Raw genomic sequence first — 67,991 nt, forward strand, 5'->3', positions numbered from 1 at the left:
CTTAATATTGATTAAAATTTATCAATATACTTAATTATATTATTAATTGTCACAATTAATTATTAATTAAGAAAACACAACATTTCCTTAATTATATTACTAATTTAAAAAAAAAAAAATGACCACTTGACCCTTGTCGAAAATTCCCTCCACCAAACACAGTGGCGGCTTTAACATTGGGTCTATTGGAAAAAGTGGTATAGTCTAACAGGGATGACTACGAGGAGGGGTAATTAAAAAAAAATTTAAAATTAAAAAAATCAATTTTGACAAACGTTGCCTTCGGCTGTTGTTTGCTCTATGGTCGGGTGGTTGTCGCTTTGACATATTCACCATTTCCTTTCTCAATTTTATTAAATATTTTGTCACATTATACCATCATGTCGAACGCCACATGCAGAGGTGTTAGCTATGTTTATAACGGTTTGGCGGTATGTTAAAGGTAGGAAAAGTATCAAATTGCATGTTCTATAATTGTTAGCACCTTTTTCAATAACTGTTCGCACCACATACTAAATAATTTAGGAATAACCAGAATGTACCGGAATAAAATCTATGTCAAGTTAGCAGAAGAAGACGTCATTTGCGCTGTCTGATTTCAGTTTTCCGTATCTCTTGATATTTTTCATATTTTTATACGCCCGTCAAATTTTTTTACATGTTGCGCCATATCTGAAAAATAATTTATGATTATTGCTTAAAATTTGACACTCTGCGTTGTTATATTAATCTAAAGATATGTATACTTTTTGGTTGTGATTCAAAATTTTATTTAAGTGATATGGATTTTTTTGTAAAAAAAAAAGGGGGGAGGGGGGTGTTCACATATACCGTCGTATCTCAAAAACAATATATGGTTATTGCTTAAAACTTTCTGAAAATTATTTATAATTATTGCATAAAACTTCCACACAAGACGACGGGCGTATCATGCGCTCATGGCGCATCTGTTTATTGGTATATACGACCGGTTAAAACTTTATCAAAGTTGTAGTAAAATCATTCGTACCTAGCAAGTAACAATCGCTTTATGCACAACTTGATAAAGGTCGGGTTGTTGTCTCTTTGACACATTACCCATTTACATTTTCTATTCTAAAAATAATGTCTACTTGATAAAGTTGTCCGATTATTAAGGTCCATCCCCTATGTGAGGAATGACCTTATTGTTAAGGTCTTTCCCCTACGTGAGGAAGACCTTATTGTTAAGGTCTTTCCCCTACGTGGGGAGAGACCTTACTGTTTTTCTAATGTTTTTTTTTTCCAACATTTTTTCTAAATGCCCTCCCCCCGTTTCTATTGATGTCATCAATACCAAATATAGACCATCGATAGAAATCATCATGAGGTATTACCAGATGAGGCTGTGTAGGATTTCATCATCCCCTTTAGGAATTATCTCCCTTTTATTGTTTTTTTTTCAACATGCCCCCCTCCTTTTTGTTTTAAAAGATATCATGACATTATTTGGACAAAAGGTAGAGCTCATGATGTATTACCATGTGAGGCTGTATAGGATTTCATCATCCCTTATGAGAGTTATATCCCAGTGGCGGATCCAGAAATTTTCATAAGTGGGGGCCCACTGACTGACCTAAGAGGGGGGCCTGCTCCAGTCACGCTTCAGTGATTCGCTATATAAGCAACCAAATGTTTTCCCAAAAAGGGGGGGCCCGGGCCCCCTGGGCCCTCCCCCTAAATCCGCCTCTGTATCCTTATAGGAGTATATTATAGATCTCTCTTTCACGCTGTCGCTCTAAAGGACATTCAGGATACCAGCGGGCATGTTCTATCCAGGGCTGGTCACCTGGTTCCCAGCTTCCTAATCCACCACCACAGATAAAACATCGAAAATAATCATGGTAACCTATAAAAAAAGTTTTGGTATTTGTCAATTTCTTTAGTTTTTCGTGTGAGAAGGCTTCAATTTGCTTTCCAAAGATTGTTAACTTAGTAGATAGATAAATAAATAGATTATAAAATTTCATTTTTTTTCTACTTTCACTTTCATGGGAATTTCCCCGTAGCTGTCACGTGACTTACTTGATATAAATACATCTCCGCACCTTTTAATAACTGATTTGCACAACTTTTTATCTTCATATTTATACAGTAAAGTTTGGATGTATCAACTTTTCCCTTTATATGTTTTCAGGAAATTGCTGACGATAACAGTGCTGACAGCGTGAATGAATGTAAAAACGTATTTTAACTGGACGGAGGTGGAATTTCTACAAATGCTACCACTTTCAATGATGCTAATGTTCTACAACAAAATGAGACAACCAAGCGCCAGATGTGTTGCAATTGTCCAATTAATTCTGAAAGATTGACTCTCTATACAAGTCTAGAAGTTTCCGATAAAAGGTTGAACAGATTGAAAAAAAAATACTAGATAACATTTCCGACAAGGTCGTCATTGTTTACAAACGCTTGAGTGATCAGGTGACCCAGGAGAAAAAGCAAAGGGAAATAATTGATTATAAAGTATTTCTGGCGCAAATTTTTCAAATTGTATTAACTATTACTAGATCATTTTTCTCACTTATCAGTGTTCAATAAATATATAGAATATGAAAACATGGATAATTGTTGTTTATTGTTAATTACTAGCACTTATATTTATAGAAAATAAACTAGAGGCTCTTAAGAGCCTGTGTCGCTCACCTTGGTACATATTAAACAATGGACACAGATAAATTCATGACGAAATTGTGTTTTGATGATCGTGTTGTGTTTGTAGATCTTACTTTACTGTACAGTCTTGTTGCTACAATTATCTCTATCTATAATGAACTTGGCCCAGTAATAACAGTGGAAAATATATTCTAAAAATTTACAATATTTATGAAAATTGTTAAAAAAATACTATAAAGGGCAATAACTCCTTAAGGGGTAAACTGACAATTTTGGTCATTTGACTTATTTGTAGATCTTACTTTGCTGAACAATATTGCTGTTTACAGTTTATCTCTATCTATTATAATATTCAAGATAATAACCAAAAACTGCAAAATTTCCTGAAAATTACTAATTCTGGGGCAGCAACCCAACGACAGGTTGTCTGTTTTGTATGAAAATTTCAGGGCTGATAGATCTTCACCTGATAAACAATTTATCCCCGGACAGATTTGCTCTAAATGCTTTGGTTTCAGAGATATAAGACAAAATATAAATTTCGCACCTATGTACATGTACTATGTTTAGCCTTGGCAGCCATCTTGTTTGGTTGGCAGGATCATGCTACATATTTTTAAAACTAGATACCCAAATGATGATTGTGGCCAAGTTTGGTTAAATTAGGCCCAGTAGTTTCAGAGAAGATTTTTTAAAAGAATACTAAAATTTTAGAAAAATGGTTAAACATTGACTATAAAGGGCAATAACTCCTCATGGGTCAACTAACAATTTTGGTCATGTTGACTTATTTTTAGATCTTACTTTGCTGAACATTATTGCTGTTTACAGTTTATCTCTATCTATAATTATATTCAAGATAACTAAAAGCAGCAAAATTTCCTGAAAATTACCAATTCAGGGGCAGCAACCCAACAACCAGTTGTCTGATTCATCTGAAAACTTCAGGGCAGATAGATCTTGACATGATAAACACTTTTACTCCTTGTCAGATTTGCTCTAAATGCTTTGGTTTTTGAGTTATAAGCCAAAAACTGCATTTTACCCCTAGGTTCTATTTTAAGCCATGGCGGCCATCTTGGTTGGTTGGCCTGGTCACGCCACACATTTTTAAAACTAGATACCCCAAAAATGATTGTGGCCAAGTTTTGATTAATTTGGCCCAGTAGTTTCAGAGGAGAAGATTTTTGTAAAGGATTACCAAGATTTACGAAAAATGGTTAAAAATTGACTATAAAGGTCAATAACTCCTAAAGGGGTCAACAAACAATTTTAGTCATGTTAATTATTTGTAAATCTTACTTTGCTGAACATTATTGCCGTTTACAGTTTATCTCTATCTATAATAGTATTGAAGATAATAACCAAAAACAGCAAAAATTCCCTAAAATTACCAATGCAGGGGCAGCAACCCAACAATAGGTTGCCGGATTCATCTGAAAATTTGAGGGCAGATAGATCTTGACATGAAAAACAATTTTACATCGTGTCAGATTTGCTCTAAATGCTTTGGTGTTTGAGTTATAAGCCAAAAACTGCATTTTACCCCTATGTTCTATTTTTAGCCATGACGGCCATCTTGGTTGGTTGGCTGGGTCACGCCACACATTTTTAAAACTAAATACCCCAATGATGATTGTGGCCAAGTTTAGTTAAATTGGCCCAGTAGTTTCAGAGAAGATTTTTGTAAAAGTTAACGACGGACGCCAAGTGATGGGAAAAGCTCACTTGGCCCTTTGGGCCAGGTGAGCTAAAAAGGGGGAAGGGAGCAGTTCTTTTTTTTAAATCAAAAGTATTTTGTACATTTCAGCATACCGTACACAGCAGACACAAGATTTAACTTACCTTAATATTTTAAAAACCATCACTCTTATTTTAATTTCCAAACCAGAAGAAAAGTTGGCATTTGCTCTTAAAATATTTTACTGTCCATGTCTTTGTCCATTGAAGGATCCCATGGTAACATAAGTGAAAAAAAACCTCCTTACAATTAGAAATGCATTTTTCCCATGTTTTATTTAATGTTATTTCATCAGTTATGTAGTAGAAATCTTTTTTTGTTGGTTATTATTTTCCTGAAATATTTCTTTATAAAGTAATCTTTTTCACTTTGAAAATCTCAATCCACACTTCTCATGATTTAAAAAAAAATATGTACAGCTTGCCTTCATTTTAATCTAAAATGAACACCCTAAATATATTTCTTTCATTTTTTAACTTTCTTTTTCTGCATTACTGATCTGTAGTGTGCATACCACTTCCTTTCCTGATTTTTCCTGATTAGAAGAATGAGTTAACAAGAATTTTTATCAATTTAGTTTATTAGACAACATCAATGAATACAACATGAAGAAAAAGTCATAATAACAGTTATGTTCAAGAACATTTTTGTATTTGATAATTATTTTTGACATTTACAATGAACATCTGCAATTTTGTAAAAGTGATAAGGCAGCAACCATTTGATTTTCTGGGGGGGGGGGGGGGGGGGGGGAGGCGGGGGCCTATGGATTTTTTTCCGGGGCAAACTTTTTTTTTCGCCTTCGGTGAAAAACAATCTATTTTTTTGGCGACAAGTCGAAATAAATTTTTTCTTTCAATTTTAGCATTACATATAGTGGCAGGAGAGGGTCAAACAAACAATATTTTTTCCTCAGGGTCAAAAACAAATTATTTTTTTCTCCAAAAACTGGAAACAAACTTTTTTCCAAAAAAATCCATAGCCCCTCCCAGAAAATCAAATGGTTGATGCCTAATTTCAGCCTAATTTCAAGGTGAACAAAAGATTCCACATCTATCAACTATTTCAATAAGCCACATAGCAGATCGGAGCAAAATACTTTGACCCCTGTATATAATTCATCTTTATCACTGAAACAGCGTCATGAAAACTATTCTCTAATTATGCATAAATATCCATCTATGCAAATCAACAATTTTAAGTTATATTGTCAAAAAACAGCAAGGATTCAGGAGTATGTAACAAATGCAAAATACTATGAAAACAGAAATCAAGGTGGAGAAAGGGAGACATTTATTAACCATTTTAATATAATTCAATGGTTGAAAATTTCTGAAACAGAACGCAAACAGCACAAACTAGAAAACTGTATGCCTTGTAACACCACACATATAGAAATTTCTAAAATTCATAAATCTGTCTCAGAGACGTCCATTCAAATCTTAAATTTATGTGAGCAGATAGTAGAAAATGTTTCATCTATATTACCAACCAGCACAGCAACAAAAGGTAAAAAGACAGCAAAAGCTTTAATTAATGTCTTAAATCCATTGTTTGAAAACCTGTTTCAAAAATCTTTTGAAAAATCTGCTGCAGAAGCATTACATTTATCACCTATTGCGAAATCAGCTGATAAAAATAACTAGAGGCTTTCAAGAACCTGTGTCGCTCACCTGTTACTGTATTTACTGATGTCGGCCATCTTGGTTGGTAGGCCGGGTCATTGGACACTTTTTTAAATAGATACCCTAGTAATCAATGTGGTTAAAATTGGCCCATAGTTTAAGAAAAGAAGATTTTTGTACAAGTTACAAAAATGACAAAAACTTGTTCAATATTGACTATAAAGGACAATAACTCCTTAAGGGGTTCTCTGACAATTTTGGTCATGTTGACTTATTTGTAGATCTTACTTTGCTGAACATTATTGCTGTTTGCAGTTTATCTCTATCTATAATAGTATTCGAGATAATAACAAAAAACTGCAAAATTTCCTTAAAATTACCAATTTTAGGGCAGCAATCCAACAATGGGTTGTAGGATTCATCTGAAATTTTTTGAGGGGATAGATCTTATTCTGATGGACATTTAAATCTTGAAAGATTTGCCCTAAATGTCTTAGTTTCAAAGATATAAAGTAAAAACTGCATTTTACCACTATGTTCTAATTTTAGCCATGTCAGCCATTTTGTTTGGTAGGTGGGGACATCGGACACATTTTTAAAACTATATACCACAATAATAATTGTGGCCAAGTAAGTTTAAATTTGGCCCAGTAGTTTCAGAGAATGAAGATTTTTGTACAAGTTGAAAAAATGACGAAAAAGTTGTTAAAATAGACTATAAAGGGCAATAACTCCTTAAGGGGTTGACTGACAATTTTGGTCATTTGACTTATTTGTAGGTCTTATTTTGCTAAACATTCTGTTTACAGTTTATCTCTATCTATAATGGTATTCAAGATAATAACCAAAAACTGCAAAATTTCCTTAAAATTACCAATTCAGGGGCAGCAACCCAACAACAGGTTGTCCTATGCGTCTGAAAATTTCAGGGCATATAGATCTTGACCTGATCAACAATTTTACCCTTTTGTCAGATTTGCTCTAAATGCTTTGGTTTTAAAGATATAAGACAAAATATACATTTAACCCCTGCGTTCTATTTTTAGCCATGACAGCCATCTTGGTTAGATGGCCAGGTCATCGGACACATTTTTTAAACTAGATACCCCAAGGATGATTGTGGCTAAGTTTGGTTAAATTTAGCCCAGTAGTTTCAGAGAAGATTTTTGTAAAAGTTTACAGTCGACGGACGACGGACGCCGGACGCCAAGTGATGAGAAAAGCTCACTTGACCTTTTAATAAACATAAAGCAGTTTCAGGCAGGGATATTTTAAGGAGGCTGAGACGATCAAAGAAAAAGATAATGAAAAAATTATCTATTTCAACACCAAGATCATCAAAAAAAATTAAAGAAGTTATCAAACAAAAACTTGATGATGGTACAATCTATCTTGGAAACCAAATTGCACCAAAAACCGTTATTTCAAGTTCTATAAGTACAGAGGGAAATCTGACGGAAAGTAAAGTAATGTTTACAGTCGAATCATTGGGTTACAAAAAATCATCTTAAGTGAATTATCCTGTCTATAGAAATCAGGGATTTTGTTAGTACATAATGATGAATATTACGACACTTTGACAGAGGATAAGATAAGACAAAGATTACAATTTCTAGGAGAGGAAACAAGCGTCAACTTGCAAGATATGAGATTTAAGTTAAAAAATATTGAGAGAACCTTCAAATTAACTAGAGGCTCTAAAGAGCCTGTGTCGCTCACCTTGGTCTATGTGAATATTAAACAAAAGAAGCAGATAGATTCATGACAAAATTGTGTTTTGTTGATGGTGATGTGTTCGTACATCTTACTTTACTGACCATTCTTGCTGCTTACAATTATCTCTATCTATAATGAACTTGGCCCAGTAGTTTCAGTGGAAAATGTTAGTACAAATTTACAACTTGATTGAAAATTGTTAAAAATTGACTATAAAGGACAATAACTCCTTAGGGGGTCAATTGACCATTTCAGTCACGTTGACTTATTATAAATCTTACTTTTCTAAACATCATTGCTGTTTACAGGTTATCTCTATTTATAATAGTATTCAAGATAATAACCAAAAACAGGAAAATTTCCTAAAACTTACCAATTTAGGGGCAGCAACCCAACAACGAGTTGTCCGATATATCTGAAAATTTAAGGGCAGATAGATAATAGATAGATAGATAATAGACCTGATGAACAATTTTATCCCTGTTAGATTTGCTCTAAATTCTTTGGTTTTTGAGTTATAAGCCAAAAACTGCATTTTACGACTATGTTCTATTGTAAGATATAAGTCCATTCTGTAAAATATTGGAGAGGTTTGAGGCCTCAGAACGAAGACCTGTCCAATATTTTACAGAATGGACTGTTATCGGCTTATATCTTACTTAAAACATTGTTTAACACGTCGAAAAAGGTAAAACAGAAGAAAAAGCAAGCAAAGATTTATTCTCTTTTAAGTATGAAAATTGTTTTGTGAATAAACTTTTTTCTACATTAAAAGATTTCCTACATGTTGGCCTCTTTATACAGTAGCTCAACTTTGAAATATAAACAAAAACAAAGTACAGCTAAAGGTAAACAACATTTATTGCTACACGAAGAATAAGGCACAGGGTATGCGTGTCATGATTTTTGCGTGCGCAAGGACTACTCCGGCATAGTTTCCGCAAATAGTTTCCGTGAATACCTTTACATGCGTTTTGTGTTTTAAAATGGATAAAATGATGAACGTATATTTGTTATGCAAAAACAAAGAAGAGATGTCGTTATTAGTGATTGTGTTGTTTTAAACTTTGGATTAAAATCAAATGTGTATTCAGGATTTATTCAGAAGCATTATTTCAGTGTGGATTACAAAGAGGATATAGTCAAAGCAGCTAATAATGGCAATTTTTATATCATATTATATTTCAAAATGTAGTCCTTACCTATTAGTTTTTTGTTTCTTTTTGTGTTTTTTTTTACAGGATGAATGAGAAAAAAAAAGAATATCATATGAAGACAGGTTCTTGTTGAACCATATCGAGTGCAACGCAGTCGATTTTATTTAAAATATATAATTACAATGTATATGAATAAGCGAATTTTTTTTTTATAAAGCGATCACTGCTAACAAAGTGCGAATCGGACACACGATTGGTTTGTTTGACAGTTAAAATACGGATATGTCTTCCTTTATTCTGCTTCCCATTTTCATCGTCGTTCATAAGCAAAGCATTGCATTATTTTCATGTTTAAGGAGATCTGCTACTCAGTTTCAAATAACAAGCTTTTTATAACACTAGTATATACTGATAGGGGATTATTAAAGGAACCAAAAGAGCAAAAAAAATATATAGGTCAATGTGCTTGTTTTCGAGATATTAGCCATTGAAATTTTGGCAGGACAATGTTCTCTCTTGATTTTTCATAGCTTTATCATGACCAGTTTAAGTGCTAAAAAAATATTAAAAAATAACAAGGGTTTTATAAGACTTTTCCAGATGGCTTATAATAATAAATGTATAAGATTTCTAAAAAGAAAAATGGGGTTCAATGTGTATAATTTTTAAAGGCATTCAAATGTATAAAACCAGAGGATTCCGAAAATCTGACAAAAATTAAGTTCACTTTAATTGTAGTTGAAAATGATGTTAGGAAGAATAAGAGCAACACCAGTTGTCAATTTTAACCTCAGACAGACGAGGATTAATCTTTTGAAAAAAGTAATTCAAAAAGGCAACAAGAACAAGACTGGCATCAAAAACAAGATTCACAACGAACATAATCAACTTATTGAATAAGTGCGAAAACAGACAACCCAAACACACGAGAAAATGGCTGTGATATAAGTATTGGTAGTGTTAAAAATCATTTTGAAAGTGAATTTATCTTCAAGAAACCGTTTTGGTGAGTGACAAAATTATTGTATTGGAAGTTGACTTTAATAAAAAGTTTTTTTCAATTGTCATTTGTTCTTTGGTTGTATTTTTCTTTACACGATGAAAACAATAAGGGTAATTAATAGTTTGTTATTTCAGTGATTGAACTAACATTTATCTGTAATAATCAGGTATGCTACCTTTAGCTGTCCAAATTTTAAGAAAAAAAGACGGCTGTTCTTAAAAATATTTGACAGCTAAAGGTAACATATTGGTTTTATACAGGTAAATGATAGTCCAATCACTGAAATAAAGAACAGGTAAAACAATACAATGACGTCACAACAGTGTTTTAAATACTAGTCTTATTTTTTCTCATAAATTTACTGTTTGTAAAAGTATGAATTATTCTAAATACTAAGGATTTTCTTATCCAAGTTAGATAACCTTAGTCGTACATTGTATTTAGCACAACCTTTTGGAACTTTTGGTTCTCGATGCTCAATAACTTTGTACTTATTTATGCTTTCGAACTTGTTTTATCGGATTGTCACTGATTAGTCTTATGTAAACGAAACGCGCGTCTGGTGTATTAAATTATAAACCTGTTACCTTTTGATAGCTATTATTTGTGCGTTTCTCTGCCCTGTATGTTCTCCCATGTATTAGTATTGTAGTCCTGTCATGTAATGTTGTCATTTTAATGTTATATTTAACATTGCCATAAAGGCGGAAGGTTCGGCTAGCCACAAAACCAGATTCAAGCCATGGCCATTGTTATATCATAGTTCATTTCTGTGTGTGTTGCATTTTAGTGTCGTGTTTCTGTTGTGTCGTTGTTATCCTCTAATATTTGATGTATTTTCCTCAGTTTTAGTATGTAACCCGAATTTGATTTTTGCTCAATCGATTTATAAATATCGAACAGCGGTAAACTACTGTTGCCTTTATTTGGTTTGATATAGCTGCATGGTTGCGGAGCCATAGCTCGTATTGTCCTTAAAATAAATATGACAATCTGCGGACAGCGTTTTATGCATGTAGATAGTGTCATCGTCGATTAGGTTAGTTAAATTCGTTGTGGATGGGCAAACAAAGTATATGTGTATAAGCGAAACAAAATCATGCCGAATGGTATGAAAATAAAAGTAAAATGATTATGTAAGACCACACAACCCAACAACAAAAATACAAAAATTCTGTATGCAGATATCATATATGTTTTACTTAATAGTTGTTAATGGCTTTCATTTTTTTTTATATGAATACACATTATGTTTATACATATGTGAAAGTCTAGACAACTTGTATACAATATAGATACACAAATCCACGTGAACTCTGTCATAGTTATAGAGGTTGACAAGAAGAATCGGTCAAATTTCAAAGATTAATCTATCACGGATAGTTATAAACAAAACATCAGTATTGAACTTTCTTTGGTATAATTGTTTGATATCTATTGAATATGTTTCGTAGGATAAAGCCGCACTCTACAAAGCTAATCTTCACTCTGAAATATAATTTGCAATAGAATATTAAATAAATAACGAACAAGATGAAAGCATGACATTCGCTACGTAAATAAATATTGAAAAAGATAATGTTATATCGAACAAAATGTGCATGAGAAATTGCTGGTCAAGCCCATATGAAGCCATATAAAAACCTACAATTAACACAATTTTCCATAAATATGATTAATGACAAAAACATTCAGTTATAACCGATAAAGCAAACGGGAAAATGTGTCGTCCTGAAATCTCACGTAGCGGGTTATATTTTTATTATCCTAACACTCACCTTTTCAATCTCGACCAGTTGACAAACTAATTAAAGATACTGAAATAAACGTATCAATTCAAATGAGAAAAAAATAGGAACGGAAAGAAATATATGTAAGACTGGCATGTGCCATTTGTACGGTGACATATAAAGTCAGTCATAGCATCTGGTGGATAGATGTCTCAATGGCAATCTACAACACCTCCCGATATTCATATTTAAATGGCAAAAAGTACCGATCCAAAATTACTCGCAGTTATTAAAAGTGAGGTTAAAGTGCATTACGACTTAATTTGTCTTGATCTGCTGCTTTCTCAAAAGTTGCTAAGACATGACTATGAATCAATCAAATTAAGGTCATCACTCAAGAAATTTTACGATCCCCATCATGAGCTGATTGGCCATTATGACAGAAGTGTGTCAGAAATCATATCTGATATTCTTCCTCAGTCATAACAACCTTCCATAATTACCGAACTGAACAAAGAAATAAAACGACGGGTTTCCGTATACGGTGCAGGAAATACTTACCCTTCCGGAGCACCTGATTTCACTCCCGGTTTTGAGTGAAGTTCGTGTTGTTTCTTATTTATTATTTATAACTGTTGATGAAAATGTCCTTTGTTTTTTTGAGTCTTTGTTTACTCCTTGGTTTTGATTGTTGTTGTCTACAACACTGAAGAAATAATCATTATTAGTTGGATGATGTTCTTTCTTTATAATAACCGGATAAATAGCTACAATAAGCCTCCGACATGTCTCTTGAGTAATAGGGCAATGCATCTCATGGTCAGTAATTTCTACTAATAAACATGCACCATTTGTTTTCGAAAACATACAATATACTAACCATCCATTTGTTTCTTGTTTTCCAAACTTTGAATTATAATATTGGGGAAGCTCAATGTCCATATTTCGTGGATCACCGACATCCGCGGACGTCCATGTAAATCTATGTGTAGTAGTTTGTTGATTTCGTTTGTTAGGACGTGAACCAATAATAATAGTTAAATTCACACTTGTTTGTTCTTGAGGTATACCAATGGCCATTTGCGTAGAGCCTGTGAAAATATAATAAAAGTTTCTTTTCTCTCATATATCATTAGTTACACTGTGTGCAAATGACCATGTACAAGCTATGTATGGGGTAGGTAAATTGTATATGTAGTGAATACTAGCACACTGTGAAACGAATTTATCCTACTGACTATCTTTATAAAATATTTGTGGAATAAAAACTAGTTGCCTATTCGCAGTGACCAATTCTTCAATAGCAAAAAACCTATACTTTCATTGGTCTCAACAAAAACAAATGCCAACAACGATATTATCATTAGTGATGTTATACGTTATAGAATATTTTTTTTGTATGACTTTCAAGAATTTAAAAGCTTAAGTAAAGGTTCAAAACAATGGAAGTGATGAATCTAAATGAGATTATAATTATTCATAAAGTAATTATGTTAGTTATCATCATAGTTAGAAGATAATTCAAACAGCATACAAAAAAGATAATATATAAAATAACTAAATTAGCCAACACATGTTTTAGCAGTACGAACCTAATTGAATGCTTCGTTACGATTTGTTCTGTCTATCTGTAGCGCCCGAACTAACGATTCTTTTTTATCATCTTATTCCGTTTTAGCCCAAAATTTTATCGAAGGAATGACTGTACTATTCGTTTCTTTCTATGAAAACAATAACATCAAACATGTAGTGCACACTGAATAACACGCGAAGCGGGTTATTTTAAAGTGTGCATCACATTTTTATGTTATTTCGAATAGACAGAAAAAATGTTACAGTCATTCCTTATAATTTGTTTCTAAACTGATATAGCTTTTTTTAACCTTTGAATTTTGCTTAGAATTTGCATACATATTCTATGCAATGTCCTTTGCAAAGAATTGATTTAAAAATAGTATGTCACCAGACTCGTTTCCATGGTAACGGCCACAAAAATCGGTACATGATGTAGAAATTCTTGATTTGTTTCAAGGTTTAGACACAGTGAAATCATATGATCTTTTAAGTTGAGAATTATTTAAGACTGTGTGAATTTTCAGGATGAAGCTATTCATATCCTTCATTTTAAAAGAACGTCATATCTTCCGTGCGATTAGTTGTAACTTGTAAGTTGTAAGTTGTTTACACATGTTGTCAACAGACGACAACGGAACTGTTACCCAGATGTATAGGCGATATATCCTAAGATTATAACAAGGAACCATTTTTACATCAGTGAAACTCTGTTATCTCCCTTAGTATTGGGATCTACCTTAAACCGTCGTTAATTATGAAAAACGTTGACGACGTTACGGTAACGTTACGTCTATAAGGTTATAAACAAAACACAGTCAGCCAATCAGTAGACGGATTATATCAACAATTAAATTATACGGTTATACATTTGATTAAAATGGATTATTGTCTAGTTTTTAATATATATCCCTTGCACTTGCACCTGTCATCTGTTTTTCCTTTCGCTTTTTGATAAAAACTTACAAAATGAGAACTAAGTTTATGAATATCAAAAGGTCAGTGATTACCTCTTCTCCAATTCGTGTGTATAGCACCACAACTGCGACAAGCTACGTCATCATTTGTATTATAATGAAATCCAGCTTCCTCTAACCTGGTCACATACATTCCTTGATTATCGGGTAATGTGTAAAAATGTGCAAAACCTAAAATTTAATGCACAATAAGATTTGGTTGCAATTTTTTATGTAAATGAAATTTAGGATATGGGCCATCGTATTTATACTTAGTTCAAAACTAGCAGCGGGTGACGATAGTTGGAAATGTTTCCTGTGCGGTTATTATAGTATGTAAACTATTGTATATAAATATAAAAGCTTGTAACCAAAACCCCTTAAAAAATATAAAATTGTGTAACCAACACACTTATAAATATAAAAGCTTGTAACCAACACACTTATAAATATAAAATTGTGTAACCAACACACTTATAAATATAAAATTTTGTAACCAAAACACTTATAAATATAAAATTTTGTAACCAAAACACTTTCAAATATAAAATGTTGTAACCAAAACACTTATAAATAAAAAATTGTGTTACCAACACACTCATAAACATAAAATTTTGTAACAAAAAAAAAATACAATTTTGTAATCAAAACGCTTATGTATCAATTGATTTTGCCATTTGATTAGGGACTCTTCGTTTTGAGTTTACCTCGGAGTTCATTTTTTTTTAATATTTTACTGTGTACAGTTGTTATGACTAATAATTCAATCCATTTTTAAATATTCCAAAGTATGGCGACAATCGAGGAAGAAATAGATTCACCGTAATATATTAATAATAAAACGCCTTTTTTCAGGACATACATAAAATGAACATAATGTAAGTGCCTATGAATAGCCTCACATGACATACAATCTATGGGAGTTTGGATTAATCAGTACAGAGATTAATTCAATTACACAAATAAAATTATAGATTGCGAAATATTGCGTTTATTTTCATCATTTTGTAAATATTTTAAACATTCTTATATTTACATACTAAATAGTGTGTTAAAATTACATTGTTAGGCAATCTATAATGAACATAATGTAAATATACAATATATGTTGTATTATAACTATTTGTGTGGTGGAGGTGTTCCGAGTCAAAAAAAATTCTCGCACGAAAGTTTATATATTTTTTTTTTCGGTGGTACCAATTCAATATTTAACACTATAAAGTATGGGGAAACTTTGGATTCGGAATATTTGTTCACTTTATAAATCTGAATGACCCGCTTTTTTTTTTTATCAAATTGTGGAAAAATCAATCTCCTTTTTTAATGTCAAATGGTCGTTCCCTAACTGCTAGAAAAGTTGTTCGAAAATTTGAATTCGGTTCTTAGTAATGAACATTTAAATGACATACATGTATAGTCTACAAGTGTGAACAAATCTCTTGTACAGGCAGCTAAACAATGTGTATAGATGTAAACAAATTTAATGTGAAACTAGCCTGTGCATTACATTAAACCAAATGTAAAATGTTTACTGTACACGGCGTTTGGTGTGAACACGGCCTAAGTTGCATAACATTTAATTGAGTTAAACTAAAATAAGAGAATGGAGATGAAACAAATTATTTATCATCTGTTAGATATCACAAAATGCGCTCAAAATAGATATGTACGTAAGGCATAGATTGAAAACAACAGTCGTTGTTTTGTATCTGTCGGAGGATTGTTGACCAGAGAACTAGTATCAGACGTGGATAGAAAAAGTACAGTGCATGCCAGATAATACAATACATGTATTCATGATATTTATGTTGAGAATGTAAGAAGACTGTTGATGTCTTTTCTGCAATGCTGGCCAACAGTCGATAACCCTTGGTTAAATCATGCACAATTATACAAGAGCTTTGCCTTTGTGCAAAATAATTAAGTATATACAATGTATGCATTTTGTTTTCTAAAGATTATAGACCGGGTGTTCTATTTGAGTCCTTCATAGCTTGCTGTTTGGTGCGATCAAAAACTCTTTGTAGACCTAAAATGGTTTAATTTTACACATTGTGATCCCGATGAAGAGTTTTCTCATTGGTTTCCATACCACATCTTTCTATTTCTATCAAAACACTGCTCTGTCGTCAATAAATTACCATCTTTTTACATCAATTTACGGAGAGAAAATAAGGCCAATATGTGAATATGGATAAACTTTAAAGTCTATAAACTTAAACTTTCTCAGATAGTGTATAATCAATACCAGTAAGGCTATTATCCCCAAGAGACCTGTAGAAAAGGGTATAAGCATTGTCCAAAAGTGTTTCCATATCGTTTTAACCGGAAAGCCAAATTGAACTTAATTGATAGCTGATTAATTATATCAATATCTATCACAGTCACAAGCTGACCAACTTTATTCCTTAATTCATATTTGTAACTTTTAAATATACAAACTTTATTCCTTCATTTTAATTTGTAACTTTTAAACATACCATACGACCAACTAAGGAAACACTATATGTCCATAATTATTCTATATAAACATGTATGAACTTAGGTATTGTTAAAAAAAAAACAATGCTTTTGAACCGGACAAAAATATTTAGTTAAACCCCCACTTTTTATTCTTTGCCGGGATAAACACCCCTTTATTTAGAATGGCTGTATCCGCCCCAGTACTTATATAAAACATTATCGCTCGCAATGAAAAAGAAAAAAAAAAGGATTTTGGATGAGTGTATGGTTAAAATTGTATATAGTTTACAATCAAAATGGGAATCCTAGTTTGAATAAATAAAGTTATTGAGTAATGATAAAACAGCATAAAGTAATATCAGAGTTCCACATAAGACAGCTGTGGCGTTCCATATATATCTTACAATGATGGCATGAGGTCGCTAACTGCAATGTTATTCATTTAAAATCTATTTCAAATAGGCACAACTCATGAAAAAACAGTTGATATGTTCTCTTGCTAATATAACGTATAAAGTTCATAAAAATAGACCAAAAGTGAGGTATGAGATTGCTTACAAAGCAAATTGAATGTTCAAAATATCACTGATTTTCGAACTCACCCCAAACAATTCTGATATAAACGTTTGATATCAATTGCGTAACAATCTTACACGAAATGTATGTTTGCATTGCTATATAATTTGCTCTTCAACTTCGCACATTATTTGGCCTTTTCCCCTTTTTTATACGATCCTGACCGTTGAGTCTTTTGTAAACAAAACGAGAATCTGGCGTACACACTGTGAATCATGGTATCTATGATTAGTTGATTTATATATTCAAGGGGAATAACTCATGTGAAAAAAGTTGATCGGCACTTTTGTCAAACTCGTCCAAGATAGAGCTGATATAAACATCTGGAGTGGGTTTCACAAAAAAACTTACGTCTTAGATTGATCGTACGCCTGAACAATTCAGTATACTTACGATCAATCTTAGCAGTAAGGTTTTTTTTTTGTGAAACCGACGCCTGATATATATTTCATGAATATTCGACAAAACTTGTACACTGGAATTACAGCGCTTGAAATGTAATTTTCTGCGGAATGTACATTTCCACGGGACATGATTCTTGCAAAATAAAAACTAATCAGCGCTGACTGCAGCACTTGTCGAGGATCGTCGACATTTAAACGTACTATATAAATTTCATAACAGTCCTATACAGTAAGATAGCAAAAATATCAAACTCCAAGGAAAATTCAAAATGGAAAGTCCCTTATCAAATGGAACAATCAAAAGCAATTGTCATTTTCCATACTTTGTAAAGGCATTTTCTTAAGTATAAAATGGTGGAATAAATCTGAGTTTATAGCAAGCTAAACCTCTCACTTGTATGACAGTATCATTTAACTCCATTTTATTGACAACGATAGGTCACCAATACAAACAAGTCACAATAGGTAAAAAATAGGGGTAGAATATTGTATTTTAATCTTAATCACTAATACAAAAAATGGCAAGTAGACAAAGTACAAAATAAAAAATGAAAGACAAAAAAAAAATTGACCATTGCATAATAAAACAATGGCGGGATGTAGAAGTTTCGAGCCACACCAACATGGTATAACGAAAGATGGACTAAACGTTAAAGATTAATAATTTACACCCAGAAAGAACACTATTACACGTAATTAAGATGATAAACAACATCAGTACCTAGAATATATACTTCATGAATATCATTTAGTTATTGTGAAGTTGTAACAGATTATTACTCAACAAGGTCTTGGTATCTTCCGATAAACTGTTTTAGAAACTATAAAAACTATAAATGGAGGATTGCGACCGCTGAAATGTATTTTTGTGGTTACGACGATTGGAACATACATGTATCTGTCGTCATCTGTGAAACAGATATTCCATAACGGTAAACCATCTCGAAAAGGATGATTTCAACTTCACCACTTGGGAATTTTGGTTCAATAGATCCTTTTTGAGTAACAATCATCTATAAAGGAAAACATGATAAGAAACGCTAATCCTAGATTATTATGTCAACAGAGAAATATATACTCCCTGCATTGAAGACGCATTGGTGGTCTTCGGCTGTTGTCTGCTCTATGGTCGGGTTGTTGTCTCTTTGACACATTCCCCATTGCTATTCTCAATTTTATCCATATGCAGGCCCTGCTGAAATGTTGCGACATAGATATCAACGAAAAATTACAATGAGGAGGCTAAACTCATCTTGTTGTCGTAAAGTTTTGTTCTCAACCGACCATCTTTGTTAATTTCAAAATGTAAGAAAAAGTTGTGAGGCAGATTTTTCTTAATCTGTTGTATCCATTATTTCAAGTTTGATTGGAAAGAAGCGTGCAACAAAGTCATGGCACTATTTTTTTTAAATTGCCATGACAGGGCTGATATAAACTTTTGATATAACTTTCATGACATTCTGGCAAGATTTGTACACGGGATAGTGCTAACAATTGCAAGACCGGACGGAGGGACAGACGAACGCCAGGTAATTCTATGTCTCCATTACCACGTTTCGTTTGGGGGGTGGGGGCAAAAAAGAAGTAACAACAGTTCGGGAATAATTTAACTAAGCACCCTGATTGAACAACACGTAAGTGACTATAGAAATTGAAAATTCACACTTGAGAATTTTTTACATATATAATATATAATATAAATAGTTGATCCATAATAAACTAAAAGATTCATTTGACGTATGCATTACATTTAAAAAGGAAGTACATTTAATCCAATAATCGTTAACTTATTTATATACTTCTCATGTGAATAACTTAACCTACTTTAGCATTGAATTACTTTTTCCACTAAAAAATATCCCCCAAAAAATATAAATCACTTACATAAATGTACTATTTGGCTCCAATAAGCGTTTTGAAATACCCTTTGATAGTTTTTGACTAGGATGTTAGTTCGAAACAGTAAATTTAACACAATTGACAATATAGATAACTTATCAGTATACGTTTTGAAGATATATAACATTTAAAAAAAGTTCATAGTTGAACCTATTACATTTTCATTGTAGAATAAAGTTTTCTATTACTTAAGGACATAAAAAGAATACTATAAGACACCCAAACCCAGAGCATTATATTATCATGGTCATATTTCCGCATGTTACATTGTCCGTTGATAAAGTACATATAGTGATTTTTTATGTTGAAAGAATAAAGGGGGTTGAAGTTCAATTTCTTTATTCCCAATGGTTTTTTATCCCTTCTGCTAGTTTTGTGTAATTTGGGTCAATTTCATTTGAATTTTAGAACTATGTAGTGCGCTGTTGTTCGAAAAAATAATAACCTAGACAAACAACAATAAATATTGAACAAAACAACCATCCACAAAAATCATCAGCAACATACGTATATTCTTTCAAGATTCCGTTCACGAACCATTGCTAAACGCAAAATAATAAGAATATTATGGTTAAAGTTAAAAACCTTATATACCCAATCAGTACATAGGACCATAGCAACACTTTTTAATGGCTTTTAATTTATTCTGTATAATTAGACACGATGTATTGATTATTTAGATTCATGTTATTTGTATTTTAATTAATTTCAAAAGAGATCATGATAACTTTGAGTATTTGTTTCGATTGTTTATGTAAAAATATAAAATAACGACGATCAGTTAAAATTAGTATTTTGCATTTTAATTGATTATAATTACATTAGATGTATGTTTCATTATAATACGTTATTCTGATTGGCTAACTAGCAATCTCGTGATATTCCTTAATCAATTGCATTACACAATGCAACTTTTCATTCATGATGACACGAGGTCCCACAATAAAGTGCACAGGTAAATGAAATAAAAACTTGATAAAAGACGTGTTTCCATGATCCTATAGGTAAAATTGTAATTATAAGTATTGAATGCTTTTTTAAAAACTTTATTTGGCTGTAAAAGCGTTGACCGTGCGCACATTTTTAGTATGAAGCGCTTCCGCGCTTCATACAAAATGTACTTCGGTCAACGCTTTTACACCCCAATAAATTTACAAAAAAGAGCATTTAATTCTTAAATAAAATTAATTCACCCTTAAAAACCGCCTGTTACATATAATCAGAATTGGCAGCTATTTTTTCCATTTTGATATATAATAAGCTGGATTGAAGCATATATATGTCACTGTAAATCATTTCCAACTTTCTGAAGCGGGCAATATGTTGATGGGAGAGAGTTTTGTGTTCGTTCAAATCGTCTCCAAATGAGGTAATGGTATTGTACAAACATACTATGAATAATAAATACTCGCCTCAAGTGCTTGAGGTCATGGGCTTAATACTCGACCTGTTCAAATCAAATACTGAAATACTTATACTTGAGGCTTTTCTGCAAAGAATGCAACCTTTAAAAGTAAGAGCAGCCAGGTCAACTCTGCAACAGAATAATGTATAAAGAATTGTTTTTTTTGTTGTTTTTTTGTTGTTATCCTTTCATGCATGTAATATGTGCCACTTGACCTACACCACAACTACATAATCAATATTCGTTCGACTTTTGGTATTGGTTTATCCGTTCATCCATTCGTTCATCTGCTCCCATTTTTATACGCTTCTGCTTCAAAACTGCGCGACATTAACTGATTTATATTTTGAAAAAAAAATATTTTCATGACGTACTTTGGTACCTCTTATTTCAAGTTTTCTTCGTAGTATTTCTGGGGTTAACTTGGTCATTACATGGCTTTATTATACATATATCTGCCCACTTAAGCACACAATTTTGTCCGCTTCGTCTTCTGAACTCTATGTCAGAATTTATTGATTCTTTCAAAATCTTCTTCATAAAGCCAGTTGAGTTGTTCCTACATTAATATTTTCGATTCGTGGTCTTTGTGTTTCCCTATGCAAATCACGAACAATGGTTTCATCTTAGGTACCAATTATGTCTATCCGCAAATCCTATGCCCCTAATATCAGATTATATTAATGCTTTCGTAGAATTTTGTATAATATAAAGCCAGTTTATACCTATTTATTGTGTTTGATCAAATGATTTCTTAGGTTTCCCATAGCTAATCATATACCTTGTCATTCCTCTATTCCGCGACAGGGATGCCATTTGGTAAACTTGATAACTTGATAATTGATAAATTAGTGATTCTTTTGTTAATTAATAGTCAGATATTATTAGTTACATAGTGTGCTAGTGATCTAATACGGTATATATGGAGTCAGTAAATTCCATATTGGGTGAGAGCGAAGCTCGAATCCCCATATGGAATTTACTGACCCCATATATACCGTATTACGTCACTAGCACACTATGTAACGAATTTATCTTACCGACTATCTTAACGTGTAAAATTTAGACTAGTGCCCTATCAAAATGAGCAAGTCTTCAATACAGTTACAATGTAGCATTAACATGATGCCAACAATGACAACTTGTTAGAATTAAATGTGTTTTCTGAATTTATTTCACTTTATCATCACTTTCTTCGTCTGTTGAAACCTTTAAGATTTTTTCTCAGTACTGTTTTGTTTTTCTAAAGGGACGTAACACCACTACTAACCGTGTATCAAATAAGACCCGCCTCCTTATTACCTTATATGGAATATAAAGGGACGTAACTACACTACTAACCGTGTATGGAATAAGCCCCGCCTCCCAACTAACCTAATATTGAATATACACGGTTTCCACGAGGACGCTTTTAACCAATCATATTCCTAGAAATGTATAGGAGGTAAGATAAAAGAACATATCCGGTTCATTAGATATAATATGTGTCAATAGTAGTATACAAATGACGAAATTTTAAATGGCTTTCACTTTGTAATTTTTATTAACAAACATACCTGTCGAATGCAACATTATCAATATGAGCATGCAAGACATGAATAATGAGTCAAAGCAATGCGTTTATTAAGGAGATAACTTAAATGTTAAGCCTCGGTCACACCTTAACGGATAGCTCGTCGAACGGATGCCTAACAGATAATTTTTTGTCAATCCGTTCATGTACGTTTTATCCGTCGACGTCCGTTCTGTCCGGTGGGAAATTTTGAGCATGTTCAAAACTTTGAACGGACGTCCAACGGATGAACTGTCCGTTGAATGTCCGGTAGGCGTCCGTTTTGTACGGTACTCGTCCGTTTCGTTTCCGTGTTGTATCCGTTACGTGTCCGTTATACATCAGTTAGAGGTCGGGCAGATAAACTTACCAACTGAATTCTACCGGACGTTTAACGGATAAAACGGATTTTGAACGAATGCGAAACGGACTTCTACTGGACGTATAAGGGATAAAACGGATGATGAACGGATCTTAAACGGATAAATGCCAATTGAAAATTTCGCGTCAAAAAAGCCAATTGTTGGTATGTCAGATTTCTTTAAGGTTCATGCATTCATCGATCTTAGAGTAAGGGGCCTATGGGCACGCGTTTTCACAATCGGGCAGCTCTTATACACTGCCCTTTGGTGTCGTTTCTAAGAACAAACCAAAACCAGTTACACAGAAACATTTGGAATATTTATGCGATTTACATGTATTATTATTGTCGCTTTTAATTTTTCCGTATATCTTGTTCATCCGTTTTTTCCGGTACGCTTCCGTTAGGTGTCCGTTTTATGCGGTACTAGTCCGTTCGATGTACGTTCGACATCCGTTGCGTCCGTTACGTTTCCGTTTCTCGTACGTTGCATATCCGTAGTGTGTCCGTTATGCATTCGTTACGCGTCCGTTTAATTTGGTCAATACATCAACGGACTCCAACGGATAATAATTTTGTCAACGGACAACTTTATTTTCATCTGTTAGGAGTCCGTTCGTTTATCCAGTAAGGTGTGACCGAGGCTTTATTGAAATCAATGTGATAAAATTGAGAAAGGAAATGTGGAATGTGTCAAAGCGACCATAGAGCAGACAACAACCGAAGGCCACCAATGGGTCTTCAATGTAGCGAGAATTCCTGCACCCGTAGGTGTTCTTCAGCTGGCCCCTAAAAATATGTATACTAGTACAGTGATAATGGACGGCATACTAAACTCCGAATTATACACAAAAAACTTAAAATTGAAAATCATACAAGACGAACAAAGGCCAGAGGCTCCTGACTTGGGACAGGCGCAAAATTGCGGCGGGGTTAAACTTGTCATGAGATCTCAACCCTCCCCCTATACCTCTAGCCAATGTAGAAAAGTAAACGCATAACATACGCACATGAAAATTCAGTTCAAGAGAAGTCCAAGTCCGATGTCAAAAGATGTAACAAAAGAAAATAAATAAAATGACAATAATACATAAATAACAACAGACTACTAGCAGTTAACTGACATGCCAGCTCAATAAGATAATATACTTATACTTGTTTTAAAATGTCAATTACAAATCACACATCGAGGACGAAATAAGTCAAAGGGGAAGTACATGTACATATATTTTTATTTTAGATAAAAAAAAATCAACCAGGAACACCCTATATAATATATGATATATAAAGTGTAAACTAATATAGAATATATATTTATTGCATAGTTCGCTAATAAGGAAGTTCAAAATATCAATTGGTATATCGATTTATTGTATTTCGCATGAACTTCGTGGAATAAGTTAGTAAATATTTATATAACCTTTAATTTGTTTGTCCTTTGTCAATCGTTTTATAAATTTCTCAGCTTTCCTAACATAACATTGTCTTTTACATGTATTACCATATGAAGGTGAAATGCAAAATTTAGAAATAAGACATCTCCAATATCAAAAGAATTTTAAAATGCATGTCTAACTCCAATCAACCGCAATCTTTCGGAATCAAGAGGTTAATAAAATGAGACATGTGATGACAACTATGAGTCAATGAGATTCCAGTAAATTGAATTAGAGCTTTGTTACCAACAAAAAATCCCTTTTACCTGAAATAAGTTGTGTTTCTATTTTTCTAAATTTTAGGTCAGGCAGGATTCAATATTTTATCACACTTCACCTTAAAATGCCATATTTTGATTGGCTAATATAAGGGAGATAATTTACTCTATCCCATGGCTGAGCGGGAGATATTTTTTATCTAATGTCACCTCTCGTTCATACCAATCAAAATCGACAATTTAAGGACAAGGAATTTAATTTATAGCAAGTTATAAACACAATGCATATGTTCTACGTTTTTGGCTTAGTTTCTATTGTTTGACTTCGCCGCTATTGACAATGTTTTCTCCGGGTAACAATCTGCTCTATCAGTCTCTCAGCTATCTGTTATTCATATACTGTTTTATTGGTTATATGTGTCTTCTAAGATTTGATCTTATATACGTCCAGTCCAGGTATTGTTTCATGATTTTCAAAAAAGTAGGAATAGCAAGGCAACAGTTTAACCCATGATTTTGAATATTAAAAGGTAATAACAATATATCAAAATGATATCCTTGATACGAGTTATTATCCAGACCACTTGTCTGCCAAATATGCGTCTTTGCATAGGTGAATTTATCTTGTTATTTTGCGTTAAGGATTCAAAATGTCAGTTTTGGATACAATAGTACACAGGCAAAATTGTAAGCATATGGTCATTTTCGTACATGTCTCATATATTTAGATGTAAGCCATGGTATTCAACAAAATATTAAATCTTATGCAAAAGTGTTAGTGAGATGACTATATATTGGGGAGACGATTCTCCTAACAGTAAAACGAAATCTCTCTAAATCATCTACAGATTTATATGTCCTCGAAAAGTAGGATTCATTTAACTATAAACCAATTGATGTCAATTGCTTTATAGCTTTGACATTGCGATACCACACTTGATGTTGCTGTAGTAAAGAAATTCTAGCTGATGGTACCCTACTGCTCAATGAAGTAAACGTAATCGTTCAACAATTTTACTACTTCGACAAATTTTGGGATCAATGTCCCGTTATGTTATGCATATACACAACGAAAACAAATGATATAACACAGTAGACAGGACCAGGGCGAAGGGCGAGGGGCGAAGGGTGGGAATACGGAGTGATACAGAAAGTATATGGTATCTACTGTATTAAATGAAGTACTTGTTTTGCCTTGAAACAGCCCTTTAAAATGTAATTGAGAATGAAAATATGGAATAAGTAAAAGAGACAAATCCTGCACCCGGAGGCAGTTTTCAGTTGACCCCTGAATGAAATTGTGTACTAGTTCAGAATAAGAATTTTATTAGTTTAAAATCCAAACAGTAGGATTGTTACTAAATAAACAAACCAAAAACAAAACCAAAACAAAACAAAACAAAACAAAACAAAACAAAACAAACAAACAGACACTTCTAATGACCAAACGACAGACATTAAACAATACAAACCTGTAGCATTGAAAAAAAATACAGATTATTAATATCATTTATAAAACTGTTTTTGACAGCATGCCTCCTCTGTAGAATTGTCATATAATTCAGTGAAAATGGACTTCATCAAAACATATAAATGAACTAAAATAAAAAAAAACATACAAGACTAACAAAGGTCAGTGAGTCCTATCTTGAGACAGCCGCGAAAATGCGGCGGGGTGAAAAATGTTTTGTGAGATCTCAACCCTCCCCTATAACTCTAGCCAATGCAGAATTTAGAAACACATAACAATACGCACAGTAAAACTTCTTAAGACCCTTAAAACAGTTGTTGCAATGACTCTGTAACTGGCGAAATGTATGGCACTCGCTTTACATAAAGCGTTGGATTTTAAGAAATATGGCACTACCTCAAAAGATTCTGATTTACAGCTGGTACTGGAGACACAAATTCACAATACCAAAAATTTGCTATACTACGGTTTTCACGTTGTAACTATTTGTTTTATTATTTATTCGTGCGTTTGTCTGTGCTGAGTGTCATTGCGTTTGTTCGTGCTGTATTCCTGTTGTCATTTTAGCAATATATTCTAACATTGCCATATAAGAGGGAGGTTTGGCTATAAATAACACCAGATCCATTTCACAATTTATTTCTTCAAATCTCCTGTACCAAATCAGGAATATGGCAGTTTTTATCAAATAGTTCGTTTCTATGTATGTTGGCGTTCGTTTTAGTTCACTTCAATGTTTCTGTGGTCCTGTTGTTTTCCTCCTATGGTTGATGTGTTTTTCACGGTGTTAGATTGTGACCCGGATTTGTTTTGACTTTTTAACAGCGGTATACTACGGTTACCTTTATTATTGACAGTTTCATCACATATCGATTATCCTTTCCTAATTATTACTTTATATCTCAACACATTATAGCTTTTACAGTTCCCTTAATAAAAACCCGACATATAGGACATCTTCGTAGAGCTGGAGCACAGTTTGTACAAGACGTCATATGTCCACATGGAAGAAAAACAATAGCAATTGGTTCGTCAAGGCATATTTTACAGGTCTGTTGATCTTTCAGATTTTGATTTTCTTCCTCCAGACTTCTGATTGATACTGGAAAACAATATAAGAAGTAGCTTTAAAAATCTAATTTTATTGTGAATTGTACTTTTTACTCAAAGTTAACCTTATAATTTTTCTCGTGAAGCGTGGCCTGGTTCTTTCACTTATATGCAAATGTAAAAAAAAAATTATTATTACATATTGCTTATCATACAGCTATAAGCTATTATTGATATTGATATCAACTGTTGGAGTCCTACAGTCTAAGATCATGGCATTTTATATATGATTAGATAAAGCTATAACTATTTTCTGTTTACATACCACAAACGAAGAAAGTTGTATATACTTAACACTTGATAATATGTATTTACATTCAAGTTCTGGGTCAAGTGTGGTTTCTGATTTCTCTATCAGGGCTTTCGCATGACTACTTAGTTCTGATTGTTCTACATGTTCAGTCTGTATGGTGCTATTAGACTCATGATTGGTTGTATTATCCTCCATCTTGAATATGGCATCAAGTAAAGTGGTACCAGTAATAACTAAAAATGAATATAATTAAGTTGCAGGTTTGATTTAACCTGCTCTTGATGTTCACACTTAATTTGACCAATTTCAAAATGTTTTTCAATCATTCGTTTTGTCATAGTAGCTCCATGCAAGTACCAACAGATTTTAACACCCTTATTCCTTATTTCTTAATAAACAGCTCAGTCATAAATGCCTTGAGACAGCTTTAAATTGCCATTTAAAGCCATTATCTAAAAATATGAAAGAAGAATATTCTTGACATTTTGCAAATAATCCTTTTGAGGGCTTTTTTTCCTGAGATATTTCTTGTTTTTCCGAGTTCAATTTGAGATCTTGTAGCAACATTCTTTTAAGAGCAACAGGTAGTACTGAATCACATTTTGATTACTTTGAAATATGTCCAATAGTTGAAATAAAGTAAATGATAAAGATATATTTTTAAACATTTAAGATATTTAAAAGATATCTTAATATATTCAAATAAACAAGAATGTGTCCATAGTGCACGAATGCCCCACTTGCACTATTATTTGCTAGTATGTTAAGTGGACCGCGGACATTGATCGTATCATACGGAACATATGTACTAAGTTTCAAGTTGATTGGATTTCAACTTCATCAAAACTACCATGACTTAAAACTTTAACCTAAAGCTAGTCAGACGGACGGACAGACGAGCGGGCGAACGAACGAACGAACAAACAGACGCATAGACGGAAAAAAACATAATGCCGCAAAGTGGGACATAAAAACACGTTCAGATTTTGATGTGTGACTAAAACAATCATCGGGGAAATTGGCCTTACAGCTTTCCTTTTTATGTTGAATAACTCAAAAGACTTACAAACCATAGATTAACCTGATATTATAAATTCAAAGGTGATATAACAGCTCTATCATCAATTTAAAAACAATCCCATAGTTTATTTTTCTTTCATCCCGAAGGTAAACAATTTATATACATTTTGAGATTCGTAAAAAGGCCTTTTAAGTGAGATTTTATTTCAAGTTCAAACAACAATAAAAAAAAATGGCATGACGTGTTTTTTTAGTAGAAACTAATTTACAAGATTAAAATGTGTGTTCAGAGGTTAAGTTTATTGAACGTGTTGTAAACTATATATATTAGGGTATTAGTTTTCTCGTTTGAACTGTTTTACATTTGTCATTTTGGGGCTTTTTATAAATGACTATGCGATATAATGGGCATTGATTATTATTAGAGGCCGTAGTTTCACCTAAAGATGTTAATTTCTGTGGCATTTGATATCTTTTGGAGAGTTGTTTCATGGAAATCATACCACATCTACGTTTTATATTTATAGCTTATACTTTACTTCGGACAACTTCTTTAAATCATGCATGAATTAAATTATTTTCTATTTGTCAACAAAATATTTAGATCCATTTCAGATAATATAATATGTTTGTTTTATTTAGCCGTTAGAAAGAATAGATTCATTCCGTTGCGCTTATCTGTAACCAGGAAGTTCATTTTCAATTGTATTTTTAAACGTGATGTAAAAACCTTTCGTTCCTTCTGCCTGAAGTAAATCAAATGCTTTCTTTATCACACTTTCACTGTATCCAAACTCTTTCACAGACAACACAGCTGGATGAGTTCTGAAATCATTTGTAACTTGCTTTTTGTCTGTCGTTGTTAAATCAAATCGCCTACTGCATAAATTCTGAAAAATCAAAGATTAATGTATTTATATTGTTTATGTTGTATGGTGTGATTGCTGAAAGACAGTGATTTATTATCGTAATTGTCTGAGACAAAACAAGAGTACGTACTTGATAACTTGCAGAAAATAAATAGGAAAACCCCAATTTCCCTCGCTTCGTTACAGAGCGCTATAAAAAATTAACCGAGGCGGTTTGCAGAATTCCATCTTCTATCTATTTGATACTCTTTCAATCACTACATTTTAAAGAAATCTGATTCAATAGTATGACGAAAATTAAACTCATTATAGATAATAGTATTGAAATCTTGTATTTGCGCCAGACGTGCGTTTCGTTTACAAAAGACTCATCACATGCATCAGTGACGCTCGAATTTAAAAAAAGTTAAAAAAAAAATAAAAATAAAAAAAATATTAAAGTACGAAGTTGAATGGAATGCTTTATGCCAATACCTCTGATTCTTGTAGTATTGGCTGATATTCGTTTGATTGCACCTCGTCTATAAACTTCTCTCCTTTACTCTCTCTCACAAAAACACAGTTCTGGTACCAGCGAGCATGCTCTACCCAAGGCTGATCACCTGGCTCCCAATTTCGTAAGCCACCGCCACAGAAAAAGCAACGACAGTGATCCTCAATGCCTAAAATAGACATCGAATCAAGTATTTCCATATCATTTTGTGTTAATTCAAATAGTTTTCATTACCTATATCACGTTTAAAAAGGTGTGTATCGGTTATCAAGTTCCACTATTGAGCAAAATTATTGAACTAAAATTCAAGATGGCCGCTGTGAAAAAAAAAATATGTTGGTTACCCCATTGAGAACGTATCCTATGCTTTTCAAAGGACAAGGTACGATAAGGCCTATTTTTGGACCCCCTATTTTCTCATTTTTCAAATTCTGAAACGAGAAAAATAGGGGGGCCAAAAACGGGCCTTATCGTAACTTGTCCTTTCGGTACTTCATCTGTAAGCCGCCCCACTAAAAGACGAACAGAACAACTTCATGCTTTTGTATGTTTCATCAAAAAGAAAAGCAGAGTATAATGTACAATTCGAAGGGCAATTTTGCTACGTTTTTTCCACACGTTCTAGTATTTGTCATATTCTTAAAGATATTAAACATTTATGAGGTTATACTCTTTTGAGAATATAAGATTTTAGGCTTATTACTTTGTATGAATGAATTCGCTCTCATTTATTTGCATTATATTATACAAGTAGTATACATGAACTAGTCTTTGCTTAATTTTATAATAACATGAACTATTCTTTGCTTAATCTTATAATATCATGATGATCCAATATATAAGTACTTATATGTTTACCAGTGAAAAAGAAACCTGCTGTAGCCATGTCTTCAGGAGTCTGTGTGAGGTAACTCGGCCAATGATTAAATGAATCTAGCCGTTTTGATCGAATGGAGTATTTTGAATATTTGGCTTTTTCAAGACACACTCCTATCTCTAGCAGTTCTGAAGATGCTGTTCTTTCCATCAGCAATGAAGTTGATTCTTTCAACTGATTTCCGGTTGTGGTTGCATCTGATTTTTTAGTTTGTTGTTCTCTTTTGGAAGTTGAAACCATGTTTTGAATATTGTTCGTTGCAATTCCACGAGAAGCAACAGTTTCTGCAATTGGTCTGCTATCCGAAGGCTTACTAACATGAGAAGGTCCGGAAGCAAAATCATTATAGTTTTGGTCACGTTGTGTTTTATCTAACGGCGAGGAGGAATTTCCAGACCTTATTTCGGCACACGCATTTTGATAAATGTTCTCCTCTTGTATCTTACTATCCACACTTCCACCAATATTCTGATTTCCTTCATTATGTTTCCTTCTTTCATCTGATATGAAAGGGCAATTTGGGGATATACGTTTGTGAATTTCGAATGCTGATTCATTGCGTGTCCAACTGCTGTATCTAACACCGCAGATAAAGCATACTACTTCATTTCCTCTTCCAGCATAATAAAAACCTGCCTCTGCCAATCTAGTTGCGAAAATTCCGGGAATATGTGGGAATGTAGCAAAAGTAGCAAATCTTGCACCTTCAAATTGCATAGTTGTAAATGCTTGTAATTGTCTATCATTTTGACAGTATAAACTGGTTTCTTCTGGAAGAAACGGATAGGCTTGGTACATGTATCCATAACAAGGAACATAGCTCCACGGTTTAATCAAATTGTCAAATATCCATTCTGATTTTACATGGAGTATATCCTGTGCATTCTTTCTAGTTTTTTCTACGGTTTTAAATTTCACCTTAATAGTGCGTGCTTTAAAAGATTCAGTTACGAGTTTAAGCAGGAAAAAAATAAACAACAATATCAGGATAGGGGAAAAAGATAATTTTCTTTGTCCGATATCAGTTTTGGAGATAAAATGCATGTCCGTCCATTTTGGTGAAAGTTCATTTCTAGTTTGCACATCACATCCTTTCTGTTTTACAATTACTATTTTCTTTCGTTTACATACATCATCCCAATTAATAGGAACAGCCATTTTGATACTGAAATAGACATAATATTGAGAGGTATAAATTGACTAAAAGAGACCTTATAAGGAAAACAAAAAGGTCCATTAGTGGTATTTATCTTCCTTAAATCATCTTGTTTATCATATTCAACTGTTTGTAGGCAGATAAGATAGATATTTGATCATTTATTGGTCCACACTCTATTCTATCTTGATGCGGCTTGGTTTGGATTTGTCGAAGAAATTTTGCTCGAATCGCTGTAGATGTCGTCTTTCATTATACTAGATTTTTCTCAAACCATTGAACTGATTATGACAAAACTTAAAAGAAATGCTTGAAATAACCAGTATTACAAAGGGAAAAAGTTACATTCAGTTTATTGAACAAAAATGTCTTCTTTAGGTTTAATACCACCAAATCATGGTACGTCACATCCGGTTGTATACGAAAGTAGGTCAAAAAAAATATTCCCTTGAATTTGACAGTTGTAAGTAATTAATCCTACATTTGATTGCAGTAAAACCATTTCTGTGTCATAAATATATGTCTTGGGTATTTCAAAACACCATTATTTTTTATATGGGATTTCTAGAGAAAATTTTGTAATCTTGAGGTTACATGGTGACTAAACCTTGTACACAGATAAAATAAGGGTAGAAATTTGATTGGTTAACTTCCAATGATGGTTATTTTCTTATATGCAATGAAATGTTATGTGAATTTTCTTCTATAGAACTGGACAGGATAAAACTTTACTCATGCCAAGTATTTCTTTATTTGAAACAAGGATAAATTCTGCACATTTTTTTGAAAAGTGCAAATTTAACAAAGACTAATAGGGTAAAATCAATGGTGGTATTACACCTATATATATATTACTACCAGTCCAATTGAGCTTAAAATTAGTAAAATAGTATTTGGACTACAGCTGTATACGTTTTTTATTGCTTGTAATAGATCATACAATGAAATAAAGTAATGCTCAAGTCAATATAACAAGTTTTGTTCTGTTATAGGTGTAACACCACTAATTCGGGCCCGGCTAGAAAGCACATACCAGAAAGTATTACATATTTAACAAAAAATAGTCCCTACGCATGAATGTAACTTTCAAAATATGTAAAATATTTAGGTATTTTTGGCATCAAATGAAAGCTGAAGGACTGGTGATCATTGTAGAACACAATTGGACTGATAATTTTGAATAATAAAAACACTGCACCAAATTTTAAAAAGAGGGTACATTTTGTCTGTTTAGCAGATTTGAAGTACCTGTTTTGGTACATTTGTCAACCGAAATTCCGGGAACCAGTTCTTTCTTATATGCCATTAAAGGTATGTTGATTTTTTCAGTACAAGAAACCATAATTAAAGTGTTGCTTTGACATGAATGATTGCCACTTTATTTGAATTTAAAATGAAAGAGGTGTGCCTGCTTGAAATGGAGGAATTTAACATAGAAAGCAATGGGACCATGAATTTGTGGTGTATTTCCTATAGATGAACCAAAATTAAAAAAAAACCCATACAAGAATATTATCAAAGGCCAAATTTCCGGACTTTGGATTGGTGCAAAAATGCAGAGGGGTTGAAATGTTTTGTATTAAGATCGCAACCCTCAACTATACAGCTAGCCATTGTAGAATAAAACATGTTCGTGTGTCACTTTCGCGTCGGGTACTTCGTCACTGATTGACATTATAAGAATTATGTCTTAACGTTTTTATTTTCATTAAGTAAGTCAGTTCCCTTAAAAGATTCCATATGATGTATTAATTAAAAGTTAAAATAGACTTTTAGATAAATGTGTTAAAATACTACTGTATATAGTATTTATTGTATCAGTTATTCTAAAACTGTTAACTGCTGATTTCGTACATTTTATGTAATTTATTTAACGTACACAGTATAAGAAAAAACGACCACTTCCTTTTAACACGTACAATGTATGCTTCAGTTCTTACCTTAGTGTAGATTAAATGCCACGTTAGTTTTGTACAATATGACTTAAATGTGTATTAGTTTTTTAAGGTATTTCCCCACTTTATTTTTAAAATGCAAACGTGTCACTGCTACATGAAGTATAATTATTGATTCGTAATTAGATACTGCTTATCATTCGATTGATCATCACAGATAATTGTAGCTACTAATTTAAAAGGAAAAAAACTATATTGTGAAACATAGACTGGTCAGTTTGTTGTCTCTTTGACACATTCCTTGTTTTCATTTTCCATTTTTTTTTAGAAATCAAGTGTTCTTTGATTAAACATTATCTAATGAACAGTATAATGCCAAAATGGTGATATTCTGTAAGGAACGAATAATTTATCGACTTTAAAAGATTATGTTGCTTTAAAAGTTTAATGAGCAGGCTTAAACTTGCTCTTAAACAAAAATCTGTACTAGTTCATCGAAATGGTCGTCAAATTAAACTGAGAAAAAAATATAAAAATGAACTAAGAAAAAGAACAACAACATACAGGAAAAACAAAGGCCAGAGACTCCTGACTTAATTGGGACAATCCACAAAAATGAGATGGGTTAATAGATATAAGAAGATGTGGTATATGAGTGCCAATGTGACAACTCTCCATCCAAGTCACAATTTGTAGTTTCAACACGGAGCCTAAACATAATTGGTGAGATCTCAACCCTTCCCTTACACATCTAGCCAATCAAGAATAAACAGCAACACGCACAGTAAACTCAGTTTAAAAGAAGTCCGAGTCCGGAGTCAGAATGGGCAACATAAGAAACTATACAAAATGACAACTATGTCTAAATTAACAAAGGACTACTGCATGTAGCATTTACTTTATTTTTTGCATCGAGTTCATTAACTCTTTACATGATCTTAAGGTGGTATCTAACACTACAGTCAGATAACTCTGTAAAATCTGCCTTAAGGGAATAATTTAAGCCTCTCAATGATCAAAACTAGTGCTTGTCAAACTGCTATATAACCACATGTAGATATCCGTATATTGTCGTCATTTTATGATAAGAAACAACTGGTCTATAAATGGCTACTATGTATATAATTATGGTTTATAGCCGTTATTATCTCATCGTGCCTATTTTAAGGAATTTTATCTGCGTGGTCATTCCAGCCTCACTTTGGTACAATGTACAAAACGTCTCAAATTTCAATAACCTCTTTGTTCCTTTCATGCAGAGCATAGTACTCCTTTAAAATTTATATCTAGAATTTCATCACCCACTGCCATCCCCTACAATCGCCTTTGTTGACAGTGCCTCTTGGGACAATTCATTTTTATAGATTCTAATTATAGTAAATTGTTATGGACATAATAATTATTTCTTATCATTTTAGTAGCATTTTTGTATTGTTTATATTATTACTAAATTATAATCCTGGTACCTTTGATAACTATATTAACGTATGGAACTTATGTTTCTTTAAAATATTCATGCTAATGTATGGAATTCATGTTTTTTTCAATCCATGCTGACGTATGGTTTCAACCTGCTTTCACTATCCATGCTGACGTATGGATCTCTTATATTTTACTATCCATGCTGACGTATGGATTATTCTAGTCTTTTACTATCCATGCTGTCGTTTTGGTTTTAATTGATTTGTCTTTTCATGTCTTATATTCATGCTGACGTGTGAACTTAGTCTATCTCAGTATTTTATTACCCATGCTAACAAATGGTCTACTCTACCTTTCACAATCCATACTGACGTATGGAAATTCTTTGTCTGAATACGTTCCGTAAATACGTATGGAATTTATTATTGCTTTATTATCCATGCCTACGTATGGTCTGCTTGCCTTTTACTATCCATACTGACGTATGGAATTTCTTTTTCTTTTATTATTTATCCATACTTATGTATAAATTTTTACCATGCTGATTTATGAATTATTCATTTGCTTTTACTTATGCTGACGTATATATTGAATTGATCTTAAATTTTGCATAAATCATATGTTTATTTAGTTATATTATACTATGATACAAATTCTACACATATATAAAAAGGGGGATAACTCAATTTTAATTTCCAAAGTGTCAAACAGTTGTAGGGGTAAATTCAGTAAATAAATATACGTCATCAGGGACCGCCCATTTGGGGGAGAGCTTTCTGTCTAAAAGTGAAGTCATGTGCTCTTCTGATTGGTAGATCAGTCATTTCAAAAAAATGTACATTTTTCGGTTATTGTCTATTGTCTGTTTTATTTGTAAGTTTGACATATTTTTTCAATTTAACATAAGAGTTCACATATTGTGCAAGATAGTACATGCAAATATTAGTGTGCAAAAAGTTTCATATTTTTTTTATATTCGTTGAAGTATGAAAATTCGCCAATTTCCATGCGTTCATTTTCTATAAATAGCATTTGCATTCAAATTATCTGTACATAAAACTTCATTTAAAGGTAAACAGAATGATTTTTCTTCATTTAGTAACATCATAATTAAAAATAAATAACTTTCCATGTTTCAAATCATGACAACTTTTATTCCACAGTCACTGGAATGTCTGTTCATCAATATTTGTCCTTCCTGTTACTATTTATTTGTTTACGGAATAAAACTAGTTTCTCCCTCAAATAACGGCGGTTTTTTATGGTGACGTCGTAGGCGTGGATACAGGACGTAACGACATGGTAAAATTTTTTATGTGGAAAGATGTTGGTCATCAGAATCAAAAGATCGGTAGGTATTGATGTATGCGTACCTTTTTATAATGTCTTTAATGTTACCAGATGATAGATAATTTTTAATTGCATAAGACTAATGAAACGCTTGTTACCGTAACTTAGGCATGGGCCGGAAGTATAAAAACACTACATCAATTATTAGGGAGCGACTATTTTAAAACCAATTTAAGTTATGTACTAATTTTTCCATCCTGTTACTGTCCTTCCTGTTACAAAGACCGTGGTAACAGGAGGGACAAAAATGGTAACAGGATAGACATACTTTGTAAGAAAACTCAAAATGCCTCTTACATTATCGCAAATAAATTGTTACACATATTTATTACCGTACGGTATATTAATTCATAAAATGTACATTTGTATTGAGGTATTTCTAGAACAAGTCAACTGCTACCTTGACTGGTAACAGGATGGACAAAATTATTAATTGTGCAACTATTATTTAGAATTCAGTTGCCGATATTACTGTACAGCTATTATTCAAGCGTGCCATATAGAATACGCATTGTTTCTTTTCAATACTCTTTGAATGCTTTACCCTTTGCGATTTGTACTTAAGTGTTTTCTTTAGTACCTGAACCTAATTTGGTTCATTTTGTTCCTTGATGTGTTATTTTGTTCTGCTTGGGTTGTAAAACTATCATTATCATATTTTGCCAACTTTTGTACTGGTTTCTTAGTGACATGATACTTTCTCGTTACAGACAAATAGAGATATAAACCTTGCGAGACGACAGCAACACTCATGACACAAAAGAATTTCTTTTTTTTCAAAAAAAGGGGGGGGGGAGGGGTGCACAACATATAAATGTGGGTATATTATACCTCCGGTTGTGGTTTGAACTCCCCTGTCCTATTCATAAAATAACAATGTGAAAATCCCTTCTCCGTCACATATGATATTTCACAGCTACCACTATCATACTTAAATGAGATGATATTAGGAGATACAAATATTAGAACACCAATTTTAGTCTACAGTAGGTTCACATCATGTACGTATGGGTCGTGCTTTAATTGATATAAGAATTTCTACCCATTGATTTATTGCCTTCTTAAAGTTGCAGGTCATTGATATATTTGTCATTCCAAATATAAATACGCACACCAGCGGCAAATCTGTGTGTATTATTCATTTTTATAATTTTTATAATGACATACCCCCCCCCTTTTTTTTTTGGACGCCTCCGTGCTTTTCTTTGCCAAAATCATTGAGAGACGCTGCTACAACTTCCAGAATATTGGCTATCATTCCGAATCCAAATAAAATCAGAACCTCTTCGTGAACTTATGGAGATGATCCAAAAATCCAAGAATGACAAGTCTACAGTGTTAAAATGTGTCAGAAACTAGATACATGTATATCAGAATCATTGACAACAAGAAAAAATAATTTGAATTTTCGTTCAGTTGTATTGTTGTGTTCTTTAAATTGTCCTCATGTTTTTAAACATATGAAATTACTTTTGCTTTTTACGCCTATATTTTCAACCTTCTCTAAGACGGTACGATGGGTGGTTGTTCTGGTGATTGGGTAGCCTCCAGTGGACACTTAAAGGCATATTCAGGAAGAGAATATGATAAATAAATAAGAACCAACATGCTGAACTTGGTCTTAAAAGCGGTAGTTCACAGAAAGGCATGTCATCTTATGTACTTATTTTTACGACTTGCGGCAACCAAATCTTACTTCATACTTAGCGGGGGAAAAAAACACCATTACCAATTTTTCTTTTGTTTTTGTTTTGTTTTTTTTGACCCGGACAGGGTTGATACACGTATAAATGGTTCGTGTCTAATGTTTAGATACTTATATCTCCCGTTCGTATCCCTATGAAATTCAAAATCCAGTTTTTGTTATTTATTTTCGTGACCCAAATTATGTTGTGTCTCTACTGTTACCACGTTGTCCTCCCTGTTACTGCCTTTGTTCGTTCCTGTTACCCCAAAAAATGTGTGAAATAATTTTTACAATCGACATAACTGATCTATTGACTAAGTTTCCAATTAGTATAATTGAAAAGGGACATAATAGTAAATTTTCAATGCCACTGTCTCCACAATATTTTTTTAAGAGTGTTTGAAAAATAAGAAATGTGATGATTTTCCTGAACGTACCGACTATCTGCAGATTTTTTTTTGGGTAATCTACAAAAGTGATATATGTAAATGTGATTTCAAATGAACACTGCTATGCAAATGTGAGCCACACTTTTCATTGGATATTTTCTTTTCTATTATCACTTTTGCTATCAGTTAAAAAAAGTAACAGGATGGACAAAATCTGACACAAGCTGGCACACAATTTTAAAATAAAATTTTCTCAGGTGTTGGTAAGATTGCATATTTTAAAAAAATATTAACAAATCAATATGCTATTAGTTTTTTAAATTAATTTGCATTTATTTTAACTTTTTTTTTGAAAAGTTCAGATTCCGAATTTGTACTTTATTTTGAAATGACTGAGATAATGTTTGTAATAAATATTTTATGGTAGATGGATCAAAACTAGAGTTGAAAAAAAAAAAAAAAAAATTCTGAATGTACTATTTTTTTTCCCTACAGGGTTGAAAAGTAATGGGGGTCAGTATAGGAATTCAGTGCGAATCTACATTGTTTGTAAACAAGGCCATGTGAATGCCCAAAAATGCCGCATGACCCTATGTTTTTATTGTTGCAAAAGATAGGGCTACATTTATACTTTCATGAATGATATATGAAAGTTTTTAATTTCTAAAGGTAAATCAGGTATAAATTTATTTCCACACATAGATTAGCATTAAAGTCAATGGGAGATTTTTTACTGAATTTACCCCTATAGGAAAATATGCACTTTTTCACTGTACTTGTCCAAGGCCACACAATAATCACAAAACTCATTTCCTGTAAATGTTAATGTAATGGAAGGATTTTGGAACCTTTTGAAGTTGCTTTTTACACAAATTTCTATCTTTAACTGCGGCTATCCAGGATGCACACAGTGTACTGTGAGAGAAGCATGGAGTATATGGTAAAAATCAGTTTTTGTGTCCAGATTGAAAGAAACAATAGAAATTACACTTGAGAGTTATGATATCAATGAAAGGCATAAATATTCTCCCCATTTACATCATATTTTGCACATATTTCTCCTCATAATGTATAAAATCATATGAAAAAAATGGATTACCTCCCTTTGACATAGTGTTTTTTTTTTTAGCTGTGTTCCCCATGTTAAGTTGTAGAACAAGTGGTAAATAAGCACTTTTCTAGTATTTTAACACTCGAATAATCTAACCGCATGAAGGTATTCATTTTTTTTTTACATAACGCATTGCGTTTCTTTATTTAAAGAATATACTAGACAACTTTTCATGATTACATGTCCTTCATCTATGAAACAAGTGTTGAAATGTTTGTAATTGGATTTTTATGTTAAATAATGGCTTTTAAATATTTTAAATTGTTACTTGAATCTCCCAAATGTAAAGTTTGGTCATACCTAATCTTATTTTTTCATATTTGGCACTTTTTTCTACTTCAGTTCTGGCTGTCTAGTTTTGGCGAAGAACCCATCCTGATGTTGGGGTAACAGGAATTTCTGCAGAGTGATTGTCAATGACATTTTGTGAAATTTACAAGTAATTAAAACACAGATTTAGTATAATGAAACATAATTGTTGTTTTATTTGGTATGAAACTGCTTAAAAAAGCCTTTGAAAAGTCTTTTTGTGGTCTTTTCATGGTATTTAATCAAAAACCTCCATATAAGGAAAAATCTAACTAAGAGTACACCAAGACTTTAGTTTCTAGATGTACTTTTAATACTGGTCAAAGCAAACACAGAAAACAATTCATATTTATTAAACATAGTATTTTACACCATTCTTTTAAAAACAGTCAATGCGCAACTTTATATACCAAATATACATTGGCCGCAGTATGGGCTGTAGTATAAATTTTGCTCTATCTTTACAAATTCAGCATTTATGAAGGTTGTATTGAAACTGGAACTTGGAAAATGGATACATTACATGTTTATTAGAAAAAAAATTGGAAAAGAAGTAAAAAAGTCCCTTGTAAGTCCCCAGTTTTTCCAAGTTGTTATTTGTTTATGTAAATATATATATACTATTTCTTTTATCCTGTTGTTGTTAACATAGATCTATAGATTCAAAGTATGGCAGAGGTGCTGGTATAAATCCGCGAAACAGCAAAACGAATAGAATCTCGTTCATGTATACATGTTCTTAGAAACAGCATCAGTTCAAACTTGGCTATAGTATATTTAATACTACAGTATGGGACGTATATGTTAGTATAGTTTGCTTAGGTCACAATGTTGTTTGGTCTTTCAGTCATGCAAGAAATAGTAAAAGGTTGGTAGAGTTTCAAAGATTGGCTTTCTTAATACATGTACATGTATCCAGTTCAATTGTTGTGGTACATGTATATGACATGATACATTTACTAGTTTGTTCGTACATGTAGATATACGTTTATTGTCGTAATTTTACATTATAGGAAATAACTGGTCTATAAACTGCTATATAACAAGTGTAATTTTTCTGATAAATTGGTTGGTTCAAATTGTTTGAAATTTTTATATTTTTGTCAAAGGGTCAAAGTAAATACTTTGTCAAAAATCTATGAAAATTAAACGAGCCAAATTAATTGAGTCAAGGTGTTGGGTACCACCTTAACAGCTAAAATAATAAATCCAATTTCAACAACTTTGAACATTTCTATCGCAAAACTGCATGAAATAAATTATAAAGTGAAAAGTTGCAGAAAATATATATTGCCATTACTGAGAATATAATATCAATAAAGGTAATTTATTTGAGCTTTTAGGCCGAAATAAGCAACATCATGATTATAATGACTACCTTCAAAAACAAATACAGCTTGATCAAACTATGAACATGATGTAGTTTCAATATTTTTCGATACATGCAGGTGTTAAAAATGTAATGTTCTAGTTGTTTCCTTCACTTTGATTATGAAAGTAATAATAATAAAGCATTGAAATCCATGTACATACATATTTTTGAGTCATCTACATGTAATACTAGTAATTCAAAAAATTATTAAGAGACGTATTGGACGCGCTTGGAAACATACTATTTTTAACCCGCTGCATTTTGTATGTTGCTGTTATTAAACGATTTAGCGTTAGTCTCTGAGTGATCGATGTGCATCATATTGGTTTTCCGTTTATGGTTTGCTTATAAAACCGGCCGTAGGTTTTTCTTTTTAATTGTTTTGGTTTTAAAGCTCAACCAGAATTTACTTTGCTTGAATTTATGTCAGTTGGTCTCTAGTAGATAATTGTTTTAGTGGCATTCATACCACATCATATTGATATACATGTAGGGAAATGTCTAGATACTTTTCGTCCAGTAACAAATCTTTACAGTAGGGTTTATTGAATACTGAGTAAGATATCCCCCCTACTACTGGGGAGGAGTGCGGACGGTTACGACCTTGATCATTAACGCGGATCCTGTACGGTCGGTTATATTTTCACCGTAAAATGTTGTACAAATAAAAGATCATTCTTACCTACAGATGGAAATCGAGTCGGACAATTGAAAAGTTCCTGTTCAGATCTTTTTGTAAATTAACTTTCACTAAACAAGAACTGAGTGTATATATTATTATAGGTATGTAACAAATATTTGTTTTAAATCATATTTAAAAAAAAAAAAATGTCGCATGAAGTATTTACAAAATGTATATAAAGATGACAAAAAGGTTATGTATTTGCAATCCGCTTAAAGCATGAAAGGTTCAATTAGAATGTCATTAACATATGTAGCTTGAATCATTTGTGGTTATGACGGTCACCATAAATTAGAAAATTTCACGGTATGCTATCCCTCACTTAGGACTACGGAACGCCAACACTGTGACAGTCTTGTGCCTGATGTTCATATGATGAAATTATAATCTTTCAATCAGTTTAATTGAAGTCTGGAGCTGGCATGTCAGTTAACTGCTAGTAGTCTGTTGTTATTTACGTATTATTGTCATTTTGTTTATTTTCTTTGGTTACATCTTCTGACATCAGACTCGGACTTCTCTTGAATTGAATTTTAAATGTGCATATTGTTATGCATTTACTTCTCTACATTGGCTAGAGGTACATGTATAGGGGGAGGGTTGAGATCTCATAAACATGTTTAACCCCGCCGCATTTTTGCGCCTGTCCCAAGTCAGGAGCCTCTGGCCTTCGTTAGTCTTGTATTCTTTTTAATTTTAGTTTCTTGTGTACAATTCGAAAATTAGTATGGCGTTCATTATCACTGAACTAGTATATATTTGTTTAGGGGCCAGCTGAAGGACGGCTCCGGGTGCGGGAATGTCTCGCTACATTGAAGACCTGTGAGTGACCTTCTGCTGTTATTTTTTCTATGGTCGGGTTGTTGTCTCTTTGACATATTCCCCATTTCCATTCTCAATTTTATTGTTATGACCATTTTCATTATATGATGTGCACTTGTCATTATATGATGTGCACTTGTCAATATATGATGTGCAAATATCCTTACAATGTATATGATGTGCACATATCCTTAAATGGTGTGCAAACATCCTTATATGGTGTGCAAATTTGTGCCACGATATCTCAGTAGCATGAGTTTGAATTACGGCCAGGGAAGAACTTTTTGTACTTTCTCAAATTTACAGATGAAACATGTACATTGTTGACATGTTATTAAGACGAATTATATAAATAGAATGTGTTTTCAGTCTTGTATCCTTCCCTTAGTCTTTTTGGAATATGAGCTATTATATATTTTTGTCATTTATGTCTTTTTTTAAATATATTTCATTTTTACCTGCATGTTTCTGGACGTCAGGCACTTTTAATATTCAATGTGAGGATACCTGTTTTAATCAACATTGGCATCCATTGCGATCAAATGTGGGTATCTTGTTAAATTGTAAAGTCATAGTAATACAATTGACTTTAAAACTGAACAGGAGATAGCTGTACGTATAAGTCTTTTCTTTTCTAAAATTTAGGTTTTGGAAAAATGTATTATTAGCTTCATTTGAAGGCTTGTGTACGAAACTATTGGTTTTATTTTGTATGCAAACACTTTTTGTAATAACCTATGATTGACTTGTCAATGATATCACAAAGAAACATAATTGAAACAAAGTCCATTATGCTTCCTGTGTCCCCTTTGTCTTGTTTACATAGTTATGGAAATACCCATTGTTCAAAATTAAATTTAAATGGTCCAAACTTCGACATTATGCAATAGTTTAAAACAATCATGGATGCAATATGGAGAAACAAAACTGCAATAACTTTAACACTTACAAAGAATTAAACGAAAGAATTTTGTCATCACATCAAATTTCATAATTTTACATTTATCGGTTGTATAAAATTAATATTCATATTTATATTTGTATTGCATGTAAAGGTGTAAGTAGAGCAATTATATAGCATAACCACTTTAACTTAATCTTGATTGCCAACAATAGTATTTTCATTTCAATAGAGACAAATATTTCTGAGAGTTAATGTACATGTATGGTAAAAATATTACCGATAAGTCTTGTGACAAGTAAAACATTTACCCTGAAATTTTAAATTAACATATTGTTGCATTTTGAGTAAACCAGATAAATACATAAAACTTTACACAACTCGGACATGAATTACTTAATAAAAGTATAGCAAAGGGAACATACAAATCCAAATTCCAATATATACACCTTAACCAAAGTCCTTAATATATACCCTAAAATCCTTTTAAACGCAAAATTGTGCTGGTATATAGGAGACCGTGGCTAGAAAGAAGACAAGCCTCTTTTTTTTTTAGATCTAATACTTACTATTTAGTATTTCCAAAGCGAAAGTGAAAGTCGATTTTACATTCAAATTAACCGTAAATTACTTTTAAATAACTATGTCGTACACGTACTAATCTAAATCAGTTAGTAAATACAGGTTTTGTTTAGGTGCTAGACAACATGTTTACAGAATATATAATAATTATTGTCCATGTAACATCATCAATTTTTTTCATCCATTTTTTTTTCATATTGATTGATATTGCAATCAAGTCTTTTATTGCTGTTTTTGGAAATGAGTTGTTTTTTTTGTTATCAATCAGCACTTTAAATATTTCATCCTGATAATGAGGAAACTGAATGATCCTCTCTTGTGAGAATTGTAAAGTATTTTTTGTTCCAAAATGTATAGAATTACACAAACTACATGCAAGAGAGATGCTCAACTTCAAAAGAATAAATTGTAATAAAATTGTGCATCTTTCTATAATGATACTTAAAAATCTCATTAAGACACATTGGTATAATTATACTACTTACTTCTCCAAATGCAAATTTTTAACTACGTTTGTTATGTGAGACCTTATAGTATTTTCTGAAAACGGAAATGAAGCATGCATAAAGTTTGTCGACAGAACGATTATTTATAGACACTTGAATTCCATGCTTTCACTTTCCCTTCTTTGGTATTTTTTTTAAATCACATCCAATATAAATCTTTTCTCAAAATGCATACGCATATCTAAAAATTCATTATTAGGAATTTGGACAATCTAAACTAAACATAAGAAAAATGCCTGACAGTAGAAATTTTTTATGCTTGATAACTTTTATATAACTTTAGTTAAATGATGAATGGCAGAAACAAGTTACACAATAGTATTTTTTAACTGCATGATGTGCCTATCCCAAATACCGAGCCAGAAATTCAATGGTTGTCGTTTGTTGTGTTAAATATTTGATTTTCGTTCAGTATGTTGTACAAAAATCAGGCTTTTAGTTTATACGTTTGAATTGTTATACATTTGTCATTTCGGGGACTTTGTGGTATGGGCTTTGCTCATCGTTAAAGGCCGTACGGTGTTAAAATTTAGTTGTTAATGTCTGGTCTCTTGTGGAGAGTTGTCTCATTGGCAATCATACCACATCTTTTTTTTTTATCAAGCCATATATGGGAACTGTAAGTTGTCTCAAAACGGTCTTCTTTGTAGTCATAATCGGTGTGGAAAGTTAACGTTTTTCTGGTATGAAACATGTCCGAAGACAGAATATTTCTAACTCTATTCTGTGTGTAACATGTAGGAATTATCGTATGAACCTAGTTAATGATACTCTTTTAGATTGATGGATAATAAATAAAATGTATTCCGACGTATCTGCATATGACACATCCACCCTGATGGCTGAATGACCTTGACTTTGAACTAACTTTATGAGCTTTGTCTATGTGATCATAAGAAACTGAAGTATACTAATAAACTGGGATTGGCGAATTGCCAGAGTGTACTTTAGGAAATGAAAAATCATGTATAACACGATCTGCTTTCTTCGATACAAGACCCAACGGTCAACAAATATAATGAATTAAGAGGACCTACATATCACCCTTTCGTAATTTCCTTATCTATGATTTTCCGTAACAATTTCAGGTTTATATAAAGCACAATTTAGATCAATTTAAGTTCCGGATTATAAAACTGTAAGTACAAAAAAAAGTTTGTACAAATAATATTCAATTTAACTGAAGTATGAAGATTAAATACATGTTGATCAGATTATACGGATCTCTGTTTATGTATTCATTGCTGTTTGCACATTTTACAATTTACAAACTTACACAATTTTTGCAGTTTTTTCAACAGAATACTATTGGAAAATATCTTCGTTTCTGTTGAATTTGCCAAGTAAGAGAAACCTGCTGCTTTTTGAACTAACTTATAATGTTAAGGATTATTGCTTAAATTGGTTATACTGTAGCCATTCAGTATAGCCTATCGTGTAATGTGGACCAATCTTATATATCGTAATTGACTGAATACCAAAATGCCATATCATAAAGTAGATAACCTGTAAAAAAATATATATACTCAGGAATCAAAAGCCTGTAGAATATAAATAATTAGTTCATGAAATTTCACTCTGTTTATAATCCCACAACAATTGAGCGATACAATATATAAGTTTAACGAGCATAAACATGTTTATATATTGAATGACTTTTGCCTTGTTCTCAAAAACTTAGCTAACGCTACCCAAACACTAATGTAAATTCAATTAGATACGACTATAATTCGCAACTCACAGGGAAGTGTTTAATGAAGGAAGAAATTTGTCGGCACTATTTTAGTTTTAGACGATTGTCCAATATGCTGATGTAAACCGTTTGACTATCTGCAGCGGTTTCAATGTTTGAAAATTATTGTTATATTTTTCAACGACCACGAACAAAATGTCAAATGATTAGCTTAGCACTATGCCCTCCTTTCCTTTCTTCTTTGTAAGTGATCGTAACTTGATCTTGTCATTTACATTATTGTTGGATCGCATATAGAAACTGTTATTTTTTTCCAAACGGGCGTCTCTGTAGTCACAATCGGTCTAAAAAGTTCACGTTTTTCTGGTTTGAACCATGTCCGAAGAGAGAATATTTCTAACTCTATTCTATGTTTTACATGTAGGCATTATCGTATATTAGCATCTGATTGCTTCCTCAGTGTTGTATCCATCGGTTTCAAACAAACCATTACATTTATTAGTTAATGGGACTGGGTAGTATGCCATTTCAGGTTTTGTCTTTATTTCCTGTCGTCTAAGCTCCATGTGTTGCTGATCAGACTTAACTGATAATTGAACTATCTTTACGTGTTAGGCGTTGTTCTCGTGATTGAACTTAAACTCGTCCATGACATTGCTTATATCTTGTAGGTTATAAGCATTAGCTTGAATTTGTTTTAACTGTTTATCTTACCTAGTATTCAGATCGGTAATATCCTTTTTTAATTGAGACATATGTTCATCGCTAGCATCACATCAGGTTTTGATTTTTTGTTTATTGACACCAACAACTCTTCAATTAAATTAATTTTTATACTCGTTTCATTATTTTATTTGTGACATTCTTTGCTCAATAACTACAAGTCTCTCAATCACGTTGTTGATATTTCTTCCAGACTGAGTATTCAATATCGGAAGATATCATCATTTTTCATTGATTTTATCTTCTCTTTAAGAGCGCCAAATTGATTTCAATGTGCCTTTTCTAACTTAAATAAGTTTTTACAGTCCCTTTGATAAATGTTCTACACATTGGACATCTTCTAAGCATAGGCGCACAGTTTACACAAGAAGCAAGATGACCACATGGAAGAAATACAATAGATACTGGTTCCTCTAGACATATCTTGCATGTTTGCTGATCTCTCAGATTCTGATTTTCTTCTTTCAAACTTGTGATTGATGCTAAAATAAGATAGTTTATATCGTTTTTACAAGATATATTTTTTGATAATAACATGATAATATGTAAAGATTTGAAATGAATGTTTTCTAAATTTAAAGAAATAATTTGTTCATCGTAAATATTAGCTCCTTATTATATAATTAATTTTATATTTCAGATCAGAATCTATCTATAGATTGATAAATATATTTACTTTCTTGGAATTGTTGTTTAAAATTTTCCACTGAACTGCGTGTGGCCCCTGAAGTAGCATACCCATTTTCTGTTTCGCTTTTTTCTATTTGAAACACGGCTTCCATGAGTAGTATTGCTGTAATCTCTACAAAGTTACATAACGTTATGATGTATAAAACATAATGGTTATTTAATGCTTGTTATATTGAATAATTGGTTTGCTATTTTGTAAATAAGTATTTCCTGAGCCTTTTTTGTTTTGTTTGCTTAAAAACTGGATGCATGTATGCATCTTCTCTTGTGGATTGTCGAGTTATTGTTTTGTCCTTGAATTATCGTGTTTATTCTGTGTGTTATAGACACCTTGACACTATACTGTCACAGACATGCTCCTATTTGAGAAGCGCTGAAACATTTGGCAAACAGTTGTAATGTGGTTTTTTAACTGCTTTGTTTTGTTTTTTTGTTGGTGTTATTAATGTAGACGTGTGTATGTTTGAGGATAAATTGATGCGTGTTTTCGGTCTTGTTTTGTTTTGGTTTGAATTCAATGTAATAAAGTCTTGGTTAACTATTGTAGTAGCATAGATATGGTATTTGTGATAAAAAAAAGTATTATTAATACCTCTACGCCCTGCTAGCTGCAACAAATCGTAAGCTTTCTTTACCAACTCTTTTTCAAATCCTAATTCTAAGACCGATGTAACAGCTTGGTTGCTGCTGAATTCATTATTCGTTATTGTAGAGTTTATCGGGTCAGTTGTAAGTTCTGGATTTTGATTGTTTTTTTCCTAAAAATAGAATTTTATATATTTGATGTACTTGAAATCAAACCTGATTGCATATATATAGATTCTTACATTGATACCAGTGGGTTATCGGATTTATCCAATCGAGATAACCTAACTATCGAGATTGGAATCAATCCAAAAATCCACGAGTAACTTTATAAGCATTTATTATACCTCAGTATGGTTTTTTCTATACAAAAAGTAATAAAATAATTGTGCTATTTCATTCCACAGACTTTTTGCCAGTCAATAGTGTCAAAGATTTTTTTCCCGGTTAATAGTTTTATAATCATATTTCCCGTACTTTTGCATGCTTATTTTTCCTTGCACAATAATGACGTCATTAACTATCCTGCTCGAATTTTGTGTGCTTGGCAACGTCAAACTCTAATATTGTAAACGGCATAATACATTTGTGTCGATCATAATTTCACTTTCAAGACGCAAGTATAAAAGAAAAAGAAAATCTTGGCGACGCATTTTTAAAGATCTAAATTAAAGTGCATAAATACAATTTATAATATGTCGTCTTCTAAACCTGTAATTGCGTTTGGTGTACTCAATCTAGAATTTATTATGTGCACGGAAAATTTAACACAAGTAATTCTAGTCTTGATTGAAATTCATGAACTATTTACAAATACAACACGGACTATAAAAAACAAACGTATATTTCATCTTGTGCATGTTAAATTATGTCACATTTTTCTTTTCTTTTAGATGATATATGTACACTTTCAGAGAGTTGAAATGGCCGGGAACTTGTTTATCCCAACAATAAAAAAAAACAACTCAGTATTGATCTGAAAGTACTCGGAGTTACTGACAGCTAGTTCAAAGCTTCTTACAACTAAGAAAACAAAGCATGCATCTAAGACTGGTTTAATACACGAACACATTCTTAAAAACTAACCTTTAGAACTATAATAAACTTACAGAGAGTGCATTTAGTAAATTCCTGTTCCTTTGAATATCTTTAAAGTCATCTCCATAACACTGTCGAACAAAGGGACATTCTGGATACGAGTTGGCATGTTCTATCCAGGGCTGGTCATCTGGTTCCCAGTTTATCAATCCACCTCCACAGAAAAAACACAGAAAATGGTCTGATATACCTATCGTAAATAAAAGCTCTTTTTAGAAATAAACTCATCATAGTTACCAGGATTAACATTTTACATTTACGCCAGAAGCGCGTTAAGTCTACAAAAGACTCATCAGTGACGCTCGAATCAAAAAATGTTTAAAAGGCCAAATAAAGTACGAGGTTGAAGAGCATTGAGGACCAACAAATCCTTAAAGTTTTGCCAAATACAGCTTAGGTTATCTATTCCTGAGGTAGAAAAAGACTCTAGTTTTTCAAAAATTCTAATTTTTGTTTACAGTCAATTTATAATTATGAACATATCAATGATAATTGAAGTCAACACAGTAGTGGTGACTACTGGCCTGGTGATACCCTCGGGGAAATAAATCTCCACCAGCAGTGGCATGTCTGTCTACAAAAGACTCATCAGTGACGCTCTATTCAAACAATGTTTAAAAGGCCAAATAAAGTACGAAGTTGAACATTTGTTGAAGAGCATTGAGGACCAAAAACTCCTAAAAGTTTTGCCAAATACAGCTAAGGTAATCTATTCCTGAGGTAGAAAAGCCTTAGTTTTTCAAAAATTCAAAGTTTGGTTAACAGTCAATTTATAATTATGAACATATCAATGATAACTCAAGTCAACACAGAAGTGCTGACTACTGGGCTGGTGATACTCTCGGGGAAATTAATCTCCACCAGCAGTGGCATCGACCCAGAATGGGTTGCAAAACAGCTTAGCAGACGACATCTGATGGCGTATTAAATTTGTCTATAGGATTAAGTATTCGCTATTTGATTTGGCTATCGACAACACTAGTTTTTGCGTGAGATGGCTTAATTTGGCTTTCCGGAGGGTGGTTTAAAGTCAAAATAGTTTAAAGTAAAAAACACGTCCCCAATCATAGGTGGCTTATTTTGCTCATTCGTGCAAAATGTCGAATTATACTTTTTTCTTTATTATTAAAATCTGTGTTTATTAAAAAAATCATGCTTTATTGTAATCCAATCATTAAATTAATTAAATCATCCTTCAATTTACTTAAGCTTTACTTAAATGTTAGCTTATTCGTTGACTTGAATTAATTGCTGTATTGGTATATAAACAAGAAAGCCATCCAACAACTTAATGTTTTACAATTTTACACCAGTAATGAAAACCTTCTATCATTTATGGGTAGACTTTACATAGATAAATTCAGCCGTATTTGACGTGAAACTGTACTTATGTGTCCCGTCATACTTTGAACCACACCATTATTTTCTTTATTATTTTTACTGTAAGTCTGTTTTTTGTTATATCTACTTTACGTGAGTCTGCATTTATGTATGCCGTCATACGACAAAATTATTTTTATGTCTACCTGTGCGAATTTCAAACGCGCAATTTTACACCAGTAATGTAAACCTTCTTTCATTTATGGGTAGACTTTACATAGATAAATTCAGCCGTATAAGAAAAACAAAATGAGAATGTTAAATTTGATGTGTGCCTTTTTGTGCTACTTTGTTACATTTGTTGTTTATGTAGTGATATTAAGATGATAACACAATATTGACTGTTGTACCCCTATTTTTGACATTTTTACTCTTTGAGTATGTTTGTTTAGTTCATGCATCGTTGACAATGTAATGGAATTTGATGCGACTGTCATACAAGTGAGAGGTTTAGATAGCTATAAAACCAGGTTCAATCCACCATTTTCTACATTAGAAAATGCCTGTACCAAGTCAGGAATATGACAGTTGTTATCCATTCGTTTGATGTGTTTGGACTTTTGATTTTGCCTTTTGATTTTTGATTTTCCTTTTTGAATTTTCCTCGGAGTTCAGTATTTTTGTGTTTTTACTTTTTTCGATAAGGCTCAATACTTGTTCCCAACTTTTTGTTTTGTACATAATTGACCTTCCATTATATTTTAATCGGAAATACAGCCTTGTATGTAATTTACGAAAATATGACTGTACAAATCAGGAGTATTGCTGGTATGGTATTAAAAGTGCATGATGATATCCAATGTTTTGAAATTTATGTCATGAAATTAATATGTCCAGAAATGTTGAAAGAACTCATTTGCAATCATACCACATCTTCTCGATTTTGATTTTATAAGTGTGGTTTATAAGTGTGGTTTATAAGTGTGGTTAAGGACAAAAATTGGGTTTCCACCAAGTATAACCTGTTCTAATTATTGAGAATCACACTCTTTAACAATCATTTATTTAAAAACTTGTAGATGTTACAATTATTGAATCTAATATATCATGGATAGGCCAGGCATGTTAACATTATTAATATGTTTATCTAAATCATTTAGTTACTATTAACTCTAGAAGATTAAGAAATTTTTAAATATTGATTCAAGAAAATAAATGAAAATGTGTACTAGATCATTGAAAATGGACGTCATACAAATCTCCAAAACAAATAAATGAACTAAAATAAAAACAATACAAGACTTACAAAGACCAGATGCTCCTGACTTATGACAGGCGCAAACAATGCGGCGGGGTTAAACATTTTTTGTGAGATATCAACTCTCTCCTATACATTTATTTTGTACCTCTAGTCAATGTACAATAAACACACACACTGCAATATGCACAGTAAAACCGAGTTCAAAAGAAGTCCGAATCCAAAGTCAGAGTGGGAAACAAAAGAAACTAAGCAGACTTACAATGAAAATGAATGATACATACATTAACAAAGGACCACTGACATGCCAGCTCCAAACTTCAATTAAACTGATTGAAAGAGTCTTCATATGGAAATCAAGCACAATCCCTTCCGTTGTGGGTTTAGTATCATACCATCATAAAATATTTGAGAAGAACATAACCCTTGTCATGCCAACAACTGGTTTTAGAACAAATGCGTTTATTTTAAACGAAACGACGATATGAGTCAATCAATTTTTATAGCATAATATGCCATCTTCAATGACCTGACAACAGTATATTAACTATATCCCTTCTGAATAAGTCTGTTCAGTAGTTTTGGTTACCTTTTGAGGTGAATGCCAACATTTTTGTGCTTTGATAAGAATATTACCATAAAAGATTGGATGTGAAATACCTTTATATTAACGAATAATGTTTGTTTGATCATATTGATATAATAAAAATACGGATCGGTGTATTTGGTTAAGAGGAAAAATACAATATATAATTGAAAACAAAATTGAACACTTTCCACTATTATTTTTTAAATTAGATTTTTACCTGTGTAGAAGAACCCCGCTGAGGCCATTTCTGCCGGCGACTGAGTCAGATGTGTTGGCCAATTTTTAAAGGAATCAATCCGTAAGGATCTGATGGCGTATTGCGGATACTTTGGCATTTTAGACTCTTCAGAATCTGATGGTAAAAGTAGGATAACACAAATATAAAAACAACAAGAATAAAAGCAATTATATATCATAATCATATTTTATATATGTTTCAAAGTGATTTTAAACAGCCCTTGTGAAATATGAATATTCTTGGGGGAACATATTTTCATATCTCCCTCAAGGACGGGAAAAAAGTCCTTATTCAAAACTGTATAATTGCACTTACATCGGTCAATTGTTTTGTTTTATAAAAGTAATTTTTAATCTTATTACGATCTTTTCGCTGACGATTGTTTTTTTTTTTAATAATTGTATTTCAAACTTTGTTATCCATGTTCAAGGATTTGATATTTGCATATTTTTTTTGATAAATCTGGGCAATATTTTGATATTATATTTTCTGATCAAATTGAATTTGATAATTGTTTACTTTTATAATGTAACGGTTTGTAGATTTTATTCATTTCCGTATGCAATTTGTCGTAAGAAAGACACGTTCATTTTCTGACAAGAACATTGCAAAGATGTCTTTGTATAGGTTTATGTTTCAAGTTAACAGCATTACATTGATTGTCAAAAAAAGTGTGTTTCATTTTTTTTTTAAACTGTTAAAACACACGGCATGCATAAATTAAGAAAGGAACACCAAATGAATTTAATAAATGATCTTTTAATGAAAATATCTATGGAATTAAGGAGCTTGTTTCTTATTGTTTTATTAATATCAAATGCTTGGAATTACCTTGTAAGCTTACATAAATAATACACAATTCTATTGTATTAAGTTCAACAGCATTATATTAACTACATTTTGATATGGTATTGGAGTTTTGATTTTGCAACTTGATTAGGAACTTTCCGTTTTGAATTTTCCTCGGAGTTCAGTATTTTTGTGATTTTACTTTTGACAATGTCGGATTGTAAAATAGCAGTTTACAATCATTATAGATCTAATTTCCAATCAAGTCACCAAACGATGCAGCCATGCAATTTATTAAACATAACAGAAATTATGAGATAAAATCTCAAACATTTTGTCATTTCACATGAAAGTTATTAGTCTATGATGTGGATTTTTGTTAAAAGGGTGGTTGAGTTAAATCATTCAAAATTAAATTAATTAGAATTAGGGAACTGTTAAAGTCAGTATTTGCATTAATATTTGGTAATGCTTGAAATACACACAAACCGCTGAAAAAAGATTACTTCTGCCTTACGGAGCACCTGGGATAAACCCCGGTTTTTTGCTCAATCGTTAGTTTTCTATGTTATATTTTGTATATTACTGTTGTTTAACTCTCATTTCCTCTTTTTTTACATGGCGTTGTTAGTTGTTAGTTTACTTATTTTTATTGTATGATTCTAAATGTCGTACAAGTGAGAAGTTTAGCGCTATAAAACCAGGTTCAATCCACCATTTTCTACATTTGAAAATGCCTGTACCAAGTCAGGAATATGACAGTTGTTGTCCATTCGTTTGATGTGTTTTGTAATTTCATTTTGCCATGTGATTAGGAACTTTCCGATTGAATTTTCCTTGGAGTTCAGTATCTTTGTGATTTTACTTTTTAGATAACTCAAGCCTCTCTGAATTGTTTATAAAATTATTACCTCATATGAGTGTTTGTGCATTTTTTATAATACCTTAAGTCCTGAAATACATAAGAGATACTGTAATACTTAACAGAAAATATATTATGATAATCTTAACAAATGTAACAATTGTTTTCACCAGTTTGTTTAGGTTGAAACACCTGTTTAAAGATAAAACCATACCATTTAGTTTAAGATATTTTTAATATTCTACATTTATTTGTACCTGGAGAATTTGGTTTTGTATAATTGATAGGACCTTCCCTTTGTTGATTTTCTCTTTCTGAAATATTTTGAATTTGTCTTTCTTCATTTGGTGGTGAGCCTTGTATAACTAGCCTGATATAACTATCTATCTGTTCCATTGAGTCTAAAAAAAATATCAATAATATGTATATTTGAACATTATTGACAAGAGTATAAGACAATTCTGAAATAATCATAGCCAAGTGTTTCTCTATGTTTTAACACCATTTTGTGCATAGTTACCTTTTTGAAAATATTTATCCTCAGCATAATTTTCCTTTGCTAATTTGAAATTATGTGTTTATCAAATGATTATTATGTTTCTGATTTTTGTTTGCGTTAATTGGAAAAAGTATTTCTTCAAAACTATATTATGCATAAGAAAATTAACAGTCTTAAACGGTCCTTATGATCTGAACACCATTTGAACACCATCATAATGCAGTACTGTTCAGAACCAAACGCTTGCAGGTAAGACAGTACTGTTCAAGAGATTTTCGGACCAATAAGTGTTTTGCTAATTGTGTACATGTAAATAACATCTACTGAACAGTCTGAACTAAGACTGAACATATCACAACTGACTGCTAGCATACTTTGATAACTATTATGAACAGTTCTGAATTTGACACAGTGGATACGACAGAAAATGAACTGTAATATTGAAAAAAAGACTTTGTTTTTTCTGGTTCAATATTTTAAGAACTGTTCAGTTTAAATAATCGTTTCAGATGAGTGTTTTACGGGTGGTGGTCAGATGTGTCAAATATATTAATTTTTATGATCTTTGTAAATTGTAAGGTTTAGATTTATATCTTAAGTTTCAAATTTTTTATATACTTTTAGTAGCTTTAAGACGATTTATAAAACATTTTGACTGTTAAATGGTTTACTTGCCGATTTACGATCAAATAAATGTATGTGAATCGACTGGTCATCGTTTGGTTTTATAACAACTGAACACATCATAACACAAATCCTTAATCATGTCCACTTGATCAGATAAAAAATGTCCGAATGATTTAAACCGTTTAATAAAGTGTCAGAGATCTTATAGAAACTGACAGATTTGTTGAGTGCACGAATATGATACCTACTTTTTCAGGTCCATAAACCCGCCCGATATCCATAACATTAAAGTGGTGTTGGAATTCTTTTTAAAGAAGGTTACACAGTGAATAACTTCCCTATTTGTTCAGAATTTATTTTCAGGGAATGGAGAGATATAAGATTTCCATGAACAAGTCTGCAACCCAATACCCTCATAAAAAGCTACGTTTTGTACTTCGTGCGTCTCTGCAAATACAGTGTACGACTAACTGCACTTCAGAATTATATTTACAAATTTGCATTAACGTCAACAATATGCTGATTCTGTCTAGCTAGGCAAAAAAAGTGTTGATGAAATAACAATGCTTTAAAGCACACTGTTTTGTACCAGGCTCCTTTCTCTATTTCTCTTGTATTGACACCATAAGGCTGTGGCTATTTTATATAAATCAATTACCAAAGTCAAAGGCATATCCTCCTGTTTGAAATCGGGAAACATGCCCACCTGCAAACACGGCAGGTGACTGAAAGTTCCGAGAAGAAGCTTAAAATAAAAAAAAAAGAAATATGGATTATTTGAGATATGGTTTAATTGATAACTCATTATATGTTATCTCTGGTGGATTCTGTATGTGTCCATTTATCTATTGTAATTAAAAATGTATATAATAACATACTACTTTCAGATAAGTTATATAGGATATATCTGTACAGATAACCTATGTTATAAAGTTTTTATTAATCATAAAATGTAATCAAAAAGGTGTGTTGCGACATTTTGAGTTAATCATGGTTAAAGGTCAAATAGGATCAATCCCCAAATTTGTAAATCATGTAACACGTTCCTCTATAAAGTAAATGCAAACATGAGAAAATGTTACAATGATATATGTTTTACACGAAAATATGAGATATCGATCGAAGGTTTTACAAGATACATGTCCTTATGTTTTCGTTTGATGAAATAAAATTAAAAACAAATGCTTCAAACCAAAATATTATTTCATAATCAACATATCAATCAATCAACAAGAAAGGAACACTTATAATTGCTGCATACACATTCTGTGAACAATCGCAATGACAACATGCTTAGTTTTAATATTTCTTCATATATTACGATTTAAACTGTCAGAAGCTTAAGTTGCATAACGTGAAATTAATGCTTCGAAGTTCTATATACTTGCAAATAGTTTATAGATGTGTGTAATAATGTCGAAGGGTCTTGCCTGAATTTTAGTTATCAAGTTGACAGCGCAGGATTAATTGTAGCATATATAATTTAAAATTACATGATGAAGTTACTGCAAAAGTCTGAACATAACTTTTTTTACTCAACATTGTGGAATATATCTGAATGATAAAATAATACAACAGTGGTATATCGGTGTTCCGAGTAAAAAATCAAAACCCGGATAGCTGCTTAAACTTCTATTGAAGTGGGACCGTGTGCTTTTATAGCATAATCTTTAACTGTAAGGCCTACATCACTTCGTTCGATTTAACTGTTTCTAGCTTTTATTTCTGAATAAACTCATCATAGATACCAGGACTAAATTTTATATATACGCCAGACGCGCGTTTCGTCTACAAAAGACTCATCAGTGACGCTCGAATCCAAAAAGGTTTAAAAAAAGCCAAATAATGTACGAAGTTGAAGAGCATTGAGATCCAAAATTCCTAAAAGTGTAGTCAAATACAGCTAAGGTAATCTATGCCTGAGGTAGAAATTGTTGCTGTTGATTTTGTCCAACAAAGTATAGAATACTACATTGCATTTCTCATATCAGACCATTGATCGACCAAAAAGGCTCATGGTATGATATCATGCACGAGGTTCGATGATAGGTTAGATAGAGGAAGTACAGACAAGAACTATTCTTAAATCTTAAAATATGTATTGATTTATTTGACTTCTTTTTTTCATAATATGTTTTTCTTTTTTCCTAATATTTGTTTTTTCGGGTGTATTTTCCGAAATTTTCCGAGTAACGTCGAAATGCCACGCGATAAAAGCCGAAAGCTATGTTTTTATAACAGCATACTGAGCAGCATTTTCAAAAATGTGGAATGCACGTAATTCTAATGCTAAAGTGTTTTACTCTGAGAATATGATCAATATACTTACAAGTCAAGAAAGCTGGAGATCTTCGTTGAAAGAGCGATCGTTCATCAGCATCAATTGCAATATTGTTAGTATTGACACTATCTACCAAAAATGGACAATTTGGATTCAATCGTCTATGTACATCATCTGGATCGCCTGTTTCAGATGATACATCGTACGAAAATCCACAAAAAGCACACTTACATTTGTGACCAACGCCAGTATAAAAAAATCCAGCTTTAGCTAATTTTAGTCTCCAAGCACGAAGTGTTCCTGGTGCTGATTCGTACGTTTTAAATCTAGCCCACTCAAACATCATTTTTTGTTCAAAGTTAAAGAAATTGTGTAGTCGACAGTAAAGATCAAATGTGGGTCGAATTTGTATATTGATTGACCGAGATATACATGTTTGGAATTTTGTATACATATTTAAAATACAAATTCTATTTTCTTTGTCCACATGAAGTTTAGTCATTATTTCGAACATCCAATATTTGACATACATCTTTATCGATGATCGCATTTTTATAAGAAACAGAATGCATATAAAGTAATCCAATGAGCTTATAAATTCCATCGCTGATGTTACAATTTATAAAATCAAATAGATATCTGAAAAAAATAAATATCTAATAAACATCATCAATGTCGAATCGTAGCAAATATTTATATATCAAAGTTGACGAATTCATTATTACCGTCTAAATGACCTTTTCCCTCTATTTGATTTATTACATACAGATATATATATGTACCAATCTGAAAACATCTAAATTTCAACAAGAAAGCAATAGCAATGATAAAGAAGAAAAGTATAAATATTTGAGGTGTGATTTGGGAATATGCCCCATAAAATTATCCATTGGAGTGCCCTTTAAATACCAAGGATGGTTACATTACCCAATGGTAATATGAGTATAACAAGTCATTAAACAATATGCAATAGTATGATGATGATTTCCCTATGTCCCTTTGATGTCATGTCACAGATAAAGAAAAACTATAAGTCATCGTTTTTTTTCCGTAAACTAATGATTTTTTCCTGGTCAAATGATTCTTTTTCATATCATTTAGAATGTAAAATCGAACGATAAACAACAGACAATGTACAGAGTGAGAGCAATATCACCAGCACACCCTCATCTTTTACGTATATTTTAGTCCTAATTTGTCTCTACCTCAATCAATATACTATCGTCATCTATTTGTACCAAGATTACAAAATGAATTGTATAAAAATGTACGTCACTGAAGGTAAACAAATAAAAATGTTGAAATGTGAATTTTATTGGTTAGCATTTGTAAAACGTCATAATTTTTAATAACTATTCGCTTTTATACAGCTAGTTTGTTTAAGTTTTAGTCTTGCAGGAAAATGTATTGATAAGTATGTGGGTCCGTATGCTTAAACTTTTTATTTGACTCCCGTATTTTTTGGGATAGGTTGCGCATTTGTTAATCATGTTCAGTTATTGAACACAAGGATTTATTTCAACCTCGAGATTTCAACTTGCAAATAAAACTCCGTCATGAGGTGGTTTATTTTCCGGCGTCATTTGATATAAGATATTTTTATTCAAACATGTTTTTCTTTTATTTTATTAGCAGAATATTTTTTGACAAAAGGATATAATTCTAAATTCATGTTCATCGATGAATAATGCGTATTTAATTAGAAGCCATTTATATAACTTTTTGTCTGTCGTAATTTTAAAAAGATGGTTGCTTACTATACTCGTTACATGATATGAATAAAATCATTTCCGGATCCATCAGATAAGTCAATTCATCTCATTTGGACTTGATCATTTGTGAAAAAACAGTAATTATAGCATCTTGTTTCACCCCAGTACATCTGCTCAGTCAAGCATCCATGGCATAGTAAATGTACCACACATCTCAGTTGATCACAAAGTAATGGAAAGGTTGTCAGCTAAATAATATCTATATATATTTACACGGAGTAACCCATATAGATATGAATTTTATACATACAATATCCTTCAAATAAATATATATATATATATATATACTCACTTTGTATTATAATTAATAGTTTATACAATACACTACTTACTTTAGTTGTTTTTTTTATTTACCGGAGTACACAAACAACTCATAAATATGGCCGCCGATTAAACAATGTACCTATCTATAATCAGATATAGCGAGACAATCGGAACGTTTTCATTTTTGTTTATTTATATGATTACTCCTCGTCTTCACACCAGTTTCAAAAACATGATGTTCAACTCAGATATTGTTTACACACTATTTTTTTCTAACAAAAATGCACAAATGTATTAACTTCCTTATACCATAGGAAGTGTGTTGTGTGTAGTGTGTCATTACATGGATCTATTATTAAAAGGAAGGTAAAAACCAATAATCACAAATTGGGACATGTTTTAAATGAAAAGTACACAATCTATAAATATATTTCAACAACTATCTAGGCATGCGTTGCAATCAAATTACATTATATACCATGATCTTATTTACTGACAGTATATTGAGAAATTATACTTGATTGAAAAAAGTTAAGGGGGCCACAATGTATGTCTTATAGTTTTTTTAAGATCGTATAAATAGGAACAAGAATATAAACAAAAATAATAACTCGATTGAGAGAAAACAAATCTGGGTTACAAAACAAAACCGAGGAATCACATCAACTTATTATAATTAAGGAGGAAGAACAAAAAAACTAAAAAAGTACAGGAACACCGAAGTGCAACAAAAACAATTACATGAACACACATAAAAACGAACTGTTAAATAACTACTGCTCTTTTCCTGACTTGGGTCAGGTCATTTTAAGATAAATGGATGGTTGAACCTGGTTTAATGGCATTCCAAACCTCCCGCATTATGACAATGTTAAACAAATATCGCTAAAACACAACGTGACAGAAATGCAGCACACACACACAGGCAAGGAAAATCATATCAGAGAATCGCATGACAAATCATATAATAGTCGACACAACATGCTTCCACAGAACAACAACGAATATATTACAATTCTTGAATGTGAAACTAGTGTAAATATGAATACATGAAAATAGTTAAAACTCATCTAATCACCGGTAAAAATGCATGTCTTCAACACCTGTGATTTCACTTTTGGGTGAAAATCAAAAGGTTGACATGATAAACATGATAAATGCACTTTGATTTGAAACTAACGAAGGCAAGAAAACAGATATAATAAGATTCAGACCATATGCCAAAGATAAGAAATAACAGTAAGTAACTCTAGAAAATATCTATATGGTCTATAGATATAGGAAGATGGGGTGTGAGTGCCAATGAGACAACTCTCCATCCAAATAACACTTTATACATAGCTATATACTTTAATGGTTCAGTCAGTTTACATTTAACGAGTATATACTCATAGGATCCAAAAAAAATTGAGAATGGAAATGGGGAATGTGCCAAAGAGACAAAAACAACCCGACCATAAAAAAAACAACAGCAGAAGGTCACCAACAGGTCTGCAATGTAGCGAGAAATTCCCGCACCCGGAGGCTTCCTTCAACTGGCCCCTAAACAAATATATACTAGTTCAGTGATAATGAACGCCATACTAATTTCCAAATTGTACACAAGAAACTAAAATTAAAACAATACAAGACTAACAAAGTCACTTATATTTTACCGACCATATTGTTTAAACATGATAAATGCACTTTGATTTGAAACTAAAGAAGGCAAGATAACAGATATAATAAGATTCAGACCATATGCCAAAGATAAGAAATAACATTAAGTAACTCTAGAAAATATCTATATGGTCTATAGATATAGGTTGATGGGGTGTGAGTGCCAATGAGACAACTCTCCATCCAAATAACAATTTATACATAGCTTTATACGCGAATGGTTCAGTCAGTTTACATTTAACGAGTATATATTCATAGCATCCAAATAAAATTGAGAATGGAAATGGGGAATGTGCCAAAGAGACAAAAACAACCCGACCATAAAAAAAAACAACAGCAGAAGGTCACCAACAGGTCTTCAATGTAGCGAGAAATTCCCTCACCCGGAGGCGTCCTTCAACTGGCCCCTAAACAAATATATACTAGTTCAGTGATAATGAACGCCATACTAATTTCCAAATTGTACACAAGAAACTAAAATTAAAATAATACAAGACTAACAAAGTCACTTATATTTTACCGACCATATTCGGATAAAAAGGTAACAAATATATAAAATTGTGTGTAAGGGAGAAAGGGTAGTATTTTTTTCTGAAGCTGAACAATAAGTTTACCACAGGAAGTTGATGAAGATTAGAATAAACAATTATCCTATAAGTCCCTTCGTCTGAAGCTCATTCTACTGACAGGTTACACTTCTAACGAATGAAATAGTAATTGATGTGATGCGATCTCCATATAGTGACTAACATTTCATAACTTAGTCACGCATAATATAAATCTTATCTAAATAGAATCATTCAGCCATTTAGTTCCTTTACTGTGACAAATAGGACTTTCCATCTTTTAAATGTTATTTCTTTATAAAATCTATACAGTTTTGTCAAAATGAAGACATTTTCCATTTTATTAGTTTTTTGCATTATTTATACTATTTGTGTGTTTCCTTTTTCTATGTCAATACATTGTGGTGTAACGTTTGGTAAGAGTGGTGTAAAGTGTGATTGTAGTTCAAGGAATATATCTTGCATACCAAATAGCTGTCCACCAAACACCACGGAATTTCTTTTAAGAAATAATGATCTTAGACGACTGTATGATGGGACATTTTCTAAATATGCAGAGCTGCGAAAAATAGACGTGCAAAACTGTAATTTATCAGTTATTGACAATGCGGCTTCTGCAAATTTAACGCACTTAAGCACAATAAATCTGATACATAATCCGATGTCGGGATTTAAAAGTAACATATTTTGTGATCTTACAACACTTCAAGTTCTTAATATTTCGCATAATCTACTAGCAACGTATCCAAATGATTCATGGTCGGACTTTGCAAATTTAACTACAATGTTTACCACTGATGGACCATCGAATGGAAAGTTTTCTAGCGTTATAACTGCTATGACACAGTTGGAATCCTTCGGCCATTTTGAAAATTGTAGTCTTAAAAATCTAGCGAATAATACGTTTGAAGTGTTCGAGAACATACCTCTAAGAACACTACAGTTGAGTTGCACATTATTTGACGTTGACGTTGATGCTTTTCAACCTTTGAAGACTCTTTCTAGTCTCTTGATTGGCAATTCATTTTTTTTTAATATGACAAATAGTCTTAGGGCGTTACATGTTTTCAAAGATCGCCATATGAATATTATAGATTTGACTTCAAATTATAAACATTGTAGGAACAATGTGTTAACTGCCGATTTAATTTCATACATTGGTAATATATGTGTTAAAACACTTATTTTGAAACACAATCACTTACGAATTATCGATGGGTCTGGCTTACAAAGTATGAAATATAAAAACTGTCTTGTAAATTTTGATCTCAGTGAAAACTTTTTAGATGAACGCACATTCTTCTTTGTAACCTATCTTAAAATGTTTGTGAATTTGACGAGGATAGATATATCTTTAAATAATGGAAATAGAAATCAAGAGAGATCTAACTATGATCACGAATCAGTTTACAAAAAGAATCAAGCAGATACACAACTTTATGTTGTTGATAGTCGTAAGTCAAATATCAATAACAGTCAATTTTCAAAGGGATCAGATTATGTAATAGGCGTTCCTATCTCCCTCGAATTTATTAACGCATCTTTTATACAAACCACTACACATTCGCCAAATAGCATAGATTTTAAAGGTAGCAACAGTCTTGATTTTGCTGGAACATCATTTCATGACTGTAATTACAAAATGAATGGACTACAGAGTTTAAAAATACTTAATGTATCAAATTTTAAATGTGATATTTTGAACTATAGATTTATTAATTCTTGTGAAAACCTGGAAGAATTAGTAATGCGAAATTCTGCGCTTGATGTTGGTCTAAAGTATGATACTAAAGGTGTGTTTCTCAAAGGATTGAAAAGATTACAGCTAATAGATTTTTCCAATAATCATTTTCAGCAAACATTTGAAGATTTAACATTTCTTTGCCAAGTAAAAAGCTTGCCTTCGTTAAAATTAGCCGGAAATTTGTTCAAAAATATGCCCTTAGAGGTTCATAAATATCATAACCTTAGTTTTCTTGATCTAAGAAACAATCAAATATCATACTTGAGAGAACTAGAACTCGATGAAATTGAAACATATAAAAAAAAGTCAGAACTTACCATTTTTTTATACGTAAACCCTTTTGTGTGTAACTGTAATTCCTTGAAATTTGTTGAATGGTTATTTATCACTTCCGTTAAAGTTGATAACAACGGTAATTATTCTTGTGTTTACATCGACGGAAGTTTGAGGACAACACTTGACGTTTACAGAAAATTTCAAGAATTAAAAGGCCACTGTGCCACGAAAATATGGTTAATATTCTCTGTTATTCTTTTCAGTGTAATGATTGTGTTAAGCGTTCTTGGATACCGGTATAGAATGCATTTACAATATTTATGCATGTATTTTGGAATTTTGTATCCAGTCAACCATGACCATAACAATCAGCATTCACAATATGATGCTTACGTAGCTTACCATGATGACGATTACAAATGGGTCGTAGGACCATTACGTAAATATTTGGAAAGTATGGGTAATGTTAAGCTTGTATTGCGTCACAGAGATTTTCTTTCTGGTCCATCTATAAGCAATAATATTGTAGATGTAATAGAAAAAAGCATAAAGCTAATTGTTGTTATCTCAAATGGCTTTCTTTGGTGGTCAATGGGGTGAATTCGAGCTTGACAGAGGAATCGAACGATTTAAGGAGAAAGGGTCTAGGATAATTGCTATTAGGCTGGACTACCTAAAGAAGGGAGAAATGCCGAATTGCTTACTTCAAATTTGGGATAAGCTAATTGCTTTGGATGCAAATGATAGTATTCGCAATATTGAATCGTTGAATGACAAACAAGTTTTTTGAAAATGTTTAAACAAAGCTATGAGATGTTGATACTGCATCGTTGGTCTTTCTAAGTTAATCTTAAATTATATCTTTAAAGTCAAGCAGTTAACTTTTTTTCAATACACAACACTAGTTTAGTAACTCGATTTTTTAGCAGATTTCTTGTTTTGTCTTTATTCAGAAATTTTCTGTATTCAAATATGTTGTTTTCTGTGACTATATAAAGGTCAAGTTCAATGTATTGTGTTTACATATTCTACATGCTTTAAAAAGAATCTGCAAATTCAGAAAAGTTTGATATTGGTGAAGAACATAATGTATTATAAATATCCATTTATTTCACAATTTATCCGATTTCTTGTTTTGTCTTTATTCAGAAATTTTCTGTATCCAAATATGTTGTTTTCTGTGACTATATAAAGGTCAAGTTCAATGTATTGTGTTTACATATTCTACATGCTTTAAAAAGAATCTGCAAATTCAGAAAAGTTTGATATTGGTGAAGAACATAATGTATTATAAATATCCATTTATTTTTATGATAAGCCATTAGTTTAACATTGTAAAGATGCGCATGTTTTTTCAGTAGATGTTTTACACGCCTGGTAAACCATCTAATCTCAACCAAATGGTTGAGACGGAAAAAGATTCTTGTACTTCCTGTTGAGCTTTTCTGGTTCAAAATATCCAAAATAAGCACAGGGTAGGTCGACTTTACGTCTTTATACTGAAAATCGATGAGTTTTTTGTAAAATAGCAGAATGTCATGCAATATATAATTGAATTAGGATTTACTGCGTGTATAACACGGACCAATATGAATTAAAATGACATCGGAATGACTTTTCTCCAGCAGGTAAATGTGGCCAGTATAGTCAGTTATTGAAAAAATAAGTCTGATATCATCGTTAAAGCTAACCTACATATTAGTAAATTGGTATTTTTCTAAAACCTTATAAACATAAAATTACAGTTTGTACTTTGTCTTTACGAATCTAATTTCATTAAGCTGAATATGTTATAAAATTTGTCATGTTGAGATATTCTGGTATCGGTTGTGATATTCTGGCACAAGGTTGAGTTCTTCTGTTGAATAAATCTTTAAACTAGTTAAGGTAGATCATATATATATATAATTCTTGAGATAGAATTTTTTTATACTTTGCCAGAGTGAAGATTGTACGTTTTTGCTTTTTTTCAAAAATATAATAAAAAGGATGGGTCACCGTGCTAATAAGCAAGCTATGAGTCGTTGAAAATTGCCTAGATTCGGATAAATTGTGCATACAATGAACAGGCGATATTGAATTGAATTACTTTTGATAATTCTTTTCCCAACAAAAACAAAACAGGCTTGAATCGCCCATTACCATCACACATTCGGGACAGACCACTAGAGTCGTTTCTTTTTTTTTTGTGATCGCATATTTACGAGAAAGGAGTCCAGGACTTCAAGTTCATGAAAACATATATTTATCTTACTTTAATCTGAAGCCGGACCGACGCACGAACGAACGAACAAACGACCGACAAACATAATAAAAATATTTAAGCCTAACCATTGACAGAGGTTCCTGACTTTGGACAGGCACAGATATGCAGCTGGGTTAAACATGTTTTTCGAGCTCCCCTTTTATATATCTAGCTAATGCAGAATAATCAAACACATCGTTACAAATTTTAAAAGATCTTATTGTAAAAAATGTCAGTCATAGGTTACAATGAATGTACATATCCTTTACATCTATCTAATTTAAATGAGAATAACTTTTGATGAGATAAAATTGAAAATGAAAATGGGGAATATGTCAAAGAGACATCAACCCGACCATAAAACAGAATTAGATATCTATAAAATGTACTGTGAATATATGCAAAATTAGGATTATCCATATTTAAATAGTAATTCAGTGTCTTTTTTTTAAATTCAAAAACTGGTCTCGATGTATCGTACTCGCCATAATGTGGGAGATGATAAGTTTGAACACCAGCTAGGCCAACCCAAATTCTAGAAAAAAATGTTATTTTGTGTGTCTATGCTAAGCATGCGCTAAATGTTAATGAAGAGTAAACACTTTTAGGCTTGGAGTCAGAATAATCATAGAGTGACAAATCTTTACTTCGGGTAATGCCTTGTGAACTAGCACGTCAAAAGCACACTCGGCGTGTCGATGTCTAGTATAACGGAGGGTTTATATTCAACATGTAACATGTTCATGTAATCGTCTTGAATATGCATTAAGTAAGACAATAGACGTTTATGATTCATTCAGACACCAATTCCTCAATCTGTGCAGCTTCAGATATTCCCTATAAAATCAACCAGATTTTTCTCCAATGTTTTTTTTTTTTTTTTTTTGGGGGGGGGGGGGGGCTGTGCCCCCTCAATTAATCCGCACCTGAAAACAGCATCAATATAAATATATTATCGAACGATAACTAACCCATTGATTTTTTTCTAGGTGAAGTTGCTACCCGTTGATATATAATTATTGACTTTGAAAAAGAGACCCATTCCTGCTGCACGTCCATGTATTCCTTTATCATGTTTATATAGAACGAAACCACTACCACGGTATGAAGCTGTCAGAGTAAAGTTTTTGTTCTTATGATTCAATATTTAGCTCTGATAATGTAAATAAAGTTTAAGCGCAGGAGATACAAATTGTCCAGTGCTAACGATTTTTGAAATTCAGTGATGTAGATAACTAAAAGTTTAGCGCTTGCAAAACCCAAGTGCTGCAAATGTAAAGTATTGCGCTGTAGATAAAAGATCACAAAATACAAAGCGAACAATTGAGATGTCAAGTTAAGCGCTGTAGACATAAATTCTAGCGCTTGAGATTCCATTACAACACTATTGACTTTATAGCGTCTGTGCTGAACTTTCCATCTCAAATGCGAGACTATTAATCTTTAGCGCTAGATCTTTAATCAAGACCATAGGCACTTGTCACG

At 32.2% G+C, this 67,991-nt stretch overlaps 2 protein-coding genes and 1 long non-coding RNA gene across 4 annotated transcripts; all 3 read right to left on the minus strand.

Annotated features, from left to right (window-relative positions):
* Positions 1-11,101: 11,101 nt before the first annotated feature.
* Positions 11,102-14,467, minus strand: LOC143084964 (uncharacterized). The gene is made up of 3 exons (XR_012981220.1): positions 14,192-14,467; positions 12,490-12,700; positions 11,102-11,367 (listed from the first exon to the last, which is right to left on the minus strand). It is a non-coding gene; the product is annotated as an uncharacterized LOC143084964 (long non-coding RNA).
* Positions 14,468-26,752: 12,285 nt separating this feature from the next.
* LOC143081334 (baculoviral IAP repeat-containing protein 7-like) lies at positions 26,753-31,705 on the minus strand. Its single transcript, XM_076257351.1, has 5 exons — positions 30,526-31,705; positions 29,649-29,836; positions 29,036-29,195; positions 27,348-27,518; positions 26,753-27,024 (listed from the first exon to the last, which is right to left on the minus strand). The coding sequence occupies exons 1-5, from the start codon at positions 31,700-31,702 to the stop codon at positions 26,825-26,827; spliced, it is 1,896 nt and encodes a 631-aa protein (XP_076113466.1). The 5' UTR covers positions 31,703-31,705; the 3' UTR covers positions 26,753-26,824.
* A 15,279-nt stretch (positions 31,706-46,984) lies between these two features.
* Positions 46,985-60,337, minus strand: LOC143081350 (baculoviral IAP repeat-containing protein 7-like). 2 transcript variants are annotated; one of them, XM_076257352.1, is made up of 9 exons: positions 60,085-60,337; positions 58,029-58,619; positions 56,358-56,444; positions 54,831-54,974; positions 52,902-53,036; positions 49,529-49,707; positions 48,427-48,592; positions 47,821-47,946; positions 46,985-47,626 (listed from the first exon to the last, which is right to left on the minus strand). In XM_076257352.1, the coding sequence occupies exons 2-9, from the start codon at positions 58,582-58,584 to the stop codon at positions 47,427-47,429; spliced, it is 1,593 nt and encodes a 530-aa protein (XP_076113467.1). In that variant the 5' UTR covers positions 58,585-58,619; positions 60,085-60,337; the 3' UTR covers positions 46,985-47,426. The 2 variants fall into 2 exon arrangements, with proteins under 2 accessions (XP_076113467.1, XP_076113468.1); XM_076257353.1 differs by lacking the exon at positions 60,085-60,337 and adding an exon at positions 59,738-59,870.
* Positions 60,338-67,991: the final 7,654 nt, after the last annotated feature.

Source organism: Mytilus galloprovincialis, chromosome 1 (assembly GCF_965363235.1).
Source record: "Mytilus galloprovincialis chromosome 1, xbMytGall1.hap1.1, whole genome shotgun sequence".
Lineage (NCBI taxonomy): Eukaryota > Metazoa > Mollusca > Bivalvia > Mytilida > Mytilidae > Mytilus > Mytilus galloprovincialis.

Excerpts from the sequence above, each read along its gene's own strand:
- LOC143081350 (XM_076257352.1), bottom strand. The coding sequence starts at position 58,584 with ATGGAATTTATAAGCTCATTGGATTACTTTATATGCATTCTGTTTCTT. Across the intron at positions 53,037-54,830 it reads TACAAAACCAAATTCTCCAG|ATTCTGAAGAGTCTAAAATG; the intron begins GTACAAATAAAT and ends TTTTACCATCAG. Across the intron at positions 49,708-52,901 it reads AGCGGGGTTCTTCTACACAG|GTATATCAGACCATTTTCTG; the intron begins GTAAAAATCTAA and ends TATTTACGATAG.
- LOC143081334 (XM_076257351.1), bottom strand. The coding sequence starts at position 31,702 with ATGGCTGTTCCTATTAATTGGGATGATGTATGTAAACGAAAGAAAATA. Across the intron at positions 29,837-30,525 it reads AGCAGGTTTCTTTTTCACTG|GCATTGAGGATCACTGTCGT; the intron begins GTAAACATATAA and ends TGTCTATTTTAG. Across the intron at positions 27,025-27,347 it reads ACTTGACCCAGAACTTGAAT|TATCAATCAGAAGTCTGGAG; the intron begins GTAAATACATAT and ends ATTGTTTTCCAG.